Source organism: Oncorhynchus kisutch, linkage group LG5 (assembly GCF_002021735.2).
Source record: "Oncorhynchus kisutch isolate 150728-3 linkage group LG5, Okis_V2, whole genome shotgun sequence".
Taxonomy (NCBI): Eukaryota; Metazoa; Chordata; class Actinopteri; order Salmoniformes; family Salmonidae; genus Oncorhynchus; species Oncorhynchus kisutch.
This window is the reverse complement of record NC_034178.2, coordinates 37,729,386-37,801,474: the sequence shown is the minus strand read 5'-3', so window position 1 is coordinate 37,801,474 and position 72,089 is coordinate 37,729,386. Positions and strand designations below refer to the sequence as shown.

Below are 72,089 nucleotides of genomic sequence, written 5' to 3'. Positions count from 1 at the left end.
GTTCTGTGTTCCTTTGGTTTTGTCTGATTGGTATCACCTGTTTCTTGTTTGGTTGTTAGGGGAGGGTTATATATAGTTTGTTCAGCCCGCTTCTGTTTCGTGCGGGCTTGTTAGTCTGTTTTGTTGTTTGAGTGTATTTTGTTTGTATTTGGGTTTCACGCTGTCCGTTTATATTTCTGATCATTTGTTTTTTCTACTTTTGGTTCATGTTATGTTTCTGGGACATTAAAGTGTCACTCATTTCTCGTAACAGAAGCCCGCACCACGATATGGAGTCAGCAGGAGCAGCGACCACTCCTCTTCCTACTATGGAGGAGAGAGTCCTTCATCACACGTCTATCCTCCATCGCCTAGGATCAGCCATGGATCAGTTGAAGGAGAGGATGGATCGTTGGGAGAGGAATGGTCTCCCTACTACCCCACCGACCCTCCCACCAGCAACTCTACCATCTCCCCCATCTGGATCTGGTTCCAGCGCTCTGCGCATTACGCCTCCGAGGGAGTACGATGGAGCAGCGACGGGGTGCCAGGGATTCCTGCTTCAACTAGACCTCTACCTGACCACCGTTCGGCCGGCTCCCTCGGAAGAGGAGAGAGTGTGGGTTCTCATCACATGCCTTACCGGTAGAGCCCTGGAGTGGGCTAATGCGGTCTGGAACGGGCCCGACTCAGCGAAGGACAATTACCCGGAGTTCACCCGCCATTTCAGGGCCGTGTTCGATCACCCTCCAGAAGGTCGAGCGGCGGGTGAGAGATTGTTCCATCTCAGACAGGGGACGAGGAGCGCGCAGGACTTCGCGCTGGAGTTCCGGACCTTGGCTGCTGGAGCAGGGTGGAACAACAGGGCCCTGATAGACCATTACAGATGTAGCCTGAGAGAGGACGTCCGTAGGGAGCTGGCCTGTCGGGATACCACACTTAGCCTGGATGGACTGATAGACCTGTCGATCCGGTTGGACCATCTGCTAGCTGCTCGCGGACGTTCTGAAAGGGTCCTGTCAGTTCTACCTCCTGACCCTCCTGCTCCTATCCCGATGGAGCTAGGAGGGACCGCGTCTAGGGAGATCGGAGGAGGAAGCTCCTCCTGTACCAGTTGTGGCCGGAGAGGGCACACGTCTGGTCGGTGCTGGAGGAATTCATCTGGGAATCGAGAGGGCAGGCAGAACACTCCTCGGTCACCCCAGATGAGTAAGCACCACACTCTCCCAGAGTTTCCTGTTGGTCACATGTTCCTATTAATTTGTTTCCTTAATTATTCTCCTTCTCTCCAGCATAAGGCACTGGTAGATTCAGGCGCAGCTGGAAACTTTATAGATCGCGGACTCGCTCAGAGGTTGAGGATTCCGTTAGTAAAAGTAGACCCCCCTTTTGCCGTGCACTCTTTAGATAGTCGACCATTAGGGTCAGGGCTGGTGAGGAAAGCCACAATTTCGTTGGAGATGATTACGCAGGGGAATCACAAGGAGCGAATTAGTTTGTTCCTTATCGATTCACCTGCGTTTCCAGTGGTACTGGGGATTCCCTGGCTAGCTATTCATAATCCTACGATTTCGTGGAAACAGGGAACTCTACAGGGGTGGTCTGATGAGTGTTCAGGCAGGTGTGTAGGGGTTTCCATCAGTGCGACAACGGTGGAGAGTCCAGACCAGGTTTCCACCGTGCGCATTCCAGCTGAGTATAACGATTTGGCTATAGTTTTCAGTAAAAAGAAGGCGACCCAATTACCACCCCATAGGCAGGGGGATTGCGTGATAAACCTCCAGGGTGACGCTGCACTCCCCAGGAGTCATGTGTATCCTTTGTCCCAGGAGGAGACGGTGGCTATGGAAACTTATATCACCGAGGCTCTGGGACAGGGGTACATTCGGCCCTCCATGTCACCTGTCTCTTCGAGTTTCTTTTTTGTGAAGAAAAAAGATGGTGGTTTACGTCCGTGTATTGATTATAGAGGTCTAAATTCCATCACGGTGGGTTTTAGTTACCCACTACCTCTCATTGCTACGGCAGTGGAATCATTTCACGGAGCGCAGTTCTTCACTAAACTGGATCTCAGGAGTGCTTATAATCTGGTGCGTATTCAGGATGGAGATGAGTGGAAAACTGCATTTAGCACTACTTCTGGCCATTATGAGTACCTCGTCATGCCATACGGTTTAAAGAATGCTCCAGCTATATTTCAATCCTTCGTGGATGAGATTCTCAGAGACCTGCACGGACAGGGTGTAGTGGTGTATATTGACGATATTTTTATCTACTCCGCTACACGCACTGCGCATGTATCTCTGGTGCGCAAGGTTCTTAGACGACTGCTGGAGCATGACCTGTATGTGAAGGCGGAGAAATGTGAGTTTTCCAAACAATCAGTTTCCTTCTTGGGTTGGCCGACTCCGACCACAGTAAAGGAGGTGCAGCGGTTCTTGGGGTTTGCCAATTACTACCGGAGGTTTATCCGGGGTTTTGGTCAGGTGGCTGCCCCTATTACCTCACTGCTGAAGGGGGGGCCGGTGCGTTTACAGTGGTCAGCAGAGGCGAACGGAGCTTTTCATAAGTTGAAGGCGATGTTTACTGAGGCGCCGGTGTTGGCGCATCCGGACCATTCTTTGCCGTTTATAGTAGAGGTGGACGCATCCGAGGCTGGGGTTGGAGCGGTGCTCTCACAGCGTTCGGGTGCGCCACCGAAGCTCCGCCCCTGTGCCTTTTTTTCGAAGAAACTCGGGCCAGCGGAGCGGAATTATGATGTGGGGGATAGGGAGTTGTTGGCTATGGTTAAGGCCCTGAAGGTGTGGAGACACTGGCTTGAGGGGGCTAAGCACCCTTTCCTTATCTGGACTGACCACCTTAACCTGGAGTATATCCGATCAGCTAGGAGACTGAATCCTCGTCAGGCAAGGTGGGCCATGTTTTTCACCAGATTTCGTTTCACTATCTCGTATAGACCAGGTTCCCTCAACACTAAGGCCGACGCGCTGTCAAGACTCTATGACACTGAGGACAGGTCCATCGATCCTACTCCCATCATTCCGGCAGCTAAGCTGGTGGCACCAGTAGTATGGGAGGTGGACGCGGACATCGAGCGGGCGCTAAGGGAGGAACCTGCGCCTCCACAGTGTCCGGAGGGTCGTAGGTACGCTGTTTGTGATCAATTGATTCGAAGGGCTCATTGTCTACCCTCGTCGGGTCACCCAGGTATTTTTAGGACAGTGCGAGGTCTTGAGAGGAAGTACTGGTGGCCCACTTTGAGGAGGGATGTGCGATTCTATGTTTCCTCCTGTTCGGTGTGCGCCCAGAGTAAGGCTCCTAGACACCTGCCAAGAGGTAAATTGCAACCTCTTCCCGTTCCACAACGGCCGTGGACCCATCTATCGGTGGATTTCCTTACTGACCTTCCCCCCTCTCAGGGTAACACAACGATCCTGGTCGTTGTGGATCGGTTCTCTAAGTCCTGCCGTCTTATCCCATTGCCCGGTCTCCCTACGGCCCTACAGACTGCAGAAGCTCTTTTCACCCATGTCTTCCGGCACTACGGGGTGCCCGAGGATATAGTTTCTGATCGGGGCCCCCAGTTTATCTCCCGTGTTTGGAGGGCATTTATGGAACGTCTGGGGGTCTCGGTCAGCCTGACCTCAGGGTATCACCCGGAGAGTAATGGACAGGTGGAGAGAGTGAACCAGGAGGTGGGTAGGTTTCTGCGGTCGTATTGCCAGGACCGGCCAGGGGAGTGGGCGAGATATATTCCCTGGGCAGAAATAGCCCAGAACACACTAAGCCACTCCTCTACCAACATGTCACCATTTGAGTGCGTGTTGGGGTACCAGCCAGTCCTGGCACCGTGGCATCAGAGCCAGACTGAGGCTCCTGCGGTGGAGGAGTGGGTGCAGCGCTCTAAGGAGACCTGGAGGGCTGTCCAAGAGTCATTACGCCAAGCGAGTATAAGGCAGAAGAAGAGCGCTGACCGTCACCGCAGTGAGGCCCCCATGTTTGCACCTGGGGACAGGGTCTGGCTCCCTTCCCCGAAACCTGCCCCTCCGCTTGCCCTGCCGGAAGCTGGGTCCGCAGTGTATAGGGCCATTTAAAGTCCTGAGGAGAATAAACGAGGTTTGTTATCGATTATTAATTCCTTCGTATTATCGTATTAACCCCTCGTTTCATGTGTCTCTTCTCAGGCCGGTGGTAGCTGGTCCCATGCAGGAAGGTGAGGTTCCGGAAGTTCCTCCGCCCCCTCTGGACATCGAGGGGTCCCCGGCGTACAAGATACGAGCTATTCTGGACTCGAGATGCCGGGTGAGGGGCTTGCAGTACCTCGTTGACTGGGAGGGGTACGGTCCGGAGGAGAGGTGCTGGGTTCCGGTGAGGGATATTCTAGATCCATCTATGTTGAGTGAGTTCCATCGCCTCCGTCCGGATCGCCCAGCGCCTCGGCCCCCGGGTCGTCCCCGAGACCGGCGTCGGCGCGCTGCGGGAGCTGCGGGGGGGGGGGGGGGGGGGGGGGGGTAGGGGGGGGGGTACTGTCACGAATATTACCGAAGGTGACTCCCCTTCTTGTTCGGGTGGCGCTCGGCGGTCGTCGTCGCCGGTCTACTAGCTATCGCCGATCCGTTGTTCTGTGTTCCTTTGGTTTTGTCTGATTGGTATCACCTGTTTCTTGTTTGGTTGTTAGGGGAGGGTTATATATAGTTTGTTCAGCCCGCTTCTGTTTCGTGCGGGCTTGTTAGTCTGTTTTGTTGTTTGAGTGTATTTTGTTTGTATTTGGGTTTCACGCTGTCCGTTTATATTTCTGATCATTTGTTTTTTCTACTTTTGGTTCATGTTATGTTTCCGGGACATTAAAGCGTGTTTTTTCCCACATCTTTTGCTCTCTGCGCCTGACTCCACACCTCCTCACTCATTTCTCGTAACAGCAGTATGACGGAAGTTAGAGGTAGACAAGTCTGGGGAAAAACTGGTTAATTGCAAGAATCTCACAGTATCCTTTAAGATTTGATAAAATACTGCCTCTTGAATTTGATACTTTATGATATTCACTTCTTGAAAGTGTTTTTTTACCTTTATTTAACGAGCCAAGTCAGTTAAGAACAAATTCTTATTTTCAATGACGGCCTAGGAACAGTGGGTTAACTGCCTGTTCAGGGGCAGAACGACAGATTTGTACCTTGTCAGCTCGGGGGTTTGAACTTGCAACTAGTCCAACGCTCTAACCACTAGGCTACCCTGCCGCCCCAGGGAGGGTGACCATACTAAAATCGCTGAAGTTGGAGACTTTTATCTCCCTATCTCCCTGCTATCTGAGCAGCTAACCGATCGCTGCAGCTGTACATAGTACAGCTGTAAATAGCCCACCCAATTTTACCTACCTCATCCCCATACTGTTTATATTTATTTACTTTTCTGCTCTTTTGCACACCAATATCTCTACCTGTACATGACCATCTGATCATTTATCACTCCAGTGTTAATCTGCAAAATTGTAATTATTCGCCTACCTCCTCATGCCTTTTGCACACAATGTATATAGACTCTCTTTTTTTTCTACTGTGTTATTGACTGTGTTGTCTGTTCACACTGCTATGCTTTATCTTGGCCAGTTCGCAGTTGCAAATGAGAACTTGTTCTCAACTAGCCTACCTGGTTAAATAAAGGTTAAATAAAATAAATAAATAAATAAATACTAAACAATAGTGATATCAGTATGCAGCTGGCACCCACACAACTGTTTGGTAAACTTGAGATCTTACTCAAATCCCTTGTCAGCAGAATTACCATCCACTCCCCTTCTGTATCTGTATTTTGACAGTTAAGCTAAAGATTTGGCTATATACTCCAGCATGTTATATTTGAGATATCATGTTTTATATTAGGCAGCAATTCATAATGTCAGGTATTGTCATACATATACGCGTTACCATTTATTCATGAAAGCACTTTTTGTATCTAGTTCCCCCATTTGAAGAAGTCAAAACACAACAAAAACAAACTGCAAATGCATCCAATGAGTTTGTAGTCACAAGCTTGCTGTCATCATTGTGTGGAATATGAGACCAAATACGAAACGTTTGACTACTTTAATACCATATAAGTGAATTTGTCCAAACACAACTTCTTCACCGAGGGGGGACTAGATACATAAAGTGCTTTCATTTATAAATGGTAAAATAGATACGTATGATAATACCCTAAAATAAAAGGTGCCTTTCTGTACTGTTGCTTCTTATGAAACATTTGATCTCAATCCAAAATACGGTGGCATAGAGCGAAAGGGAACAAATGTTGCTTCACTATCCAAATAAGGTATGTAACAGAAGATAGACATCGTCAAATATAGACTCCCTTTTAACGAAGAAAGGATAGGGGGCTTGGATGAATGGGTTGGAACCCAATCAGATGTATGGATTCACTGGATGAAGTATAAAGCTAACCATAGAGTTTTTGAAGCTTCTATGTCATCATAGTGTGTTAAACAAAACATTTTTTTATTTTTATTATCCACAATAGTGTCCGAATTTATTAACACCCTTGATAAAGATGAGCAATAATGACTGTATAATAGAAATAATTAAAATACTGAGCTGTATTATGTGCTCAAAAAAATAGGGATATTATATTATTTCAAACTAATACAGTTGCTCAGAGAAATACATTTTGTTAAACAAGTCATCATTTTTATTAAAAAAAGGTAGGGGTCAAAATGAATTACACAGCTCAAGATTCTTATAAATAAAGTAGCAAAAGTTTAGTATTTGGTCCCATATTCCTAGCACACAATGACTACATCAAGCTTGTGACTCTACACACTTGTTGGATGCATTTGCAGTTAGTTTTGGTTGAGTTTCAGATTATTTTGTGCCCAAATTTATGGTAGATATTGTATCGTGTCCATTTGGAGTCACTTTTATTGTAAATAAGAATACAATATGTTTCTAAACACTTCTACATTAATGTGGATGCTACCATGATTATGGATAATCCTGAATGAATTGTGAGTCATGATAAGTGAGAAAGTCAGGGTCAAAGATCATACCCCCAAGACATGCTAACCCTGAGCGTGAACAACACCTTGACATTTGCGCGGGTCTCTATTGATGATATTGCCTAACAATAAAGACGTCATTTAAAAGGTAAAAATGAATTGGCTTTTAATGCAGCGTGAACATAACCAGTCGTTGGTAACCCATCATTACACCAACCTGGCAACCATCATTACGAACACCTGGCAACCCATCATTACACCAACCTGGCAACCATCATTACGAACACCTGGCAACCATCATTACGCACACCTGCGCCTCAGCATGAGGCACACATGGACTTCATCACTCTGTGATTACTTCCCCTTTATCTAGCGCTCCATTGAATCACCCATTACGTAGTTTTGTTTCCTGTATTCATGTTTAGACGCTACTCCTGTTTTTGTATTCAAGCCAAGTTCATTCCTATTAAACTCACCGACTGCACCTGCTTCCTGACTCCCTGTGTCTCCGTTACAGAACACTACCTCACAGAATGAAGGCAGCAGCCAACTGAGAAATCTCTCAGATGGTCGGCAAACAGGGGTACCTACTTTGCCAACAACACAACGAGCTGGCGCAACTGGGGATGACTATGGATGAGGTCCTCTGCATTCTTCAACATCTAGATCTTCCTCAAGGGGCATCACCCCCAACGAGCGGTAGTTCTTCTACCACGAGTCTACCCAGTGAGCCAGCACCCCAGCCCATTTCAGTGTCTGCCCAGGTCAGCGATGACCCTTTCTCCCTTTCTCCCTTCCCTTTCTTCCTTGTGACGGGACTCCATCCAAATGCTGTGGATTCCTCCTCCAGTGCTCCCTCTATTTTGCTCATCAAACGGGAGCCCCCACCACTGAGAGGTCCAAGGTTACTCCGGTTATTCTCCGGGCATTGGAGTGGGCTACGGCTGTCTGGGAGAGAAGAGAGGAGGAACTGGGTTCCTATGGGAGGTTCATGGCTCTGGGGGGGGGGGGGGTCTACTCTAACTACAGCAGGAGGACAAGACCACTGCTGAGTACACCCTCACCTTCTGTACAGTGGCAGCATCCAGCTTATTGTGGTCAAGAGGGGCACGAGCTTCAATGGTTCCCTCTACGTCCCAACCCATGAGCCACTAGAGCAGAGGGACGGCCCTGTAATCATCCGTGTTCATCCGAGGTAGGTGTGAGTATTCCATCATCAGCATTCTCCACCAAACCCTTTTTAGTACCGATTACACTAGTTGTCTGTCGCTCATCTGTTGTTTCTACAGCTCTTGTGGACTCTGGTGTCGTAGGGAATTTTATTGACCAGGCCCTTGACTCCTCCCTGAACATAACATCATACCCGCTCTCCTCTCCGTTCAAGCACTGGATAACAAACCATTGGAATCTGGGACAGTCACACACATCACAGCACCACTCACCGAGAGGATTTAATCCGCTCATCCATTTCCCCTGCGCCAGCAGGTTTCTTCTTCGTGGCCAAGAAGGAGGGGGGTCTTCGTCCATGTATTGACTGCATAGGTCTTAATGCCATCACCACCAGGTACCACTACCCCTTCCGTTGGTGCCGGCCGCCATTGAACAGCTCCGCGGGGTCCTACAGATTGCCTACTATATGATCCTCCTCCGGGAGTGGGATGAATGGAAGACTGCCTTCAGCACAGTGTCTGGGCACTACGAATACTTGGGGAATCCTTATTGATTAGCCAATGCTCCATCAGTGTTCCAGGCATTCATGAACAAGGTGTTTCAGGACAGGTGGTCGTGTATATATCGACAGCATCCTGATCTACTAGGCCACCTTGGTGGATCACATCACCCATGTCCGGGTAGTTCTGGAACGCCTCCTGGAGAACCAGCTGTACTTCAAAGCGGAGAAGTACCAGTTCCATCAGGCTGCTGTCTCCTTCTTGGGATATCGGATCAGCCCACAGGGAGGGGTTCTGGAGGAGAGGAAGGTAGATGCAGTCAGGTCATGGCCAGTCCCAACCACCATAAAGGGACTACAACGGTTTTTGGAGTTTGCCAACTTCTACGGCTGCTTCATTAGAAACTTAAGTTCTATTGCCTCTCCTCTCTCTTCTCAAAGGTAGTCCCCATATGTTGGTGTGGAATCCTGCAGCCGATGAGGCCTTCCGTCTACTGAAGGGGCGTTTTCACCTCTGCCATGTTGCTGAAACACCCAGATCCTACACTGCCCTTCATGGTGTAGGTGGACGCCTCAGAAGTGGCTGTGGGGGCCATCCTGTCACAACGTCAAGGTAATCCACAAAACCCTAACACAGTATGCACATGTATCCATGTGCATACCACTGTAATGGGAATTTTAATGTTTGTGGTTTTCTTATAACTAATGTCTGTGTTCTGTTCATGTGCTGTTCTATAAACCAATTTCTGTGTTCGTGCAAGTGACTGACTGTATGAATCCTCACTATCAGTATCTGCAATTTGGCAGTAGCCCAGACCTTGTTTTGAGAATGAAAGATATCTCAGTTTCAAGGTCTCAGCTTAGAGAGAAGAAGCCTTGTGAGGTATTGGTCTGTCCGATGTTATGAACCAGTATGGGTAGGTCACATGAAATGTTAATGATTCATGAATTATGCTAAATCATGCAAATATAACTTGTCTGTGTATAGCAATATGCAAGACTGCTGGGACTTCCCAAGCAGAGCTCCTGATTGACATGTGCACTATGGTGCATTGAGTTGGTTGGAACCTCTCCACGCGCTGACAAATAAACAAAGATTCATATTAAGTGTAAGGAACGAAGCTGCAGAAGAGAAGCAGGAACGGGTAGTTGACATTTAACTAGGAATGGACATGCAACATGGACATGCAACGGGTTCCCTCTCCCGAGCCTGGCGTATGTCCCAAAGCACGGGGGCACAATTCGGGAGAGCGGTATGATGGGTGCACTCAGGACCGGAACCTCTCCCAAATCGTGGAGACGGGACAGGGCATAGGCTTTGATGTTCAGTTGAATCTGGTAAAGGAAAGTGCTCACCTTGCATGGCGCAGGTTCAGCCGCCTCACTGTCCATATGTACTCCAGGTTCCAATGGTTGGTGAGGATGAGAAACGGATAAATGGCGCCCTCCAGCCGGAGTCTCCACTCTTCCAATGCCAACTTCACCACCAGGAGCTCCCGATCACCAACGACATAGTTATTTTCTGCAGGAGACAGTTTATTAGACTAGTGTTGTGGAAATTCTTACGCAGGGACACTTAATGTCACGCCTTAATGTCATGCCTGCTCCCGCTCTTCCCCCCTGGCGCTCGAGGACACCAGGCTGCACAGCACTACGCACTCCTGCCACAATCATTATGCACACCTGTTTCCCTCATCACACGCATCTGCGATTCATTGGACTCACCTGGACTCAATCACCTGTGTTATTAACTCCCCTATATCTGTCTGTTCCCCAGCTCTGTTCCCCGCTTCAGAGCGGTAGGGGTTTCCTTTCCCCGGTTGGCTCAGCAGGCTCCTATCCCATGGTCGGCCTCTGCCGGATCATCAGGGTTTTACGCCTCAGCCAGATCATCAGGCTCACACGCCTCAGCAAGATCATCAGGCTTTCACGCCTCAACCGGATCGTCAGGCTCCCACGCCTCAGCTGATTCGCCAGGCTTCCAAGCCTCTGCCGGTTCGTCGGGCATCTACGCCCCAGCCGGCTTGACCAGCACCGATGCTTCGGGCCGGCCCGTCAGGCACGCCCTGGTGGGACACTGGGTGGCGCCCCTAGAGGAAGGTGTTACTGTCATGCCTGCTCCCGCTCTCCCTACCTGGTGCTCGAGGGTGCCAGGCTGCTCAGCACTGCTGATATAGTTATATGCCTGTCATATGGAGGTATCTAGCTGTAAATTAAACCTGATTAATCAAATGGATAGGTGTAAGCAATTATGGTAATTCCAAATGCCCTTAACTAGGTGTCTAAACAGACACAGAGGTTGGGGGGGAGTGAAAGTGGAAGAGGTGGGAAGAGAGTGGCAGACAGAGAGAGAGAAACAGAGAAAGACAGCAGTGCAAATGTATTTTATTTTTATTTATTTAACTAGGCATGCGGGAGCGTAATCATCGACTGACACTAATTGGCATAACGCAACGGACATAAATATTCCTAGAAAATATTCCTATTCATGAAAATCACAAATGAAATATATTGAGACACAGCTTAGCCTTTTGTTAATCACCCTGTTATCTCAAATTTTCAAAATATGCTTTACAGCCAAAGCTAGACAAGCATTTGTGTAAGTTTATCGATAGCCTAGCATAGTATTTTGTCCAGCTAGCAGCAGGTAACTTGGTCACGGAAATCAGAAAAGCAATCAAATTAAATTGTTTACCTTTGATGAGCTTCGGATGTTTTCACTCTGCGCCCCGTCATGAGGCAAACATGGACTTCATCACACCGTGATTACTTCCCCTTTATCTAGCGCTCCATTGTATCATCCATTACGTAGTATTGTTTCCTGTTTTTATGTTTAGACACTAGTCCTGTTTTTGTATTCACTCCATGTTTGTTCCTATTGAATTCACCAACTGCACCTGGTTCCTGACTCCCTGCGTCTCCATTACAATCTGATTGTTAAACAAATCACTTCAAAAAGTAGGCTACCTGTGCATGTTCGTCCACTCCAAAATAATTCCAGCATCCAAACTGCATGTAGCCTATACAAGTGCCATTTGATGAATGGAAATAGACATGTTACAAAACACCAAACAGTGTGCCTCATGACATTCAGCCATTGCCATTGATTAGGCCTACATTGCTTGATGCGTCTTGCTGACTAATTGACTTCATTTGTAGCCTGAAAAGTTGGGCCACCTGAAATAGTTCTGAAAGTGTCCTGGGGAAAATGGGATGGTCACCTTAACACACATGGACAACTTACTAGACTAGGCTAAAATGTGTATTACCATGAACTTCTAATAGGCCTACCGGTAGCCAGTGATGTAATGGTCAAAACAATTGGTGGGTAAACTCTGACGATCACAGTAAAAAATAAAATGAATGCTCCCTTTCAATGTATTTGTCTGATAAAGGTGGGTAAATGGTGTTTACTTGCGCTTACCCTCCACTGCTGGTAGCCTACTCTCTCAGCCGAAGCAATTTTACACACATGAACAGTTAGCCCACATTCAATATAATACATGAGTTAAATCAAACTGTGTTTTACACACTAGTTCATGATCCTTGGAGTTGTCACAGATTGTGTGACATAAAACGCTACCTTTCTTTCCTTACGTTAGTGACATTTCTGACAGTGTTGAATTAGAATTAGAACATTTAGCTGTACAGATCATGGATCTTGGAGATCTAGGAAAATGCACTGGAAGTGTAGCTATGCCTATGTAACATGTAGTTGTGGTTTGTCTTGAAAACAGTTGTCATGGGCACAAATCCAAAACAATTTAGACCTATGCCATTGCACATTGCTTCTAACCAAACATAAAAACCTCTTCTGACCAAAAGAGTCTCCTTATATGCCTACTGTCATCAACATATATTTACTTGTTGGATGGATTGGATGCGCATCGGTGTCCAGCTCGATTTGTATTTATTAAGGATATGCATTATGCAGCAGCCACTCTTCCTGGGGTGGCGCAACATAAAGGCACTTATATTCCATTTAAAATGTTACATGACGTTATATTTCATAACACTTTTTCGCAACATTAAGTGTGTTCCCTCACGCCACTACTCTACTACCACATATCTACAATACAAAATCCATGTGTACGTGTGTGTAGAGTGCGTGTCTTATCATGTGTCTGTGTGTCTGTGTGTGTGTGCCTGGGTGTGTCTCTTCACAGTCCCCGATGTTCCATAAGGGGTATTTGTATCTGGGGGTTTTTCAAATCTGATTCTACTGCTTGAGTCAGTTACCTGATGTGGAATAGAGTTCCATGTAGCCATGGCTCTATATAGTACTGTGTGCCTCCCATAGTCTGTTCTTGACTTGGGGACTGTGAAGAGACCTTTGGTGGCATGTCTTGTGGGGTATGCATGGGTGTCCGAGCTGTGTGCTCCTAGTTTAAGCAGACACCTCAGTGCATTCATCATGTCAACACTTCTTACAAAAACATGTAGTGATGTAGGTTGGTTGTCTAATGATATCGTTCACCATCGTCAGCCGACCCAGAAAAAAAACTAATATTGACAGAAAAGAATGAAGCTAAATAAATGGTCTACTACTTCTGGCCATGGATGGCAGGGACACCAGTCACCAGTACCTGCACCTGAAAACAAAGCAATTAGCGCTCGAAACAGCTGACTGACAAAGCAAACAATGATAAATCAACAGATAAATCTAATGCATTGGAATAAAGGACATTTTTTATCAAGGAAATTCAGCACTACTGAGTGGACAGTGCCGCCACATAGAAATAAATGGTTTAGACCATGATAGAGATGTAGGGGTGTTCGTTTTATTTGGAAGCTATTATTTTCATATTTACCACTGTAAAACATTCACTACTACATTTTAGGCAAATAGTATACAAATTAGTGACCCCCCTCAAAGTTGTACTTTTGTTGCATTTAATGTAAGTCCCCCTGACACCCCCGTAATTCACACGTTGTACTAACCTCCCCTGTTATCGATAATGATGCGAGGTTGGAGGGGATATGATCTTTAACTCTCTATAACTTTCTCACCATTTTATTTGGGGGGGGGGGGCACATTTTCTCCTCTCCCCCGCTTCCGACTCCATGTGCTGCCATAGAAATCGAATGAATAAAACGGGCGTCCCCATTCAAGTCAATTATGGCATAATGGTGGCCATTGCGAATGTACCCACAGAAGCAAAGCAGGCAGGAAAATACATGCTAAAATATGTGCTGTGATTTGTTGATTAAACTCAACTGACTTCAAGAAAAATAGATCTCACTGCATGATCCACATCAGTTAACATCATTTGAACATTCTACATTACCACGGAAATGATTGCATCACAATACCAGGTATCCATTGCGAGTGTACCCATGAGTTTACCAATCATACTGCCAGTGTAAGAAGTTCCAAGCCCATTCTATTCATTCTATTTCTATGCGTGCTGCTGTGCTGCTGCATTGTGCCTAGGCATCCGAAGACTCCTTTGCAAGGAGCAATAAGAGTCCATTATACAGCAGAAACGGACTCAACCGCACAAATCCCCAGCCATTCTATCTTCAGTCAGCTGTTCCTTCAAAACAATGTTAAACGGTTATGACGGTTATTTGAAGGAGTGGAACGTTATAGTTTAACAGAGACGGCAACCAGGCTAACTGTTGCATGCAAAATCTGACTTTGAGATGTCTGAGAGGCCTGTACACCGTCAGGCAATGTAGGATTTCTGCAAAAGTTCAGGTTACGATCCTTTGATGTGAGCAATATCGTCAACAATGTCATAAGATACAGACAGAATGACAGAATGTCAACAATGGCGTGAGAATAAGTATCTATGGCATGAGTAAAAAGGTAGGCTAAATCACCCTGATCTGCATGACATTATGGTAAGTCATTATGCAGCTTATTGTACAGAGAGATATCACTCTATCAGAAGGCTAGAATGAGCTGAGAGAACTGTACTATTGTGATTTGTGAATGAGAGCTGTGGCGTCTCTATTTATATTGATGGAGGCAATTATCGTAAAAAAACTTGTGAAATTAGCACACAAATGGGTTATTATCACAAGGAAAGCACATGAGTCTCTTGGGTTTTAAAGACAGCTTTACCTGTGTCTTTTGTTGAAGGTCAACAGACAACTTGTTCATTTGTTACAGTTGATGCAGTATATGGGATGATAGATTTTTTTATTATGTTAACAACTGGACAATGAATGTCTTTTCCCAGCCATGTACACACACACACACACACACACACACACACACACACACACACACACACACACACACACACACACACACACACACACTTCCATTGTATCCGATGCTGACTTCCTCTATTGTTGTGGCCAATCCTTTAACCACACAGTCTGTTGCAGACCACATCATCTGTTATCTTTCTCTCTGTGTGTAAATTCTGTTATTATTAACACTTTCAAAGAACATAGTTTCCTTTGAACAATTTCTGATTGAGAACACCTGTAAGTTGATTGGGGCTCCTAATGTCATTATGGAAAATGCTTTATTTAGTACAATTAGTTTCCCTGTGTGTTCCATGCCACTAGATGGCAATATAAGATCATGAATGGTTCAAATCATTTCCTTTTTTTTTTAAATCTAAAAGTCAATTTCTCCCTTAGCTCTGCTCTGAGTCTTTGCAATCTGCAAGGTCGTTATGTCATCATTAGCCTAGCAAGGCTTAAATAACATATTATCCTGTCCAGCAAGTGGGACATTGTAAACTGTATTCGGTGTAAAATATTGACAATTTTGCTCATGCTGAGATGTAATAATTGTACAGTAACTGACGATCAAATCCTTGTAGCTCTGCGTCCACATGGGGGCAGTGTAATCGTATCTTAATCTTATCGTGTACAGTAACACTGTCTCACCAAAGTCACCTGTACTCTAATATCATACCTGCATTATCCAGCATGGAAAAAAGACAAGTTTATACAGTACTGAATATTATGTTAGCAACAAGGAACATTACAATTTGACAGATTAAATCACTATTTAATCAAATAGCATACTATCAAAAACAATGTTAAATTATTGCTATACTTGTACAAAGACTAATTTGCAAGTACGTGTATTATGTTGAGACTCACATTACAGAGGGCTGTGTCACATGACCCTGTGAGAGGAATCTCAGTCCATATTCCTATTATGACTGACCAACACCAAAAAGATGATTGTATTGCAAGGCATGTTTGTGCATATTTCACAGAAATACAGGGTTTTCCATCTTTATTGACCCATACAGTCGATGACAGTCAGTGACATCCCCCCAGGAGAGCAGCAGTGGCTCTCCTCTCTCTCTCCCCTGCTTGAGGAGTGTCTGTAGCAGAGCCACATCGATCTGTATAGCTTTGCCATGAGAACCACTCAAAGACAATTCATTCTCACCAAGACAGGGACTCCTGCTATTGATCTATGTGCAGGAACTGACTGGGGAGGGGGGGGGGGGGTTGACTGGAGGGTGGATTAAATCTCCTTTTACACATGTGGTCCCTTTCTGCAGGCTGTGGCCACTGTCAGCATAGAACATTGACTTGCCACCACGCTGCAGCCGTGTCCGTGCATGTATGTGGTAAGCTGTAAGCTTGGCGAGCAAGGCTAGTCATTGACTGACTCCTGTCCAGTGATATAAAAAATATAATCTCTGAAGATAGTAGCATTAGAAGCCTCAGGCCAGGCTGTACAGTATAGCTCTGTGTGGTCCATAAATAAACCACACCGAGCTGCAGTGCTGATATAGGTCAGTCACCTTAGCTTTGATCATCCACCTCCTAACACAGGATCTCTAGAATGATCTGTAAAGGAATAGCAGACACTGCTAACTGTGAGCAAATTTGAGAAGTATTTTCTCTGTAGAAGGTATTGCTCAAGGTTTGGTGGAGTGTTAAAGTGGTGGAGCATCGCCTGCTAGAAGGCAATCAGGCTTGGAACACAGATTGGCAGGCAGATTTGTCACCATGGTGGCAGAGACAGACAGTGATATGTTGCTGTAGTCCAGGATGAGCGAGGCTCAGCTCAGTTAAACAAGATCAGCTAGGGCTTGGGGGATAAACAGAGACAGCCATAGAACACCTATCCATGCATCCATGCATCCATATCTCTGCTTGACTGACAGCTCAGGGGAGGCTCTGAAAGATGATGCAGCATAACAGGAGCTGTGTGTCTGGTGGCGTATGGTGTTATACAGTACAGAGAGTATCATCAAATCAAGCTTTATTTATACAGCACATTTCAGACATGGAATGCAACGTAATGTGCTTCACAGGACCCCCCCCCCAAAAAAAAAAAACTATGAAAATAAAAACAAAAGCTGAAATATGTAGTAGGCCGGAGGTATGGAAGAGCAGAGAAACCTCTGACACAGCTCATATTCAAAATATCTTGAAATAAGATAAATTACTTGTATTAAGTGTCTTTTTTAGGTTGAAATAAGGGAAGTTATCTGGCAATGACATAAGATAATATAGCTTGTTACAAAAAAACACACAAAAACACACATTTTAAGATAATTATCACTCAATATAAGACATTTAAGCTTAGATTTCACCTCTTGCAGTGTTCACTGTACCCAATGGCTTATTTGGGTATAAACAGGGGCCATGAGGGGATTTGATTGGCTGAGTGCAATTCTGTGCGTGCCCACCACTTAGCACTGGGTGGAAATCTATCTTCATTTCTAGCTATCATGCCTTACTAAGTCATTTACATGTTAACATTCTGTAGACACACGGCCAATTACTGAAGCACTGTAACGCACCAGAGCCAAGTATGATATTACACTCTGTGGAGTGGACTGAGAACTGAGGTCTTCACAAATACAAAGTAAAATGGCTGAATGTGGTATATAAAGGATATTTTCTGTTTTTCTTTGTTTAGAATGATAAAAAGAGCTACCATAGGTTACCTATTCATGTAAGTGCCTTGGTGGAATGATTTATCAGCAAGTACGGAATGTAGCAGCAGTGTTTTTATGATTCATTCACAGGCACTTTGTGAGGAGACATTGCCTGCAGTCCATCCTTGAAGAGCATGACAAATGCAACTGCCATCTCCCAATGTGAGGCAATGGAATAAAAAAGCAACTCAATTAAATATTCCAGGAGAGGGAAGTCACCCAGGCTAGTTGTGATAAATAGATACTCTCTCCTTTCTGATAAACAATGTGAAAGTCACTCCAGCTCAGGTGACAGTGACTGTGTTTTTGACCTCTGATGGCAACGGCCAGCCTCACTCCTCTGGCCAGTCACTTTTGGTTTCTTCCTGGTTTGGATCACTAGTATTCACACTTGCATGGACACTTGTTAATTTCCTCTAAATATTCAATAATTAAAAATACAATGTTTATGAAATTCAAATAAAGGTTTTCCTCCGTGTGCACCAAGCAAGACGAAATAAAGGATGATTCTACTGTATGGGAAAACTATTTTCATGGTATTGAGATGAATCAGATACGGCACATATTCAATGTAGTCCTACAGTACACTACACTATCCTCAAAATTCTATGAGGTCATGTTGGATGCTCATCTGAGTGTGGAGTGTGTGCTCCAGACGGGGCACTCTGGCCTCGACAGCTACAAGACTACAGTGATTACAAACCTCTCAACCAATCGATAGCCATCAGAACCTGGTCAGTAACACCTCTTTCCTTAGCCGACCCGATCGCACCAAGAAAACAATGACATAAAAAGAATAGGAGCAGAAAATCCATCAGTGTCTGTAGAAGTGAAATTCATCATGACAATCGATAGCAGCCACTAGCCCATTGGCACGGATGCAGAGGAGCTATCTGGAGAACATTGCTCTGCCTGTGATATATCTATATTTAGGCAGGGGTGAGGAAAGGGATCAATATGCTACAGGCAACTCATATTTCAGCCAGGCATCGACCAGGGACCAGGGACAAGGAAAGGGAGATGACATGGACGGGGGGCTGTCATGCGCAAAAAACAGACAGGCAGGTGCAGAGGCCTTGATGGAAAGAAAAGTTTAAAGGACGCGATGATGGCCCAGGTGTGATAGCCTGCTACTGATACTGTATCATAGTTTCACAAGAAACTTGTTTGCCTGCCAGTCATATAACTTGTCGACTGACTGAATTACAATTTCGGGGTCAAAAGGTACTAAATTATAATACTGCAGTTTTTGATCTCATTACCTATCTCTCGTTTTTTTTCTCTCTCCCCAAACACACACATGCACTTGTATTGTCCAACAGAATGTAAACAACCAACAAGCTATGTGAAAGCCCCTTAGTCACCCCACCCTCCACTGCTGTTTCTCTGTCCTGGTGATGCAAATGTTAGCAAAGTTAATGAACAGAAATTATGTTTTAGCTGAAGTTAGAGCACAACTCGACCCCCTGTCTCATGAATAATCTGAGTGTGTGTCACCGAGCGGAGATGTGTGTTCCTCTCAGCTCACAATTAATGGCCATTACAGATGGTGCTCTCTCTAATTGCCTGTTCCGCAGAAGCTGAAAAAAACAACCGGGATGTTAATGACCCACGTACAGTGACTCTGTCCAGAGGAGCTATCTCAAAACCAGAGAATAATAAAAGTCAATTCAAACAGGGGGGAAAAAAATTCACCAACAATCTGGCCTTTAACGACAACACAACAACACAAAGTCAGGGGTGGGGGAAACTATTTGAGATCTTGAAAACTTTGGCAGCACTCTGAGCGGCCTTTCATCTCTTCACTTGGATAGCTAAGGTGTTACCTCGGTAACCTTTTGACCGGAGGTGCACCCTGGCTGACGCTCAATAACGACGCCTCCACCATATAGAAAACGACTTAACGTTATTACAATAAACAGTTCTTCTGCCCGTGTATCTCCCCTCCCTGCCTTAATCCTCCGTGCTTTGCCCTTCACTTTTTCAAAGACAGCCTGCAGGGCAGAATTGCCCTCTGCTGACTGAAGGCTGACAGGGAATAAGTTCCCTTCTCGTCTCCTGCCTTTTATCTCTGAGATCATACTCAGAGCAGGTCAAGATCAATGCTGCTCCCTGCAAATCTGCCCTTAGTCGAGATGCCTCTGATTGACCTGAACACGGGGAAACACACTCCAGCTCTACTACTCAGCCATGTCAATCTGCACATTCACATATTCCCTCCAAAAGTTTTATTTAAAGTTTCAGGTTCTGGTCCAGGTATGATTGTGGTGGTAGTTTGTAGTTGAGTGTGTCAGCTCAGATTGAAACACAGTGAGATTCTGACAGCAATATAACACTACTGAATATAGGCTATGATATTGAGATGTACAATACTATGTGAGCAAAACATGACATGAATGATCAGGGGTGCGTTCCCTTTGCTTCAACATTTCTTATATTGCATGATGGTTTGTAGGCTACTGAACAACACGCTTCCCCAAAACGATGCTCATCGTTCTTCAATACCCTTCGAGGTACATTTACTCACGTTTGGTGGGTGTGGCCTGATCAATATGGGTGTGACAATCTGAAACCTCAAAACTCGTGCAGCAAACCATATGGTAATCGCCCTCTGGGTCCCCATAATCACAACACCTTTCATCTGGTCATTCAGTACAGTAGGCCTAGCGTTTCCATTTAATTCAACATTGCACACTGTTCTGTCGTACTCAACATAACTCAGGTTAGCTCAGGTGACATTTTTTTCAGAGGCCTTGGAAAGTTACTTTACAAACTGTGTTGCATTGCTATAAAGTGTATTTAGTCTCTACATTCAGTTTTTGTATCCTTCCTATCCAGGGAAATGTCCTATCCAATGAAGATAGCCTAGTCTGGGCCTGGGGAACTTAATTTTCTGGGTCTGCTTAGGGGGAAGAAACTAAACAAACTACAAGGATGTAGCCAAAGACAAGGATGACAGGGTGATACATTACTTCACATGAGGAATAAGACAGGATAATGCAAACAACTCTGAACCGCACAGCCACAGAAATCAATACAGGCCAAATTAATGCACCTCATATTGACTGAGCTGAGAAACAAAACCCTAGTCCTGAGAGAGGAATACAGTCTTAAATAGGCTGCATTATAACATGCTACCCTTCCTCCCAAAACAACTAAAACTATTGTTTATCAATATGAAATATTTCAATGAAAGCCTTTAAGGCATCTGATAGGCCTAGGCTCTACTGCTAGAAAAGGAAATAATGTGGAGTAAAATCAGTGAATAATGATGGCACAATGTGCAAGTTGCTTGACTTTAGCCCTTGCCTCCTATAAGGAGCACAGGCCATTGACAAATGTCCACCTCACTCGGTGTGGGGCAAGTTTTTCCAGATCACACCAGTTTAGGCAGGCCGCTCTCAGTCATCTCTGCCTGGATGCCAATCCAACAAGTTTACTGGGTCTCCCTCTGTTCCTTTTTCCCAGGGGGTTCCATTTCAGAGTCTAGCAGGTGATGTTGGTGGCAGGTTTGCAGTAGGCTTAAAAAACTCTGTGCAGTAGCCCGAGTAAACCATAAAGGTGTTTGTTTGAGTGGGTAAGAGGCACTAGGTGAGTGTCCCTTAGGCTTACCTCCCGCCAATTGTGAGTTCTTTGTTTCCACATTGTAATTGCAAATATTTGTTTGTGTTTCCCTTTTTTATGCAGATTTTAGAATACTAGCATGAAAATCTGTCTCCAATTGGATGGAAACCTACCTATACACCCTAAGACTCTGGGGCGGCAGGGTAGCCTAGTGGTTAGTAACCGGAAGGTTGCAAGTTCAAACCCCTGAGCTGACAAGGTACAAATCTGTTGTTTGCCCCTGAACAGGAGTGGCTTTGGGACAATTCTCTGAATGTCCTTGAAAAAACAATTTGATCAATTATAGAATAAGGGTGTAATGTAACAAAATGTGGAAAAAGTCAAGGGGTCTGAATACTTTCCCGAATGCACTGTATTTTTCATTTGTTAAAGATGTCCACCAGCATAATACCAGAGCCATAGATTCTAATATTCACTGTTTTAAATATAAGAGTCTATCTGGTAAGAACACATTTTTATATACGAATGTTGTTGAGTGGTACAAACTACCACAGCAACTCAAAGCCATACCAACAATAACCTCTTTTAGAAAAGAATGTCAGAAGCTTGCTAATGTGAACAGTTTTTGTCTGTATCTCTGTAATGTGTCTGTATATGTAATTGTATATGTATTTTCAACCTGGTCTCAGAGCATTTCGTATTTTTCTGTACGTAAATCTGGGACATTCCATTTGGTATGTATTAATTTGAGGATGTCTATCACCCATTTCGTATGAATTTGCAAAAAGTATAATATGTTACAAAATATACATATTTTTACAATTTATGTATGTTTTTGAGGGGGGTGCATTTTTGTTATGATACCTTGAGTTGGACCAGCCCCCCCCAAAATAATTTCAAACTGTCCCTAAACAACCCTGTTTCGACCAGCTAAGAGTGTATCTAAACCCCTTCTCCATCTAATATATAGCATGGAAGAGAGAGGGAAATGAAAAATATCAGAACGGTTTCTGTCCTCAGGCCTATTACTACAGATCCAAGTTCATTCCTTGGGCTCTCGCCCAATGGAATCACTCTAAGCAATACATCAAGAAAATGGATGGGGGGTATGGAGATTCAAACCGAGCGTGCTGGGCACAGTCATTGTAGACATCATTGGGTCCAGGCTGAGTAAAGGGTTGTAGCCCTTCTCCTGCCCCCATCTAATAGGCAGTGCTGCCTGGGTGACAGGAGCCCATAAATAACGAAGTTGGTGTGCCAAAGGAACGCACTCACCCGGACATGGACACGCATCAGCACAGCAGACTGCTATGGCAACCGCAGGATCCATGGTTTAGCATGGACCATCTGGGTGCTCAAATAAATCATTTCACGAGATGTCGAGCAATTTTGTGTCACACAAGAAATACATTCAACAAAGATGGCAGCATCCTTGATAAGTATGTTTTGAATGCAGTGAAGCATCAAACATGCTCTTTAGTCATTCATACTTAGAACAGCGGCGTGAACGCTGACAATAGAAGACTTTCAACAGCTAACATGGAAAAAAGAGAATTCAACACTTCGCTAGTAGTAAATCATTTATTTTCCTCCATGTTATATCATACTGCTCTTAGTCTTATTTAGCTTGAAACCAGGGTAATGTTAAGCATCAAAAATTCATTTTTTTGCAGAAATTCCTTCTTGAACATGAACTTTCATGTGCGTTAATAACAAACTTGTATGCAATCTGTAAATACAAAATACAATTGTTAAATTACTTGCCTATTTGGTTTAGCCACAGAAAAAGATAGGAATCTTCCCGCTAGCCATGATTGGCTGAGATAATGGATGGGCTGGACATGATGAGAGATGAGTTGGTCTGCCATGTAGCATGCCATGTAGTCTAGTCTTCCTCAGCTTTTTTGAAAGATATATCCATGGAGAACTGCAAAAGTGTTGCTACAGCTCTCAACAACATTGCTGCCCTGAGTTTAGCAGGCACTATCGACAAAGATCAATGGGAAAAAGTTGTGATGGACTACTTTCTGGAATGAATCAGACGATGAAAAAATCCCAGACTTAAATAAAAGCATTTGAATTGAAACAGACATTGTTGAGTCTTCTGATGACATTTGTGGGGGGAAAAAACTAACATCAATACTTTGTTGTCACGGAAGAAGTTGACCGAGTTTTAAAATCATTGGAAAACCTGCTGGAAATGGAGTATGAGAACAAGATAAAGACATTTCTGACATTTGATTGCAAATGTGGAGGGAGTCGAAAAGAGAACACAGAAGGATGTTGTATCAAAATCTTCATACTAAGAGCAATCATGACATCCGTGACAGAGAGGGAGAAGAATCTGATGATTCTTATGGCATTGCACACAGTCAGTGTGAACCGGAGTGACTTGACACAATGGCCCAAGCAAGCTGTACAAACAAAACGCAAACAACAAAAGGACATAGGGGTTCCAGTCTGTCCTGGAGTGTTCATCCACGTATACGGTTAAGAGTCTAGCTACATTTTCAGATATTATACGGTTCTAATTTAGTCAGAAAGTCATTTTCATTACAAGTTAAAGAGTACTGTTAGCTGGCTGGCACGTTAGCTACGTGTATGCTTTATGAAGTAATATTATTCATGTCTTAGAAATCTGTTTCATTGCTAGTTACAGGCTTCTACTAGCTAGTTAACATTGAACCTAGTTGGTTAGCTTAAGCTACCGGCATATTCATACTACATAATGCATGGTGGCTAGCTATGACAATCCATGTGTATTGCTAATGCATGGGTTGGGATTATTGTCCTTTGTTCAACTAGCTAGCAAGATACATGTTTAAGTTATAAATTGCTCCACTTCGCTAGATGATTACATGACCCGTCAACTTAGTCAGGTGTGTTTGGGGGTGATTACGGCCATCAATTGTATTTCATAAACGTGTGAACAGGTCTAGACAATAGAGACCCATCCACTTAGCTAGGTGTTGCTGGGGGATGGTTTTAGCCTCTCTTTCACACGACCCATCAATTTAGACTAGTGTGTCTGGGTAAGCCTCATCTATGAATGACCAAATACTTTTTATCTGGAATGTTTCTTTCAGCATCAGCAGAACACGCTTGACTCTCCTCCACCAGACATATAAGGAGATTGGTCTAATTCCTCCCATTAAAAAGAGAGCCGACCCATGAGGATTTGCAGCGAGTTGTGAACTTCATCAACTACACTGCATTCTGAAAGTATTCAGACCCCTTCCCTTTTTTTCACGTTTTGTTACGTTACAGCCTTATTCTAAATTGTATTAAATTCTGTATTTTTTCTCACCAATCTACACACAATACCCCATAATGACAAAGCAAATACAGATTTTTAGACATTTTTGCAAATGTATTACAAATTAAAAACAGAAATACCTTATTTCCACAAGTATTCAGACCCTTTGCAATGAGACTCCTTTTTCCATTAATTATCCTTGAGATGTTTCTACAACTTGATTGGAGTCTACCTGTGGTAAATCCAATTGATTAGACATGATTTGAAGGGCCCACACCAGTCTATATAAGGTCCCACAGTCGACAGTGCATGTCAGAGCAAAAACCAAGCCATCAGGGAGAAGGAATTCAAAATCAAATCAAATTGATTCATATAGCCCTTCATACATCAGCTGATATCTCAAAGTGCTGTACAGAAACCCAGCCTAAAACCCCAAACAGCAAGCAATGCAGGTGTAGAAGCACTGGGGCGAAGGTTCACCTTCCAACAGAAAACGACTCTAAGTACACAACCAAGACAAGGCAGGAGTGGCTTCAATTTTAGAATAAGGCTACAATGTAACAAAATGTAGAAAAAGTGAAGGGGTCTGAATACTCTCCGAATGCACATGCACTGTATGCCGAGGATAATAAAATTATATTAATAGGACACCACCCAGGACACAAACACTTTGGTGGATAGCTGCTGCCATCTCATGTGACAAAAGCAGTGGTGTGGCATCTCTAAAAGTATGTTGTTGACTTGGTATGTCAACAGCACACTGTTGATCATTTCTTTTACCACCGACATGATGCTCTCGATGATGGAGCTGTATAACTTTTTGAGGATCTGGGGACCCATGCCAAACCTCCTGAGGGGGAAAAGGTGTTGTCGTGCCCTCTTCACGACTGTATTGGTGTGTTTGGACCATGATAGTTTGTTGGTGATGTGGACACCAAGGAACTTGAAACTCTCGACCCGCTCCACTACAGCACTGTCGATGTTAATGTGGGCTTGTTCGGCCCTCCTTTTCCTGTAGTCCACGATCATCTCCTTGATCTTGATCACATTGAGGGAGAGGTTGTTGTCCTGACAACACAGGAGGGGACAAAGCACACACCCCTGAGGGGCCCTGGTGTTGAGGATCAGCGTGGCAAATGTTGTTGCCCACCCTTATCATCTGGGGGCGGCCCGTCAGGAAGTCCAGGAACCAGTTGCAGAGGGAGGTGTTTAGTCCCAGGGTACTTAGCTAGTGATGAACTTTGTGGGCACTATGGTGTTGAACTCTGAACTGTAGTCAATGAACAACATTCTCACATAGGTGTTCCTTTTGTCCGGGTGGGAAAGGGCAGTGTGGAGTGCGATTGAGATTGCGTTATCTGTGGATTTGTTGGGGCGGTATGCGAATTGGAGTGGGTCTAGGGTTTCCGGTATGATGGTGTTGATGTGAGCAATGACCAGCCTTTCAAATCACATCAAGTTTAGAGATGTGAGTGTTACGGGCGGTAGTCATTTAGGACAGAAACAACCATCTTTCTGGTAAGAAGAGGTGCGGGGGGGTATGCCTTATGATTAACGAGATGTGGTGTGATCATAACCACATACAGGAACTCAAGTCTTTCTGTTCACCTGACTTAGAATTCCTCACAATCAAATGTCGACCGCATTATCTACCAAGGGAATGCTCTTTGATTATAATCACAGCCGTATATATTCCCCCCCAAGCAGACACATCGATGGCCCTGAACAAACTTTATTTGACTCTATGCAAACTGGAAACCACATATCCTGAGGCTTTATTCATTGTAGCTGGGGATTTTAACAAGGCTAATCTGAATACAAGACTCCCTAAATTATATCAGCACATCGATTGCGCAACCAGGGCTGGTAAAACCCTAGATCATTGTTATTCTATTTGATTATTTATCCGCGATGCATATAAGGCCCTCCCCCGCCCTCCTTTCGGAAAAGCTGACTACGACTCCATTTTGTTGCTCCCAGCCTACAGACAGAAACTAAAACAAGAAGCTCCCGCGCTCAGGTCTGTTCAACGCTGGTCCGACCAATCTGATTCCACGCTTCAAGACTGCTTCGATCACGTGGATTGGGATATGTTCCGCATTGCGTCCAACAACAACATTGACGAATACGCTGATTCGGTGAGCGAGTTCATTAGAAAGTGCATTGACGATGTCATACCCATAGCAACGATTAAAACATTCCCAAACCAGAAACCATGGATTGATGGCAGCATTTGCGTGAAACTGAAAGCGCAAACCACTGCTTTTAACCAGTGCAAGGTGACCGGAAACATGACCAAATACAAACAGTGTAGCTATTCCTCCGTAAGGCAACCAAACAAGCTAAGCGTCAGTATAGAGACAAAGTAGAGTCGCAATGCTGTCCCACATGCTTCAAGAGGGCCAACATTGTCACAATTCAACGGCTCAGACACAAGAGGTATGTGGCAGGGTCTTTGAGCACAATACAGTGCCACTGACACTGCCCGATACCAAAACCTGCGGACTCTCCTTCACTGTAGCCGATGTGAGTAAAACATTTAAACGTGTTAACCCTCGCAAGGCTGCAGGCCCAGACGGCATCCCCAGCTGCGTCCTCAGAGCATGCGCAGACCAGCTGGCTGGTGTGTTTACCGACATATTCAATCAATCCTTATCCCAGTCTGCTGTTCCCACATGCTTCAAGAGGGCCACCATTGTCCCTGTTCCCAAGAAAGCTAAGGTAACTGAGCTAAATGACTACCGCCCCGTAGCACTCACTTCCGTCATCATGAGGTGCTTTGAGAGACTAGTCAAGGACCATATCACCTCCACCCTACCTGACACCCTATACCCACTCTAATTTGCTTACCGCCGAAATAGGTCCACAGACGATGCAATCGCAACCACACGCACACTGCCCTAACCCATCTGGACAAGAGGAATACCTATGTGAGAATGCTGTTCATCGACTACAGCTCAGCATTCAACACCATAGTACCCTCCAAACTCGTCACCAAGCTCAAGACCCTGGGTCTCGACCCCGTCATGTGCAACTGGGTACTGGACTTCCTGATGGGCCACCCCCAGGTGGTGAGGGTAGGTAACAACATTTCCACCCCGCTGATCCTCAACACTGGGTCCCCACAAGGGTGCGTTCTGAGCCCTCTCCTGTACTCCCTGTTCACCCACGACTGCGTGGCCATGCACGCCTCCAACTCAATCATCAAGTTTGCGGACGACACTACAGTGGTAGGCTTGATTACCAACAATGACGAGATGGCCTACAGGGAGGAGGTGAGGGCCATCGGAGTGTGGTGTCAGGGAAATAACCTCACACTCAACATCAACAAAACAAAGGAGATGATTGTGGACTTCATGAAACAGCAGAGGGAGCACCCCCTATCCACATCGACGGGACAGTAGTGGAGAGGGAAGTAAGTTTTAAGTTCCTCAGCGTACACATCACGGACAAACTGAAATTGTCCACCCACACAGACAGCGTCGTGAAGAAGGCGCAGCAGCGCCTCTTCATCCTCAGAAGGCTGAAGAAATTCGGCTTGTCACCAAAAGCACCCATAAACTTCCACAGATGCACAATCGAGAGCATACTGTCGGGCTGTATCACCGCCTGGTAAGGCAACTGCTCCGCCCACAACCGTAAGGCTCTCCAGAGGGTAGTGAGGTCTGCACAACGCATCACCGGGGGCAAGCTACCTGTCCTCCAGGACACCTACACCACCTGATGTCACAGGAAGGCCATACAGATCATCAAGGGCAACAACCACCCGAGCCACTGCCTGTTCACCCCGCTATCATCCAGAAGGCGAGGTCAGTACAGGTGCATCAAAGCACGGACCGAGAGACTGAAAAACAGCTTCTATCTCAAGGCCATCAGACTGTTAAACAGCCACCACTAACATTGAGTGGCTACTGCCAACACACTGACTCAACTCCAGCCACTTTAATAATGGAAATTGATGTAAAAATATATCACTAGCCACTTTAAACAATGCTACTTAATATAATGTTTACATACCCTACATTACTCATCTCATATGTATATGTATATACTGTGCTCTATATCATCTACTGCATCTTTATGTAATAGATGTATCACTAGCCACTTTAAACTATGCCACTTTGTTTACATACCCTACATTACTCATCTCATATGTATATACTGTACTCTATACCATCTACTCCATCTTGCCTATGCCGTTCTGTACCATCACTCATTCATATATCTTTATGTACATATGCTTTATCCCTTTACACTTGTGTGTATAAGGTAGTAGTTTTGGAATTGTTAGTTAGGATTACTCGTTGGTTATTACTGCATTGTCGGAACTAGAAGCACAAGCATTTCGCTACACTCGCATTAACATCTGCTAACCATGTGTATGTGACAAATACATTTTATTTGATTTGAGGAAGGTTACCTTCTCATTCTTGGGCACAGGGACTATAGTGGTCTACTTGAAACACGTAGGTATTACAGAGTCGGTCAGGGAGAGGTTGAAAATGTCAGTGAAGACACTTGCGCTCTGGTAATCAGTCTGGCCCCGTGGCCTTGTGAATGTTGACCTGTTTAAAGGTCTTAATCACATCTGCTATGGAGAGCATGATCACACAGTCGCCCAGAACAGCTGGTGCTCTCCTGCATGCTTCAGTGTTGCTTGCCTTGAAGCGAGTATAAAAGGCATTCAGCTCTTCTGGTAGGCTTGCATTACTGGGCAGCTCGTGGATGGGTTTCCCTTTGCAGTCTGTAATAGTTTGCAAGCCCTGCGAGTGGCCCAGCGGTCTAAGACACTGCATCTCAGTGCTAGAGGCGTCACTACAGACACTCTGGTTTGAATCTAGGCTGTATCACAACCGGCTGTGAATGGGAGTCCCATAGGGCGGCGCACAATTGGCCCAGCATCGTCTGGGTTTGGCCGGTGTAGGCCGTCATTGTAAATAAGAATTTGTACTTAATTAACTGACTTGCCTAGTTAAATAAAGGTGAAATGTTTTTTTTAATACCCCCCAAAAATTGATGAGCATCAGAGCCGGTGTAGTAGTATTCAATCTTAGTCCTGTATTGACGCATTGCCCGTTTGATGGTTTGTCTGAGGGCATAGAGGGATTTCTTATAAGCTTCCATATTAGTGTCCCTCTCCTTGAAAGCGGCAGCTCTAGCCTTTAGCTCAGTGTGGTTGTTGCCTGTAATCCATGGCTTCTGGTTGGGATATGTACGTACAGGTCACTGTGGGGACGAAGTCGTTGATGCACTTATTGATGAAGCTGGTGACTGAAATTGTATACTCCTCAATGCCATTGGATGAATCACGGAACGTATTTCAGTCTGTGCTAGAAAAGCAGTTCTGTAGCGTAGCATGCATCAGGATGTATTACTGCTTTGCTCAACAGCTAAGCAACGTTTCCTCCTTCATAAATGGGAAGCATCTTGCACTGACCTGTGTAAAGACAGACTGACAGGGACTTAATTAATTTATCATATGTTCTTTCTTGTTGTTTGCAGGTGCTTTATAGATGGACAGCTATTCTGAGACAGTGCCATAACACAGTGGCTGTACTAAATTCTACAGGGACTTCAGGTTACAAAAAAAAGAACGTATGGGAACTGTAAAAATATCTGAACACTATGTAGTGTGTATGAGCACACATGTACTCAATTACATGCTTGCTTACACAGACGGACTTATACATACACACTTGATGTCGCTCTCTTCTCTCCCTCTCTCTATTGTCGAGAACTGTTCTATAATTTAATTTGTTTGTCTATCTTTTCTGTCTTTTTTACATGTTTATATATGTTTACAGCAAGCAAGGGGGAGATATCAGAATTGGGACATTTGGGAATAATAACATATTGTACGGAAATAATTTGTATTGTAGTGAATTACTATATAGTAATGAAAGGTCTCTTTCATGATCATGTGAAATGTCAATTGCTATGGAAATGCTGGGATGTGTTTTTCAATGATGTTAAAGGTAATTGTGATGCAATGATGGTGATACATGAATCACAATTATCATCATGAACCACACAGACACTCAACCATGCAAATTGGCGGGGATATTATTTATTTGGACATCACACATTAGTCTTACTCTTATACAGACATTGTACACACCCTCACTAAATTACATCCAATATCATACACATCAACCTACTCAGATTTACTACAAACATAATATCTTGTCTCAATTTTCTAACATCTGTGGCATTGGCTCACAGGCAACGGAATAAAACAAAAATTGCTAGAACCTACTGTTACGCGGAGCGGCACAGGGGAACCCAAGAATAGACTCAGATGAGGAGACAGGGATGAATGAACCAGATATTTATTGTTACACAGGGAGCTATGGAGTACAGATCCGGGGAAGCTTGGGTGAGTTACAGAAAAACCAGATGTGGAGACTGAGGTTGGAGTTGGCTGAGTAGAACAGGGTGAACAGGTCCTGAGGGGAATCCAAGGTAGTGCTGGTGAGCAAGGTAGTTGGGTGGTGAGATGTGGACCAGGAGACAGGAGCCAGAGACAGAGTGGTAACTGTAATGAGAGGATAAACGGTGTCAGGCAGGGAAAGGCACAGCATCTTGAACAATCATAAATGGCTAGAATCATGAACTGACTGAGCAGAGATTACGATCTGGCAGAGTGGAAGTAGCAGGACTGAGTATTTGTAGAGGTCTTGATTATGGAATGAGTTGCAGCTGGTAGGGATCTGCTCTGACTCCAGCACCCCTGTCTCCAACCACAATCACAGAGAGGGAGAGGGAGAGGGAGTGTACAGGGGGAGTAACTGCAGGTCAAGAAGACACCGGATGATTACCAGAGGGCGTATCAGGAGCAGATGTGACATTACCCCCTCTCTACATACGTGTGCATTATGCACATTACATGCGCATTACCCGGCTTGTCTGGGTGTGAGGTTTGAAAATCCTGTAAGATGGAGGGATCCTACTTCTTGAATTCTAAATATCAGACATTTATTTATGGTAAGGGGTGAAATAAGTATACCCAGTTATAATTGTAATGGTTTAGTAGATTATAAAAAAAGAAGATCAGTCTTTACATGGCTAAAAGAAAAGGAATATAACATATACTGTTTACAGGAAACTCACTCTACATCCTTAGATGAAGTTGCGTGGAAAAGGGAATGGGGTGGTGAAATAGTTTTCTGTCAAGGACAAAGGAACTCAAAAGGTGTGATGAAATTAATTTACAAAAATGTAGATCTGAATGTGCAAATAGTCAGGAATGATTCGCAAGGAAGGTGGATCTAAAGTGTACTAAAAAGAGATTTGGCTAATTAATCTATATGGTCCAAATCACGATGATCCATACTTCTTCGAAAATATTTATACAAATGTATTGAACTTACAGGAAACAAATGATCAAATCATTGTGGGTGGGAGACTATAACACAGTGTTAAGTACCTCAATGGACCATAAAGGAAATCACTCTACAAACTATCGTCACCGTGCTCTTAAGGAAATTACAAATATTATGGACACATTAGAAGTAGTGGATATTTGGAGACTAAAAAACACCGACCTAGTGAGATATACATGGAGGAGACTTAATCAAGCTATTTGTCTTGACTACTTTCTTGTTTCTTTCACTCTTGCATCAAAGGTAAAAAACGATTTTAATAGCAGACAGAATGCGATCGGATCATCATCTAATTGGCCACATAACTCTTTCCATGTGGATGGGGATATTGGAAATGTAATCAAAGTTTACTGGAGGAAAACTTATTTTTAACTAAGACAAAATCATTTATAACAGAATTTTTCCAGTATAATATAGATTCAGCAAATCCCCTTATTGTTTGGGATACCTTTAAGTGTACCTTCTGAGGTCATTCTATTAAATATTCATCAATAATAAAAAATCAGTTTCTGGCTAAAGAGACAAGACTAAGAAGGGAAATACATGAACTAATAGTACAGGTAGATAGCAAAAAAAAACGATACTACAGAGATACAAAATAGGTTAGAGGAAAAACAAAAATAACTAGATGGACTTACTCCAGAACGATCTAATGTAATCTATTACAAAAATAAGTAGAGGGGCTTATTGAAGAACGCTCTAATGTAATCTATTATAAAAATAACTAGATGGACTTACTCCAGAATGATCTAATGTAATCTATTACAAAAATAAATAGAGGGACTTATTGAAGTACGCTCTAATGTAATCTATTATAAAAAATAACTTGAGGGACTTATTCCAGAACGATCTAATGTAATCTATTCCAAATATAACTAGAGGGACTTATTTTAGAATACTCTAATGTAATCTATTACAAAAATAACTACAGGGACTTATTCCAGAACGCTCTAATGTAATCTATTACAAAAATAAAGCAAACTAGAAGTAATATGCAATTAAAATTCAAAAATTCTTCCTGAATCTCCAACACAGGAACGCTAACAAAAATAATTTGCAGAAACTTGTTACTGAAGGCAAAGTCATCTATGATTCTCCAAATTATATTTTAAAAGAGGAAGCTAAATATTTTTAGCAGATGTTCTCTTTTCCGTCGCAACCTCTCCCACTGAATGAAGATTATGGTAAGGAATTCCTTCCAAATAATAATGAAAATGGAAAATTAACAAAGGTTCAGAAGGATCCGTGTGAAGGCCAAATTACAGAGGAAGATCTTTTTGAGGCTATTAAATCATTTCTGTCTAGAGAAGCCCCAGGGCTTGATGTCATACTGGTAGAGGTATATCAAGCCTTTTTTGATATACTAAAATCTCCATTGTTAGATTGTTTTAACTACTCCTATAGAAATGGCACTCTGTCAGGTACTCAACAGGAAGGTCTGATTTCACTATTATTTAAACAAGACCCTGATGGCAAATATAAAGATCCAGTCAATCTAAAACACCGGAGGCCCCTTACACTCATTGTTGTGATGCAAAAATACTAGTGAAATGCATAGCACTCAGAATTAAAATTGTTTTACCAGGTATTGTTCATCCTGATCAGACAGGTTTTTTACATGGACGATACATTGGAGATAATATGCGACAACTACTATAAATAATAGAACATCTAAGAAGCCAGGCCTGGTATTTACGAATTTTAAAAAGGCATTTGATAAAGTAAGACTGAATTTAATTTATAAATGCCTGGATATTTTCAATTTCGGTTATTCTCTTATAAAATGGGTAAAGTAATGTATACCAACCCCAGGTGAAAAATAGTAAATAATGGCTACTTCTCAGTGTCATTCACTGATCTGTTTCACCTGTCCTTGTGCTTGTCTCCACCCCCCTGCAGGTGTCACCCATCTTCCCCATTATCCCACTTGTATTTCTTTCTGTGTTTTCTATCTTTTGCCAGTTCATCTTGTTTGTTCAAGCATAGCAGCGTTTTGTCTTAGCACCTGTTTGTCCCTAGTCTTTATTTTTTTCTCGTCCTCCTGGTTTTTGACCTTTGCCTGTCCTGACCCTGTACCCACCTGCCTGATCACTGCCTGTCGTCTTGTACCTTTACTACACCTCTGGATTATCGACCTCTGCCTGACCTGAGCCTGCCTGCCATCCTGTACCTTGACCTCTGCTCTGGATTATCGACCTCTGCCTGACCTGAGCCTGCCTGCCATCCTGTACCTTGACCTCTGCTCTGGATTATCGACCCCTGCCTGCCTGGACCTTTCATTTGCCTGCCCCTGTGGTAACAAACATTATTACTTCACACAGTCTGCACTTGGGTCTTACCTTGATTCCTGATACTCCTGAGAGTTTTGAATTGTCAAGAGGAGTTAGATATAGTGACAGCGGACACCCTTGTTTATTTGTTCTGGCCATCGAAATGCTAGCTATTAAAATCAGATCCAATAACAACATTAGAGGATTAGAAATCCAAGGCTTAAAAACAAAGCTACCCATGTATGCCGATGACTCAAGTTTTATATTAAGTCCGCAAGCTAGATCCCTGCAATGTCTCATTGAATATCTAGATAGCTTTTCTGGACTAAAACCTAATTATGATAAGTGTACAATATCAGGTATTGGATCTTTAAAAAATACAACTTACATTACCCTGCAGTTTACCTATAAAATGTGCTGACGGTGAAATTACATAATTGGTACTCGTATCACAAAATACAGTTGAAGTCGGAAGTTTACGTACACAACAAATTTCGTATATTTTTATGGGGCAGCAGGGTAGCCTAGTGGTTAGAGCGTTGGATTAGTAACTGAAAGGTTGCGTGTTCAAATCCCTGAGCTGACAAGGTACAAATCTGTCGTTCTGCCCCTGAACAGGCAGTTAACCCACTGTTCCTAGGCCGTCATTGAAAATAAAAATGTGTTCTTAACTGACTTGCCTAGTTAAATAAAGGTAAAAAAATAAATGGCTGCAGGGTCAGTATTGAGTAGCTTGGATGAAAAGGTGCCCATTGTAAATGGCCAGCTCCTCAGTCTCAGTTGCTAATATATGCATATTAGTATTGGATAGAAAACACTCTGAAGTTTCTAAAACTGTTTGAATTATGTCTGTGAGTATAACAGAACTCATTACAAGGAAAAACCTGAAATTCCACTTCCTGTTTGTATTTTTTCTGGGGGTGGCAGATTTTCAACCAAGCTCTCATTGAAATTACAGCCTTCCACTAGATGTCAATAGAACTGTGTCTGACTCTATGTGAAGGGGGGGTCAAAGGAGACAGGATATAGTCACCACTACCACGAGTTGCCCATGCTTTCACCATGCGCGTTCACAGGGGAAGGACCTGCGTTCCACTGTTCATCTGAAGTCATTCTAATTCTCCGGTTGGAACGTTATTCAAGATATATGTAAACAACATGCTAAAGATTGATTCAGTACATCGTTTGACATGTTTCTACTGACTGTTACGGAACTTTTGGACATTTTGTCACGTTATAGTGGACGCGCTTTGACTTTGGAATTGTTACCAAACGCGCTAACCAAAGTAGCTAATTGGACATAAATAACGGACATTTTCGAACAAATTAAGCATTTATTGTGGACCTGGGATTCCTAGGACTGCATTCTGATGAAGTTCATCAAAGGTAAGGAAACATTTATCATGTATTTTCTGGTTTCTGTTGACTACAACATGGTGGCTAATTTGGCTCCTGTTCTGAGCTCCGTCTCAGATTATTGCATGGGTTGCTTTTTCCGTAAACTTTTTTTGATATCTGACACAGCGGTTGCATTAAGGAGAGGTGTGTATATATATAATTCTATGTGTATAACTTGTATTATCATCTACATTTATGATGAGTATTTCTGTTGAAATGTGGCTATGCAAAATCACTTGATGTTTTTGGAACTAACGCCAATGTAAACTTTTTTTAAATATAAATATGAACTTTATCAAACAAAACATGCATGTATTGTGTAACATGAAGTCCTATGAGTGTCATCTGTTGAAGATAATTCAAGGTTAGTGATTAATTTTCTCTATTTCTGCTTTTTGTGAATGCTATATTTCGCTGGGAAATGGCTGTGCTTATTGTGGTTTGGTGGAGACCTAACATAATCGTTTCTAGTGGTTTCGCTGAAAAACCTATTTGAAATTGGACACTTTGGTGGGATTAACAACAATATTAACTTTAAAATGATATAAGACACGTATGTTTTAGGAATTGTAATTATGATATTTCTGTGGTTTGAATTTGGTGCCCTCTATTTTCACTTGTAGTTGTCATATCGATCCCGTTAGCGGGATTGCAGCCATAACAAGTTAAACTATATTTTTGGCAAGTTGGTTAGGACATCTACTTTGTGCATGACAAGTCATTTTTCCAACAGTTTACAGACTATTTCACTTATAATTCACTATCATAATTCCAGTGGGTCAGAAGTGTACATACACTAAGTTGATTGTGCCTTTAAACAGCTTGGAAAATTCCAGAAAATTATGTCATGGCTTTAGAAACTTCTGATAGGCTATTTGACATTTGAGTCAATTGAAGGTGTACATGTGGATGTATTTCAAGGCCTACCTTCAAACTCAGTGCCTCTTTGCTTGACATGGGATAATCAAAAGAAATCAGCCAAGACCTCAGAATTGTTTTTGTAGACAACAAGTCTGGTCAATCCTTGGGAGCAATTTCCAAACGCCTGAAGGTACCACGTTCAACTGTATGAACAATAGTATGCAAGTATAAACACCATGGGACGACGCAGCCGTCATACTGCTCAGTAAGGAGAAGCATTCTGTCTCCTAGAGATGAACGTACTTTGGTGCAAAAAACTAGTCTTATATCAACATAACATGAAAGGCATCTCAGCAAGGAAGAAGCCACTGCTCCAAAACCGCCATAACAAAGCCAGACTATGGTTTGCAACTGCACATGGGGTCAAAGATTGTACTTTTTGGAGAAATGTCCTCTGGTCCGATGAAACAAAAATGGAACTATTTGGCAATAATGACCATCATTATGTTTGGAGGAAAAAGGGGGAGGCTTGCAAGCTGAAAAACACCATCCCAACTGTGAAGCACAGGGGTGGCAGCATCATGTTGTGGAGGTGTTTTGCTGCAGGAGGGACTGGTGCACTTCACAAAATAGATGGCATCATGAGGTGAAGAGGGCAACATCCCGGAGTCACCTCTTCACTGTTGACGTTGAGACTGATGTTTTGCGGGTACTATTTAATAAAAGTTGCCAGTTGAGGACTTGAGGCATCCATTTCTAAAACTAGAGAGGGGGGGGGGGGTGTCACGCCCTGGCCATAGAGGCTTTTATTCTCTATTTTGGGTAGGCCAGGGTGGGCATTCTAGTTTCTTTATTTCCATGTTTTCTGTTTCTATGTTTTGACAGAGTATGGTTCTCAATCAGGGACAGCTGTCTATCGTTGTCTCTGATTGGGAATCATACTTAGGCATCATTTCCTTTGTATTTTGTGGGTACTTGACTTTGTTAGTGGCACTATAGCCCTAGTAAGCTTCACGGTCGGGGTCTTTGTTTCTTGTTTTGTTGGCGACATTTACATATATGAAGAAAAATGTACGCTCCCCACGCTGCACCTTGGTCCGGTCATTTCCACGACGACATCCGTGGGGGTGGGGAATGGAAATAATTGTATTTTTTTTTTCTTGGGAAGACTGTGGGAGGTGTCTCGGATAGTTGAGGGGCAGCTATTGGGGAACTGTGGGGAGGATTTTGGAGAGTTCAGGTCCCCGGTTTTGGCCTTGTAGGAGATCTGTCGACATGCCCCTGAGCAGGGCATTGACCCTGGATACTTGTGTGTCACTCTGAATGTGAGTCTGTTGGATGACTGGTGTGATGTAGTTTGAGTGGCTTCACTGCAAGTATATTGTATATTGTATGTTTTGGATGAAATAAAAAAACATTAAGTGCACTATCCTTCTGACCATATGTAACCAGGACCCATCTCCATTTTCACTACAGTCGTCGCAAGTATGGTTGTTTGATCTCTGCTGTGAAGGAATACCACAAGTCAACTACATGATTGATGAAGGCATGTCATTCAGCAAAGTCAGCTGTTCTGTCATCCACTACATACACCATTTCTTTACCATCTACGGAGTTGGGGAAACAACTGTGGACCTGAATTGTGACAACTGCAGTGGCCAAAAGTTTGTCCTCTGGTATTGTGCCTGGAGGATCATGCACAGGCTTCACCCCAGTTCGGGACCTTCACTTCCTGATCACAGGCCACACCAAGTTTGCCCCTGACTGGTGCTTCGGGCTGATCAAGCAACTCTTCAGAAAGACCAGTGAACAGAGATTGCTGGTGTGGTGAAGGACAGCACTGTGACAGGGGTCAGAATTCCATGGCTGGTTGGACTGGAGGATGATACGGTGGTGATGGAAAGCTATGGCTGGCAATAACACCTGTACTTCAGGCCTCTGCCACAGATCAAGCAGTACCAGCACTTCAGGTGAATATTGCATTGTATAGGTTTATTCTTATCTGAACTTGGAAGGTGAATTGATGTTATGCAAGGTTGTACTGTCTTTTAAATGTTTAGTCTATTTTCCTGTTTTACAGCTTTGATGCTCTGGAGCCTGGTGTTGTTGTCGCCACGGAGCGTTTGGACAAGTTTCAGCTGCTGCACGAAGCTGAAGTCCTTCCTCCCAAAGATGGTCTGCCTGTACAAGTTTTGCAACAAAGAGGCCAGGGACTTCACATGATGAATGATGCCGAATAGTTCTTTAGTACAGTAGGTGTACCAAAACATTCAAGGGTATTTTCTCAAAAGTGAGGTTACAAGTTTATCAAATTTCAAAGCAGCATTACTTTCTCATTTCTCCTCAACTGCACTGCATTGTATATTATTGTAGCTCTGAGTCAGTACTTTTATCCAATGTAGAAAACACAATTTCAAATTTTGTAACAAGACCAAAAATAAGTGGTCTGTCACATGTTGCTTATTATTTTTATTCTCTTTTTGGAACTGAATTGATGTATTGGCTTTGGGACATTTAAAGGGCTTTTATGTTTTGGACCACACACACACACTAATGTACCCAACTCACTCTTCACTCTGAAGAAACACAGATATTTGCAAATCATCTAATGATAACTGGGTTCTTTGTCTGTTCCCTCTATGAAGTTGCCACTGAGTTGCTCTAATCATTTTTATTGTATGAGAAATATTGGTTGGTTACCCCTGTGCTGTGACTTGTGTTTACATGGTGTGTCATATCCATTCTCTCCACTGGTTATCTGGCAAACAGGCTACACTCGAGGGAGTCTCTTCTGCTGATGTGTGTCTGGAAGCGCTCTCCTACTCTCCTACTCTGTTCACTGCCACCCACCTGGCGCACCAAACAAAAATCTTCATCTTTACCCCTCTAAAAACACCACTACAGAATTGGCACCCAAACGGGGACCTATGGAGAAAAGCACCCATGAATTACCCACACACGCAAAGTTGTTGAGTCATGTATTTAATTGGAACCCCATAATGTGTCAATTCTTTCATTGTGGACGGACTCGATTGTGTAATGGAGTTGGAGAGCACTGTGCCTCATCCCCAGGCTTCTGGCTCACCTCTAACCTCTCCACCATTACCCTACCCTCAACCTCTTCCTTTTACCCTGCCCAGACAGACTGGGACAGTTGTCTCTGAGCTCACTGGACAAATGGAACAACAATTGAGACACACTATTAACAGTTTGAAAATGCAGGAGAATGCCGTTCGCAAACTAAGTGAAAGTGTGGAGGCCCATCAGAAAGATGTGCATCTGAGGTTGGCTCACCTACCCCTTCAAATGGAGGAAAACCAACACCAAACTGTATTTGCAAGATTCTCTGAAACAGGATGTTCAATGGAAAATGCAAACTAACCATAATCTAGGCATGACCTGTCTTGAGTCTTGAGTTTAGCAGATTAGCTTTTGTCTCTGTGTTTCATCTCTCTCTGCTAGGTGTGGGTCTATGCAGTGCTTTTGAATTACCTGATGATTGTGTGTGTCTCTCCCGACATGCTAGGTGGGAGCTGTGCTGGGATGTGTGGACCTCACCTTCTTCCCCCTGGACACCATTAAGGCCAGAATGCAGAGCCAGCAGGGCTTCGCAAAGGTTGGGAGTTTCCGGGGCATCTATGCAGGGGTCTCATCAGCTGCCATCGGCTCTTTCCCCAATGATGAGTCACTCATTATGAGTCTCTGGCACCACTAAGACACCACAGACATAGGCTACCTGTTGACAAACTATAATAGCCTACCCAGCATGGAGAGCATCTGATGGGCAAGTTTATTAATGTTTCAAGTGTAATTTTTTCAAATTCTGTCATTCTCTGACATGCACAGTCAACTGTGGGACCTTTTATATAACAAGTGTGTTCCTTTCCAAATCATGTCCAATCAATTGAATTTCCCACAGGTGGACTCCAATCAAGTTGTAAAAACATCTCAAGGATCATAAATGGAAACTGGATAAACCTGAGCTCAATTTCGAGTCTCATATCAAAGGGTCTGAATACTTGTGTAAATAAATTATTAAAAAAAATCTTTAATCCATTTGCAAACATTTTTAAAAACCTGTTTACACTTTGCCATTATGGGGTATTGTGTGTATTTTTATAAGGCTGTAACATAACAAAATGTGGAAAAAGGGAAGGGGTCTGTCATGGATTCCCCTGTACTGCTGCTCATTCCGTGCATTTACAGTATAAGGAGGATCAGAGATATATTCAATTAAATTCATGAGTAGATGTCAAACCTATGTTTAACCCTTTATCATAGTTGGTATCTCTTGATGGATTTGTCCAAAATTGTGTGACATAAAACATTACTTTTCTGTCCTTGCATTTATGGCAGTGTAAGTTTTCGTTATATCATGCATTATTCATTTCAATTAGACATTGAACATGAACCCTGTAAGAATCCTGGATCTAGCCATTTTGGGGTTCTTACTACTACACAAACAGTAATAATGATACTTGGAACAGAGAAGTTTTACATGACTCGTTCAAACTAAAGTTAAAACAGAACATTCATGTGCAGGCACAGTACTCAATTAGTATCAATGCTCTAGGTTCCACAGTAACAACATGAAGTAATGCCTTGGTTATATAATGGTATCACATTATATCATGCATAATAGTTGTTGGACAGTCCTCATGTTATGGGGTAAACAGTTAATGGGCACACAAATCCCAAATGATGTGATTGCAAAATCGAATGCTTCTAACCGAAAGAGTCACCTTACTTTGATACTTAAAACCTAAATCGATACTGTCATTAACGTGGTTCTTCAATAATTATGCATAATACTTGTTGGATGAGCATTTGATTTGGTGTCCAGCTGATAAATTATGCCATGATATTGTCACATCATCGGATCCAGGAAGGAATTTACCGAATGACAGTCAAGTGACGAACAGCTGTTGTGATAGCGCATGCCATGCAACAACAGCCCAAATTCTGGGAAAAAGGTATTAGAGAGGAATGTCAAGAATATTTTATGCTCCTGAAGAGAGTTGTGCCTGGATCCACTTTGGATTTAATATCCCTGGTGAATTGATGTTGATCATCTGTTGTCTGCTTGACTTACACTAGGGCCTCGTTAGATTTAACAGAGAAATCACTAAGGTACTGAGTTCATGTTTTTGTGCCTCGTATTGGACACAGTCTACTGTGCACCGTTGTGTTGGATGAACCATTGTGCAACACCCAATGCTATTCCTATTAATTAGTCTGGATATAATGACAAATGACATAGCCTAGTGGGCTTATTCACAACATGATCTGGTAATGAAATAACATGACAAATCCATGTCACGTATACTCCCTCTCTGGCACTCGAGGTCAACAGGCTGCTCATTATTACGCACACCGGTCACTATCGTTACGTGCACCAGCGCCTCACCAGACTCCATCACCTGCTTGATTACCTTTCATATATATATATATATATATATATATATATATATACATACATATACAACTCCCTTTGGTTCTTTCTCTAGGTGTTATTGTTTCTGTTCCAGTGTTCATGTCTGTAAGCTACCCGTGTTTCTTGTTTTGTTCTATGTTAATTTATTTATTAACTACGCTCCCTGAACTTGCTTCCCGACTCCCAGCGTACACGTTACAGAATAACTCCTGACCAAAGGGAAGCATCGGGAAGTGTTTTTTTTGTTGTTTTGTTAGTGTAGGTGATGTCGGGTCCGGGTGTCGCAACTGGTGTTCCTGCGACCGGCCTGGCCCCCAGGACCGTCCCTCTGGTCAGAATCCTGCGCCTGGAGCCCCACGTCAGGGAGAGGTTACTGTCAGGTATACTCCCTCTCCGGCGCTCGAGGTCACCAGGCTGCTCATTATTACGCACACCTGTCACCATCCTTACTCACACCATCGCCTCATCAGACTCACCTGGAAGGGGAGTGGGAGTAGACTTGACAGTCCTAAAAGTGCATGGAAATTACTTAGGAACTGTGCACACTTTGAAGACAACAGTTAGACCGTCAAGAATTTGTGAAATAATAGAAAAGTAATAACATGAGTAATAAATACACAATAAGTAACAATAACTCGGCGAAATACACTGGCTACTAGTATTGCATCGATGTGCAGGGGTACGAGTTAATTGAGGTAGATACAGTATGTGCATACTAACTAGGGATAAAGTGACTAGGCAACAGGATAGCTAAAACAGTAGCAGCCACATGAGATGAGTCAAAAAGTTAGTTAAAAAAAGGTCTATCTGGTTAACTATTTAAATAACTATTCATCAGCAGTCTCATTGCTTGGGGGTAGAAGGTCTTTTTGGGAGCAGCCCGACAGGAAGTCCAAGATCCAGTTGCAGTGGAAGGTGTTCAGTCCCAGGGTCCTGAACTTAGTAATGATGTTGGAGGGCACTATGGTATTGAATACTGAGCTGTAGTCAATGAAAAGCATTCTCACATAGATGTTCCTGTTGTCCAGAAGGGAAAGGGCGGTGTGGAGTGCAATAGAGATCGCGTCATCTGTGGATCTGTTGTGGCGGTATGTGAATGGGTGAGTCCAGTGTGTCTAGGCTGATGTGAGCCATGACCAGCCTATCAAAGCATTTCATGGCTACAAATGTGAGTGCTATGGGCGATAGTCATTTAGATGGGTTACCTTCACGTTCTTGGGCACAGGGACTATGGTGGTCTGCTTGAAACACGTAGGTATTACAGACTGGGCCAGGGAGTGGTTTTCAAGATGCATTAATTTTAGTCATTTAACAGATGCACTTATCCAGCTTGACCAAGCAGGCTCCTGAGTGGCGCAGCAGTCTAAGGCACTCTATTTCAGTGTTAGAGGTGTCACTACAGAACCTGGTTCAATTCCAGGCTTTAATTGGGAGTCCAATAGGGCGGTGCACAATTGTCCCAGCGTTGTCTGGGGTAGGCCGTCATTGGAAAATACTAATTTGTTCGTAACTGGCTTGCCTAGTTAAATAAAGTACAATTGACTTACAATAGTGAGTAAAACATTTTCATATTTGTTCGTACTGGTCCCCCATGAGAATCAAACCCACAACCCTGGAGTTGAAAGTGCCATACTCTACTAACTGAGTCACACAGGACTTGCCAGCTGCTCAGCGCATTGTAACAGTTTTGACTTGAGGTTATAGTTCGTAGGGGTGCCAGGTAGGTTGTGCCTACCAGAGAAAATATTGATTTCTCCTTTTTGTTTGAGGGAATGAGTCCTGTCTGGTCCATCAAGTCTACACCAATACAAAGGACTAATTTAAAAGTCAGTATGGAAATACACTTTTCATAAACCTTTCAAACATTGGCAATAACTTCAAAAACACACTTCTTTTGTGTGGGTTGTATTACCAACATAAATAAACATAAGCATTGGTTCCTCAAGAAAACTTCTGTACCTCGGGCCTAAATGAGTCCAGCCCGGTAAAGGAGTGTAGCTTAAACCCTACCACACAACCATAAAGAGTATCAAATCTCAGTAGTCTTTAACTACAACTGACCACAAATCAGCACGGTATAAATCACATTCAAACAAATGAAATACCGTATGCCAAAAAGTTGTGGTCTGTCAGGCAATCCAATCCGCCAACAGATCTCCTGCTGAGGAAGACCACAACGAAACAGCTGAGACCAACTGAGATGTGTTAGTCCAAAGGAAGAAATGAGTGGATCCGGTCCTGGTTAAACTTGAGACAAGGCTACAAAGCTGACTTTTAAATACAACAAAAGAGTTGAACACTCCTCACCACCATCACAACCCTCTTTTGCGCAGCTGATGCTGGCTATTTAATTGGGAATTAAAGGGGAAGCGCACTATTGGAAGGAGAAGCACAGACGGTTCAGACAAATTCAGGGCCGTCACAGTATGTCACAGTATGCTCTGAGTACATGTCCTGGTAATCTGTCAGGCCCCGCGGCCTCCTAAATGTCTGGCCCAGCTGCAGTCTTACTCACATCAGCCACGGAGAGCGAGATAACACAGTCGTCCATAACGCAACATTTGTTGTGACAAAACCATCAGTAGAGTTTAAAATGCAATGGAAACCCATTTTATTTTTTATATGGTACATGGGGAATTTATCCACAAAAGTTATTTTTACTTTGCACAATCATCATGCACAGTCTTTTATCCACAACAAGTCACTATGATGGAAATACATCTCTGGTGGGAAAATGCGCATATTGTCTTGATACAGATTTGAGAACTTTCACATGAAAATCTGTCGCCAATTGGATATCAAGGCAAACAAACAAGCTAAGCGTCAGTACAGAGACAAAGTGGAGTCGCAATTCAACGGCTCAGACACGAGAGGTATGTGGTAGGGTCTACAGTCAATTACGGACTACAAAAGAAATACCAGCCCCGCCGCCGATCACGACGCCTTGCTCCCAGACAGACTAAACTACTTTTTTGCGGGCTCACCTTCACTGTAGCCAATGTGAGTAAAACATTTAAACGTGTTAACCCTCGCAGGACTGCAGGCCCAGACGGCATCCCCAGCCGCGTCCTCAGGGCATGCGCAGACCAGCTGGCTGGTGTGTTTACAGACATATTCAATCAATCCTTATCCCAGTCTGCTGTTACCACATGCTTCAAGAGGGCCAACATTGTTCCCGTTCCCAAGAAAGCTAAGGTAACTGAGCTAAATGACTACCGCCCTGTAGCACTCACTTCCGTCATCATGAAGTGCTTTCACTCCAATTTGCTTACCGCCCCAATAGGTCCACAGACAAAACACAGTCGCCATCACACTGCACACTGCCCTAACCCATCTGGACAAGAGGAATACCTATGTAAGAATGCTGTTCATCGATTACAGCTCAGCATCTAACACCATAGTACCCTCCAAACTCGTCATTAAGCTTGAGACCCTGGGTCTCGACCCCGCCCTGTGCAACTGGGTCCTGGACTTCCTGACGGGCAGCCCCCAGGTGGTGAGGGTAGGTAACAACATCTCCACCCCGCTGATCCTCAACACTGGGTCCCCACAAGGGGGCCTTCTCAGCCCTCTCCTGTACTCCCTGTTCACCCACGACTGCGTGGCCATGCACGCTTCCAACTCAATCATCAAGTTTGCAGACGACACTACAGTGGTAGGCTTGATTATCAACAACGACAAGACGGCCTACAGGGAGGAGGTGAGGGCCCTCAGAGTGTGGTGTCAGGAAAATAACCTCACACTCAATGTCAACAAACCAAAGGAAATGATCGTGGACTTCAGGAAACAGCAGAGGGAGCAGCCCCCTATCTACATTGACGGGACAGTAGTGGAGAGAGTGGAGAGTTTTAAGTTCCTCTGCGTACACATCACGGACAAACTGAAATGGTCCACCCACACAGACAGCGTGGTGAAGAAGGCGCAGCAGCGCCTCTTCAAACTCAGGAGGCTGAAGAAATTTGGCTTGTCACCAAAAACACTCAAACTTTTACAGATGCAGAATCGAGAGCATCCTGTCGGGCTGTAGCACCGCCTGGTACGGCAGCTGCTCCGCCTATAACCGGAAGGCTTTCCAGAGGAAAGTGAGGTCTGCACAACACATCACCGGGTGCAAACTACCTGCCCTCCAGGACACCTACACCACCCGATGTCACAGGAAGGCCAAAAAGATCATGAAGGACAACAACCACCCGAGCCACTGCCTGTTCACCCCGCTATCATCCAGAAGGCGAGGTCAGTACAGGTGCATCAAAGCTGGGACCGAGAGACTGAAAAACAGCTTCTATCTCAAGGCCATCAGACTGTTAAACAGCCATCGCTAACATTGAGTGGCTGCTGCCAACATACTGACTCAACTCCAGCGACTTTAATAATGGAAAAATTGATGTAATCAATTTATCACTAACCACTTTATATAATGTTCTCATACCCTACATTACTCACCTCATATGTATATTCTGTATGCTATACCTTCTACTGCATCTTGCCATCTTGATGTAATGTAACACTAGCCACTTTAAACAATGCCGCTTCATATAATGTTTTCATACCCTACATTACTCATCTCATATGTATATACTGTACCATCTACTGCATCTTGCCTATGCCGTTCTGTACCATCACTCATTTATATATTTGTATGTACATATTTGTATTCATTCCTTTACACTTTGTGTATAACGTAGTTGTTGTGAAATTGTTAGGTTATATTACTTGCTAGATATTACTGCATGGTCAGAATTAGAAGCACAAGCATTTCGCTACACTTGCATTAACACCTGCTAACCATGTGTATGTGACAAATACATTTGATTTATTTTGAGAAACCTAGCTACTAAGGGGCTTTTTTGAGCTCTCCTAGTTGTGCCATTGAGGCACTAGAACAAGCACACAAAGTTTGTCGTTATTTTGTTTGGAACACAGCCCTGAATCCCCGCCATCACACAATTACTGTTGTGGTTTACGGAATCCAAAAACAGTCCATTATAAATCGCAATCTGGGTCAGGTGGGCATCATTTGAAAAGGCTACAGTGAGACCTGCATTCTCCATTCTTAATGTGTTGTGATTTTTACACTGCTGCCTTAATGAAGTAAGCACTTTTCTCTCATTCTACTCACTCTACCTACTCACTCACTATTGTTTTGACAATATCGCAATATTATTTTTGCACTAGTTTGATATGCCTGCACTGAAATTCCAGTATTTTTCCTTCATAGTTTGTACTCCATCTCCTCCTTAAATGGGGAGGCAATTTTTTTTGTTGCACTTTTATTTCCATGACTGATCAAAACAAATTTTCTTAGGGCTCTCTCTTGTCCCTCTGCAGCAGTAATATATATCGATTTGCAATAAAATCACAGTATGGAATCCCAATACATATAGAATCATGAGAATCCCAATACATATACATATCGAATTGGCACATAAGTATTGTGATAATATCGTTTCATGAGGCCCTCGGCAATTGCCAGCCCTACCCTACTAGTAGGGTAGGGCTGGCAATAGCATGTCTCCCAGCTTATTTTTTCTTGATTTCTTTCTCTCCAACCTCTCTCTCTCCCTCTCTCTATCTCCCCCCTTTCCCCTCTCTCGCTCTCTCTCTCTCTTTGCGTCACAGTCCAAAAGAACAATACAGCATGCTTGTTTACATAATTGTGTGAAAATTTCACAGACAAATATGCACAGGGTTAGAATGTGGTTTTAGCTGTGGGCCTCGAGCCCAGTTGGATGACTTTAGGTCCCTGGGCGTCTTAACATTTCACCACCAGCTGGGTAAATAAGATCTCATTACTGGTTATTGACATAGCTGTTTTCCCAGCAAGGCAACAGACTCTCTCTATTTTTGGGCTTTAAAGCCATGAGGAGAGAGACACAATGTCTTCTATTGGTCTAGTACTAATCGCAATCAGCTAAAGAATCCGTCTCTCTGTGGCAGGCTCTTCACTTTAGCAGGTTCTCCTGCCTTCTCCTGCCTCCTGCCACAACCTCCGTCATCCTGCTAATACTGGTCCTAAGCGTTCCTCACTTTTGGATAGATGTCATGCCAAGTTTTACATGTTTATAAAATGGCTGTTCCCACTGTATTGTGAGTTGCCTATTTATTTTCTGTTGCCTTTTTGTTCAGTCAGAAGAGAATAAGAAATGTAAGGCATATCAAACATCATATGCACAGAAGTTGAATAGCCTTAAAATAAAGCCATAGAAGACACTTTTATCTATTGCAACTTTCAGTCATGCACGCATGCAATTTTCATATTGGTGGTCCCAGGAAACGAACCCAGTACCCTGGCGTTGCATGTGCCATGCTCTACCAACTGAGCTACAAACTATCTTGCAGTTGGTGTGTATTTTTCTCCCCATATTTTCTTCTTGGTTCATAGTCAACTCTGTTGTATCAGCTTCACAGTATTTTTCCAGCGGGCCATACTTAGCTTTTCTGGGCCTGATGTTGTGGATGAGAGTCTCTGACGTCTCTCTGACAATAGTTTGGAGAGTTGAGAGTGAGGTCAGCGCCGCCTTTAACCCTTTACCCGCTGCCAGGGATTAGAGCACTTCAAAAGGGGGATCCGTGGAGCAGAGCAAGGGCAGTGCCCTTCTGCATTCTGGGTAAGCGTTATGTGATTCAAAGGGTGTAATCTCCCAGGTTAGTCATAAAAGACCTACCCCAGGGCAGCTTAGAGATACACAGAGAAGACAAAAACATCTTCCAGATTACGCAACCGTTTCCACATAGGCCATTTCATTCTGTCTTCTTCCCACGATACATATTAGGAGTTGATTACAGATAGAAATGATATGTTTTCTATAAATTATCTTAGGAATTAGATAATGGTAAACTCAAAACTTAAAGTTGACTTTGACTTTAAGTCACATTTTCAGTGCCCTTTCAGTGCCTGTTTGTCTGCCCTAAATAAATAGAGGTGTTGGAAGGTTCAGTTATACCTGAGGTTCTTTGTGACCTGTGCAGTCATCATTAAAGAGCGACTGAACATACCAATCCTGCGTGTTTTTCTGTTGCTCATTAAGATTTTTTATTTATTTCAATCTTGGGGGTGTGGTTTAATGTGACAGTTACTGACGTTTGTCCCCCAGGAGACACCAATAACCCCATTCCAGTACATGAAACACTGACGTCATGCACAGATGCGAGCGACTCCTGACTGCAGGAAGAAAGCCATCGCCATCTGCACCCTTCAACATAACCTAGATTGACGTTTTGGGGGTTTTCATATGCTTACTAGGATGTTTGGATTCTTGATTGAACGGTTGCTAAGATTATGTTTGATTGTGATCGTAGGCAAAATAATTATTTTGAATGCAGCTGTTAGCTAGAATGCTAAAGCTCATATAGGCTGTAGCAAAAGCTAGCCAAAGAGACATTTTACTGGTTGAAATGTAAGTGTTTTTTTAAAGTATAATGCAGTTGATTTGCAATGACGATACAAACATTATATTAAGCATGAAATTCATGCGAGCGTTACAATCCAATTATAATCCAAAAGTAGTGTGAAATGCACTCATATGCAACATGTAAATAGAGGCTTTTTTCTATAAGAACTCCCCCGTGTTCTGGCACCAACTTGCGGTCTTTGCCCTCGTGCAGCAATGTTTGCAAACAGAGAAAGGGGTTTATAGGAACGAAGCCAGTATCACTTCCTCAAAATAGTCTGAATTAATCTAAGATAATTTAAGAAGGTTTTAGTCACACAATCTTACATCTAACAAAGGTGTTTGGTGCAGTATTTCTCAAGTAATAAAATGTGCGATGTGTTGTCTTAAGTAAACAAAGTCCGATCTGCTGTGCTGCTGGGCAGATCTGTCTCACTGTCTGTGTGTTCTGCAGTATGATTGGATAGAGTGCAGCTGTTTATCCCGTATTAGTAGGCAAGTGAGTATTGTCAAAATCAAAGCCCAAACCTCAAGTAGGCCTTGTACTCAAATCTCACAGAATTCTGACTTTATGACCAAAATTAACCTACTTGCTAATATCGGTCACATATGCCGTTTTCAATGAGAAGAGTTGGTTTTCGACTTCAGTTCTGCTTTAAGGAGATAATTAAATGCACTGCTTCATCCTGTCTTTGAGTCCTGTCTCCACCTCTCATCCCACCTGACAGGTAACCCTGTGCCCTTTGACAGAGGATATATCTGAATTTAAAAAAAGATGTGGCTGCCTTAAAAAGCAAAGCACAACTTTAGAAACTGTTCATATTATTATTATTATTATTATTATTATGGAACCTCTACTGCCAAAACTGTAAAAGCTACCAACACCAAAACATCTTTCAATCCTCCAGACTACCACTGATCAGTTTGCCTGGCTACCTGAACTCCTTGCTCCAGTCAAACGTCACGCCCACAGATGTTAGTTTCTTCGTTAGTTTCTTCAATGAGTCTGGACATGAGTACCTCCACAACAATCTCTAGAATGGAAAAACATTCTAAACGTTCTGATTGGTCCCAGAAACCAATGCGTTGGGCCAGAGCCAGTCTAATAAAAAGCATGAGCTGACGCACACCCCAAAAAGTTGGTAGAGGTAATGACTAATGGTGTGTAAACTGTAGGCTATAAAATAAATAAAGAGAGTCACACACTCTAGATACAAGCTCCCAGTAATTTATTGGGTAAACCACCAATGTTTCGACATCACTGCATTCTTCAGGGTCAGAGCCTGAATACACGTGGGTAAAGCAAAGGTTTGAAAATGCATCATTGGCTTTGCTACTCTGATTGGTTAGAGATGATCCAATCGCTGATTATTTTGCTTTGTACAACACCCCTCATTTTGATGTTATCACAATCGATAGCAATGACGGCAGTCTTCGACTGAAGTACAGTGCATTCGGAAAGTATTCAGACCATTTGACTTTTTCCACATTTTATGACATTACAGCCTTTTTCTGAAATGTATTTAAAAAAAAAATCCTCATCAACCTACACACAATACTCCAACATGACATGTGAAAACAGATTTTTGAAATTGATTACAAATAAAAATGAAATACCTTGTTTACATAAGTAGTTCAGACCCTTTGCTATGAGACTCGAAATTGAGCTCAGGTGCATCCTGTTTCCATTAATCATCCTTGATGTTTCTACAACTTGATTGGAGTCCACTAGTGGTAAATTCAATTGATTGGAAATTATTTGGAAAGGCACACACCTGTCTATATAAGGTCCCACAGTTGACAGTGGATGTCAGAGCAAAAACTAAGCCATGAGGTGGAAGGAATTGTCCGTAGAGCTCTGAGACAGGATTGTGTCGAGGCACAGATCTGGGGAAGGGTAGAAAAAAATGTCTGCAGCATTGAAGGTCCCCAAGAACACAATGGCCTCCATCATTCCTAAATGGAAGAAGTTTGGAAAGAATTAGGAAGCTGAGGGTGGGTATGTGGAATTGGAGACAAGTGGGAGTGGAGTTGCTGTGGAGAGAGAGAATGATGGTTGAGGGACAGCTATTGGGGAACAGTGGGGGGGGATCTTGGAGGGTTCGGGTTTCACAAGATTCTGATCATGAAAAAGGGAAAAAAAAGGGAAAAAAGGGGGAAAAAAAGGAAACTATGACATATATTTTATATCACTATCATGCACACGCACCCTCACACATGAGGATGGCTCTGTTGCGGAAAGACAGATACATGTTTGATAGTGTCTTGATGCTGTATTGTTTGTCCTTCATGTTCCAATACTTTAATGCTACGCATTCCTTGTGTTTTTTTGTAATAAATAATAAAAAGTAATAATAATAATAACAATAAAATACTCATCCTAAAGCTGGCTGCCCGGCCAAACTGAGCAATAGGGGGAGAAGGGCCTTGGTCAGGGAGGTGACCAAGAACTCGATGGTCACTCTGACAGAGCTCTAGAGTTCCTCTGTGGAGTTGGGAGAACCTTCCAGAACGACAACCATCTCTGCAGCAATCCACCAATCAGGCCTTTATGGTAGAGTGGCCACACGGAAGCCACTCTTCAGTAAAAGGTAAATGACAGCCCGCTTGGAGATTGCCAAAACGCACCTAAAAACTCCCAGACCATGAGAAACAAGTTCTCTGATCTGATGAAACCAAGATGGAACTCTTTGGCCTGAATGCCAAGCATCACGTCTGGAGGAAACTTGGCACCATCCCTACGGTGAAGCATGGTGGTGGCATGTTTTCAGCGGTAGGGACTGGGAAACTTGTCAGAATTGATGCAAAGATAAGCAAAGCAAAGTACAGAGAGATACTTGATGAAAACCTTCCAGAGCGCTCAGGACCTCAGACTGGGGCGAAGGTTTACCTTCCAACAGGACAACGAGCCTAAGCACACAGCCAAGACAACGCAGGAGTGGCTTCGGGACAAATCTCTGAATGTCTTAGAGTGGCCCAGCCAGAGCCCGAACTTGAACCTGATCGAACATCTGTGGAGAGACCTGAAAATAGCTGTGCAGCATTGCTCCCTATCCAATCTGACGGACCTTGAGAGGATCTGCATAGAAGAATGGAAGAATCTCCCCAAATACAAGTGTGCCAAGCTTGTAGCGTTATACCCAAGAAGACTTGATGCTGTATTTGCTGCTAAAGGTGCTTCAACAAAGTACTGAGTCAAGGGTCTGAAGACTTAAGTAAATGTGATATTTACGTTTTTTTGTTTTAATAAATTACCAAAAATGTCTAAAAACCTGTTTTTGCTTTGTTATTATGGGATATTGTGTGTAGATTGATGAGGGGGGAAAACTATTAAATTAATTTTAGAATAAGACGGTAACGTAACAAAATGTGAAAATTCAAGGGGTCTGAATACTTTCCGCAGACACCGTAGATATTCCTCTTGTCCAGATGGAATAGGGCAGTGTGCAGTGTGATGGTGATTGCATCGTCTGTGGATCTATTGGGAGCTGTATGCAAATTGAAGGGGGTCTAGGGTGTCATGTAAGGTGGAGGTGATATGATCCTTAACTAGCCCCTCAAAGAACTTCATGACAACAGAAGTGAATGCTTCAGGGCGATAGTTATTTAGTTCAGTTACCTTTGCTTTCTTGGTTACAGGAACAATGGTGGACATCTTGAGGAAAGTGGGAATAGCAGACTGGTAGAGGGAGAGATTGAATATGCCCGTAAACGCTCCAGCCAGCTGGTCTGTGCATGCTCTGAGGACGCGGCTAGTGATGCTTTCTGGGTCGGCAGCCTTGCGACTGTTAACGCGCTTAAGTGTCTCTCTCACGTCGGCCACGGAGAACGAGAGCCCACAGTCCTTAGGAGAAGGCCGCTTTGGTAACACTGTGTTATCTTCAAAGTGGGTGAAGAAGGTGTTTAGCTTGTCCGGGACCAAGATGTCGGTGTCGGCAACGTGGCTGTTTTTCTCTTTGTAATCCATGATTGTCCGGAGTCCCTGCCACAAACGTCTCGTGTTTGAGCCGTTGAATTGCGACTCCACTTTGTTTCTGCAGCAAATCAACTTTTATTGCCTTACAACTGCACTGTTTGTATTAAACCTTATTCCCAGTCACCTTGCCGTGGTTAAATACGATGGTTCGCACTTTCAGTTTTGCGCTAATACTGAAATCTGTCCACGGTTTTGGTTAGGGTAGGTTTTATTAATAGCCACAGTGGGAACAACATCCCCTATACAATTCCTGATGAACTCAGTCACCTTGTCCATGTACAGTCGTGGCCAAAAGTTTTGAGAATGACACAAATATGAATTTTCACATAGTCTGCTGCCTCAGTTTGTATGATGGCAATTTGCATATACACTAGAATGTTATAAAGAGTGATCAGATGAATTGCAATTAATTGCAAAGTCCCTCTTTGCCATGCAAATGAACTGAATCCAAAAAAAACATTTCCACTGCATTTCAGCCCTGTCACAAAAGGACCAGCTGACATCATGTCAGTGATTCTCTCATTAACACAGGTGTGAGTGTTGACGAGGACCAGGCTGGAGATCCCTCTGTCATGCTGATTGAGTTCGAATAACAGACTGGAAGCTTCAAAAGGAGGGTAGTGCTTGGAATCATTTGTCTTCCTCTGTCAACCACGGTTACCTGCAAGGAAACACGTGCCGCCATCATTGCTTTGCACATAAAAGGGCTTCACAGGCAAGGATATTGCTGCCAGTAAGTTTGCACCTAAATCAACCATTTATCAGATCACCAAGAACTTCAAGGAGAGTGGTTCAATTGTTGTGAAGAAGGCTTAATTAAGGGCGCCCAAGAAAGTCCAGCAAGCACCAGGACCGTCTCCTAAAGTTGATTCAGCTGCGGGATCGGGGCACCACAAGTACAGAGCTTGCTCAGGAATGGCAGCAGGCAGGTGTGAGTGAATCTGCACGCACAGTGAGGCAAAGACTTTTGGAGGATGGCCTGGTGTCAAGAAGGGCAACAAAGAAGCCACTTCACAGGAAAAACATCAGGGACAGACTGATATTCTGCAAAAGGACTGAGGACTGGGGTTAAGTCATTTTCTTTGATGAATCCCCTTTCCGATTGTTTGTGGCATCCGGAGAAGACAAGGTGAGCGCTACCATCAGTCCTGTGTCATGCCAACAGTAAAGCATCCTGAGACCATTCATGTGTGGGGTTGCTTCTCAGCCAAGGGAGTGGGCTCACTCACAATTCTGCCTAAGAACACAGCCATGAATAAAGAACGGTACCAACACATCCTCCGAGAGCAACTTCTCCCAACCATCCATGAACAGTTTGGTGACGCACAATGCACCTTGCCATAAAGCAAAAGTGATAAATAAGTTGCTCGGGGAACAAAACATTGATATTTTGTGTCCATGGCCAGGAAACTCCCCAGACCTTAATCCCATTGAGAACTTGTGGTCAATCCTCAAGAGGCGGGTGGACAAACAAAAACCCACAAATTCTGACAAACTCCAAGCATTGATTATGCAATAATGGGCTGCCATCAATCAGGATGTGGCCCAGAAGTTAATTGACAGCATGCCAGGGCGGATTGCAGAGGTCTTGAAAAAGAAGGGTCAACACTGCAAATATTGACTCTTTGCATCAACTTCATGTAATTGTCAATAAAAGCCCTTGACACTTATGAAATACTTGTAATTATACTTCAGTATTCCATAACATCTGACAAAAATATCTAAAGACACTGAAGCAGCAAACTTTGTGAAAATGTATATTTGTGTCATTCTCAAAACATTTGGCCATGACTGTATACGTCAATGTTATTCTCAAAGGCAACCTGGAACATTTCCCAGTCAGCGTGATCAAAACAATCTTGAAGCATGGATTCTGATAGATCAGACCAGCGTTGAATAGATTTTAGCACGGATACTTCATGTTTGAGTTCCTGTCTATAGGAAGGGAGGAGCAGAATGGAGTCATGATCTGTTTTGCCGAATGGAGGGTGGGGGAGGACCTTATAGGCATCCCAGAAGTTGGAGTAGCAGTGGTCGAATGTTTTAGCAGTGCGAGTACTGTATGTGCTGATAGAACTTCAGTTGAATTTTCCTCAAATTTGCAATGTTAAAATCCCCAGCTGCAATAAATGTGGTCTCAGGATATGTGGTTTCGAGTTTGCATAAAGTCTAGTGAAGTTCTTTGAGGGCCGTCTTGGTATCAGCTTGAGGGGGAATATACACGGCTGTGACTATAACCGAAGAGAATTATCTTGTGAGGTAATACGGTCGGCATTTGATTGTGAGGTACTCTAGGGCAGGTGAACAAAAGGACTTTATCACAATCATACCATGAGTAGTTAATCATGAAACATAAACCTCTGCCTTTCTTCTGCCCGTGGAGAGTTCTTTATTTCTGTCGATGTACTGGGATGCTGGCTGTATGGAAGGGGACTGTATATCCGGAGAGATATACAGTGGGGCAAAAAAGTATTTAGTCAGCCACCAATTGTGCAAGTTCTCCCACTTAAAAAGATGAGAGAGGCCTATAATTTTCATCATAGGTACACTTCAACTATGACAGACAAAATGAGGGAAAAAAATCCAGAAAATCACATTGTAGGATTTTAATGAATTTATTTGCAAATTATGGTGGAAAATGAGTATTTGGTCAATAACAAAATAACACTTACCTTTGATGATCTTCATCAGAATGCACTCACAGGAATCCCAGTTCCACAATAAATGTTTGTTTTGTTCGATAAAGTCCATAATATATGTCCAAATACCTCCTTTTGTTTGTGCGTTTAGTTCACAAATCATGAGGTGCGGGCAAGTCCAGGCGAAAGTTCAGACGACAAGTCCAAAAAGTTATATTACAGTTCGTAGAAACATGTCAAACGATGTATAGAATCAATCTTTAGGATGTTTTTATCATAAATCTTCAATAATGTTTCAACCGGACAATTGCTTTGTCTTTAGAAATGCAATGGAACGCAGGTCGCTCTCACAGCCACGCGCGTGACCAGCTCATGGCCTTCTGCCAGACACCTGATTGAAACAGCTCTTATTTGCTCCCCCTTCACAGTAGAAGCCTGAAACAACGTTCTAAAGACTGTTGACATCTAGTGGAAGCCTTAGGAAGTGCAATAGACACTGTATATTGGATAGGCAATGAGTTGAAAAACTACAAACCTCAGATTTCCCACGTCCTGGTTGGATTTTTCCTCAGGTTTTGCCTGCCATATGAGTTCTGTTATACTCACAGACATCATTCAAACAGCTTTAGAAACTAAAGAGTGTTTCCTATCCACATATACTAATACTATGCATATCTTAGCTTCTGGGCCTGAGTAGCAGGCAATTTACTCTGGGCACGCTTTTCATCCGAATGTGAAAATTCTGCCCTTAACCTTTATTTAACTGGGCAAGTCAGTTATGAACAAATTCTTATTTACAATGACGGCTTACCCCGGCCAAAAACTGCTAGTGCAGACCAGAGCTAGACCAGAGCTAGTCAGACTTCTACTAGCTAGCTACTAGTTATGTCCTGGACCAGAGATGAGAGCTAGACCAGAGCTAGTGCAGACCAGAGCTAGCTACTAGCTTCGCCCTGGACTTTAGCACTGGTCTTGCTCTTGTCCAGGGCGTAGCTATTAGCTAGCTCACTCTGGCCTAGCTGTGATCTAGCTCTGGTCCAACTCTGGTCCAGGGCATAGCTAGTAAACTCTTGTCTTGCTCTTGTCCAGGGCGTAGCTAGTAGCTTGCTAGCTCTGATCTGCACAAGCTCTGGTTCAGCTCTGGTCCAGGGCATAGCTCGTAGCGAGCTAGTTCTGGTCTGCACTAGCTCTGGTCTAGCTCTGGTCCGCACTTACTAGCTCTGATCAAGGGTGTAGCTACCTCATCCCTGTCCTATGGTTCCTGTGCAGGATTGTTTAATGATTACGGTAGACCTGCCAGTGCCAGAGTGGAAAAGGTGAAGATGACACAGTGTGTGTTTACAGTTCGTCTCGTCATTGACAGAAATAAGTAGCTCAGTTTGGCCTGTCATCAAACAGGCTCACCCAAATATAAGGTCTACCAAAAAAAAAGTATCCCTGGAATCAGGAGGGAATTATCTATCTGTGTTATGTGTTTATTGATGTTTAGCAATGGATCTTATGCTACGTGTAACAGTTTTTCTTATTTTCCTCTCCTTGCCCCAACCTGGGCTTGAACCAGGGACCCTCTGAACACATTGTCAACTGTCACCCACACATTTTGTAAACTGTTGCTCCACAAAATCCACGGCCCTTGCAGGAGCACTACTTCAAGTTCTCAGAGCGGGTGACGTCCCCAATTGAACACTGCTAGCACACACCCCTGCTACATATGCATCTGTAGGCCTTACAAATATTACGCATTCACTTGAATGTGCACATTATGGAGTATAAATGGAAGTCAGTAAGATAATATCAGACAGCTGGTGTTCAGTAGATATGTACAATGGTTTGGCTGGTTTTCAGCTAATGTTAGTTGATTGCAAACACTGCTTGCACACTTTCATGGCAAAACCATGGTAACACGATTATTTGAGAAATAAATCCATATACTTCTGACTGTGTGTGTAAGAGTGTGATGCACTGACTAGTGTGGTGTGACATCATGCAGAAAGGACCTGCCATGGTGATGCTGTCTGACACTTGACTAACCCTTACCCCTGTCCCGTACTGACCTCCCTACCTGAGAGGTCATCTGCTGGCATTATGAATGCCAATAGTTTGTTTTCACAATCTGCAGGAACTCAGCTGTGTGGAAACTTGCGAAGGAACAGAGAATAGTGGCAACGTCAGCTATCTTAATCTGCACAGACAAGCTAATCACCTTTTACACACTATGTTCCCCACCCGTTTCCACAGATCTGCTAACTGCCACGTAAACAAAGAGGTTGTACTTTCCTTTAAAAGCTGAGACCAACTCTGTTCGTTGGGCTCTTAACTCTAGACCATTGAGTGATTGTCAACCGCTCCATTTTTGCAAATCTTATAATAAAGTTGTCATTTGAAGAATCTACAGAATCTCTCTTCCTATTGGTTAGAATTTCCACGACACTCCCATTGTATGTGTCAGCTTATTAGTCATAAAGTGAGATACAATGAGTTCTTTATTCTAATGATGTGTTGATGTTGTGTTGACACACATGGACTCAAATCAAATCCAATTTATTTGTCACATACACATGGTTAGCAGATGTTAATGTGAGAGTAGCGAAATGCTTGTGCTTCTAGTTCCGACAATGCAGTAATAACCAACGTGTAATCTAACCTAACAATTCCAAAACTACTACCAAGTGTAAAGGGATAAAGAATATGTACATAAAGATATATGAATGAGTGATGGTACAGAACGGCATAGGCAAGATGCAGTAGATGGTATCGAGTACAGTATATACATACGAGATGTGTAATGTAGGGTATGTAAACAAAGTGGCATAGTTTAAAGTGGCTAGTGATGCATGTATTACATAAAGATGCAGTAGATGATATAGAGTACAGTATATACATATACATATGAGATGAGTAATGTAGGGTATGTAAACATTATATTAAGTAGCATTGTTTAAAGTGGCTAGTGATATATTTTACATCCATTTCCATCAATTGTGAGACTCATTGTGAGATACAGTACACAGAGTTCTCCATGGCGTTTAGGGTTTAGCTGTTGTTTTGACAGTGACTATATCATGAGCTGCTGACCTGTCTTGAAACCAACTGTGTACAGTCGGAAGTTTACATACACCTTATCCAAATTACATTTAAACTCCGTTTTTCAAAATTAGGGTTAGGGTTAGGGTTATTTAATCCTCGTAAGAATTCCCTGTTTTTGGTCAATTAGGATCAACACTTTATTTTGAGAATGTGAAATGTCCGTATAATAGTAGAGGGAATCAATTATTTCAGCTTTTATTTCTTTCATCACATTCCCAGTGGGTCAGACGTTTACATGCACTCAATTAGTATTTAGTAGCATTGCCTTTAAATAGTTTAACTTGGGTCAAACGTCTCAGGTAGCCTTCCACAAGCTTCCCACAATAAGTTGGGTGAATTTTGGCACATTCCTCCGGACAGAGCTGGTGTAACTGAGTCAGGTTTGTAGGCCTCAGTGCTCGCACACGCTTTTTCAGTTCTGCCCGAAAATTCTCTATAGGATTGAAGTAGGGCTTTGTGATGGCCACTCCAATACCTTGACTTTGCTGTCCTTAAGCCATTTTGCCACAACTTTGGAAGTATGCTTGGGGTCATTGTCCATTTGGAAGACCCATTTGCGAGCAAGCTTTAACTTCCTGACTGATGTCTTAAGATGTTGCTTCAATATATCCACCTAATTGTCCTACCTCATGATGCCATCTATTTTGTGAAGTGCACCAGTCCCTCCTGCAGCAAAGCACCCCCACAACATGATCCTGCAACCCCCGTGCTTCATGGTTTGGATGGTGTTCTCTGGCTTGCAAGCCTCCCCCTTTTTCCTCCAAACATAACGATGGTTATTTTGGCCAAACAGTTCTATTTTTGTTTCATCAGACCAGAGGACATTTCTCCAAAAAGTACAATCTCTGTCCCCATGTGCAGTTGTAAACCGTAGTCTGGCTTTTTTAATGGCAGTTTTAGAGCAGTGGCTTCTTCCTTGCTGAGCTGCCTTTCCGGTTATTGCGATATAGGACTCATTTTACTGTGAATGTAGATACTTTTGTACCCGCATCTTCACAAGGTTTTTTGCGTTGTTCTGGGATTGATTTTCAATTTTCGCACCAAAGTACGTTCATCTCTAGGAGACAGAAGGCGTCCCCTTCCTGAGCTGTATGACAGCTGCGTGGTCCCATGGTGTTTATACTTGCGTACTATTGTTTGTACAGATGGACGTGGTACCTTCAGGCATTTGAAAATTGCTCTCAAGGATGAACCAGACTTGTGAAGGCCTACCATTTTTTTTCTGAGGTCTTGGCTGATTTCTTTTCATTTTCCCATGATGTCAAGCAAAGAAGCATTGAGTTTGAAGTGAGGCCTTGAAATACATCCACAGGTACACCTCTAATTGACTCAAATGATGTCAATTAGCCTAACAGAAGCATCATTTTCTGGAATTTTCAAAGCTGTTTAAAGGCACAGTCAACTTAGTGTATGTAAACTTCTGACCCACTGGAATTGTGATACAGTAAGTTTTAAGTGAGATAATCTGTCTGTAAACAATTGTTGGAAAAATGACTTGTGTCATGCACAAAGTAGATGTCCTAACCAACTTGCCAAAACTATAGTTTGTTTACAAGAAATTTGTAGAGTGGTTGAAAAATGAGTTTTAATGACTCCAACCTAAGTGTATGTAAACTTCCGACTTCAGCTGAAACTGAAGGCATTAGTTAGCTTAGGCTTTAATAGTACATCAAAGTCCATTACCTAATTAATAATTTACTGTCCATTTGATTCATTTAAACACCCAGTGCTGTCAAAAACTATGTTTTTCTGTGTTCTGTGTTCTGTGTTCTGTGTTTGAATACATCACACAGACTTTCATAGACATCCATCAACTGGTCAGTCAGCCCACTACGTGTCAGTCAGTGTGTTAACAGAGAGAGGGGGTGAGATGGTGGAGGCAGAGAAGAGAGGTATCCCGATCGTCTCTTCGCCACACACCATCCTCTTCAAGAGAACAACCGGATACTTCAAACCTGGCATGCCCTTTGACTTGGTTGACATTACAAATCCTGAAACTCTACAGCCAATGGAGTGGAGATCTTTGTGAAGACCAAGGACCCAGCTATCCTCCCCACCAGACAGGCTGAGGCCAGCATGAAGGCTCTCCCCTACAGGACTTCCACCAAGAATTTCTTCCATGTCGGGGTTGACTCAAATGATCCGAAGATAAGAGACACCATTAAGATCAACCTGAACCTTGGATGCCTCCCCATACAGAGCCATGACCTTACATACATGTTCCTGAGCAGAGGTCAGCTGGTGAACGCGGGAAGATTCAAGAGACAGAGCAGCGCACCGGTGACACTGTCGGTTCCCATTTCCAAGGAGATGCTTCCGTCGTTACGTATTGTAGCATACAACCATGTCGGAACAGCTGACCTGGTGGCAGATTCTGTCTGGGTTGACATAAAGGTCTCATGCATGGACTCACTGAAAGTGACGTCGACCAGGCCCAATGCATCCTGTATGCCCTGTAGGGCTTTCAGTCTGACCATCACTGGAGACCCGGGATCTAGAGTGCAACTGGTGGCTGTAGACAAGGGAGTCTGCATACTCAACAACAAACACTGTATTACCCAGACCAAGAGCTGGAACGCAATAGAAAAGCATGATACAGGCTGTACAGCTGGAGAAGGAGCAGACAGTATGGGGCTGTTCTGGGATGCTGGTCTGGTATTTGAGACGGATACTCCTAAAGGGACTAGGATCAGAACAGACCCCAGCTGTACTGATAGTGACAGGCAGAGATGAGCAGTGACCATCAGTGACGTCATCACTACTATGGCCAGTAACTAGATGGCCTCCAAGAAGGACAACTTCAAACACAACGCACCACTGCTCCCACGCAGTGTGTGTTCTGAAGACTTTTGGTCTAGAAGTGTGTTCCCTGAGAGCTTTATGTGGAAGGATACAGTCAGGGAAGTGAACATGTACAGCCGGGTCGTCCCGTGCCATTATCCCTGTTAAGCTAGGCCTACACTCCATCGAGGTCAAGGCTTCTGTGAAACACTCCTACAACAATGACAATGGGGTTAAGAGGGACCTGCACATTGTGGCTGAGGGGGTGCTAGTCAAGAAGGAAACCATCATACTCCTGAACCCTGCTAAACATGGTGGGGAGCAGACGGCACACATACCCAGTGGAGTGCCTAGGAACCAGGTGCTGGTGGAGCAGGCCATCAGTGGAGACTAACTGGGCAATCTGATAGTTCAGCCAGTCGGGAGTGGGGAAGAGATCATGATATACATGACCCTGCCTGTCATTGCTACACACTACCTGTACAACACCAAAAAGTGGGAGGAAATTTGCTTGGACAAACTAAGCACAACCATCAAGTACATCAACATAGAGCTGCCATACCGTAAATATAATGGCCCCTACACTGCCTGGGTCAGCATAAAGAGCAGCACCTGGCTGACAGTGTATGTAGCGAAGGTGTTTACCATGTCCAGTACTCTGATCAGTGTTCTGGAGAAAGTGCTCTGTAGTACAGTCAAGTGGCTGATCCTGCACACACAACAGCCTGATGGCATCTTCAGTGAGTTTGCTCCCGTCATTCATGCAGAGATAACAGGTAACATGAGGGGGTCGGACATTGACACCTCAATGACAGCCTTCGTTCTCATCGCCATGCAAGAGGCAAGCTCACTGTGTGAGCAGTCTGTCAACAGCCTTCCAGTCAGTATGATTAAGGCAGTAACCTGGAGAGGCATCTGGCCACCCTAAATAACCCCTATGCTGTAGCTATGACCTCCTATGCTCTGGCCAATGCAGGAAAACTCAACAAGGAGACCCTACTGAAGTTTGCATCTCCACAGCTGGACCACTGGCCAGTACCTGATGGTAATCAGTACACGCTGGAGGCCACATTGTACACCCTGCTGGCCTTGGTCAAGGTGAAGGCTATCGAAGAGGCCGGCCACATTGTCAAGTGGCTCAACACGCAGAACAAGGTGGGAGGGGGATACGGATCCACACAGTCCACCATCATGGTGTTCCAGGCTGTGGCTGAGTATTGGAGCAACGTGAAGGAACGAAAGGACATTGACCTGAACATCCACATAGAAGTGGCCGACAGAGCATCAGTTGCCAAGTGGGCCATTAACAACAAGAACCAGATCCTCAGTCATAATGACAAGGTCAACGCCATAGACAAGAACCTGACAGTAAAAGCCTCAGGAAATATTGAGGCGACTGTGTCGGTGGTGAAGCTGTACAATGCCCAGCCAGAGGAAAAGTGCAGTGTCCTCTCTCTCACCCTCACTAAGATGGACAAAACAAGCCAACGAGGATGCCAATGAGTTGTTCATGCTCACTATTCAGATGGTTCATCATAACTTGGAGAGAGACGCAACATTTTCTGTCCTGGACATCGGCTTGCTGACAGGCTTCATCGTAGATGCAGACTATCTGAAAAAGTTTCCAGAGGGGAGGATGCACTACGTAGATACATTTGAGAGGGATAAAGTTCTGTCTGAAAGAGGCTCTCTCTATAAGGGCACAGGGCGAGACCTACAGGCAGACACAGGAGGCAGATGGACCTACAGGCAGACACAGGAGGCAGAGTCTCTGATATTTATTAGCATCCAAGGGGCAGGCAAGAGAATGGTCATGGACAGGCAAAAAGATCATAACAAGGTCAGAGTCCAGTAGGTACAGAGTGGCAGGCAGGCTGGTGGTTAGGCAGGCAGTATGGTCAGGCAGGCGGGTTCAGAGTCAGGGCAGGCAGTATGGTCAGGCAGGCGGGTTCAGAGTCAGGGTAGGCAGTATGGTCAGGCAGGCGGGTTCAGAGTCAGGGCAGGCAGTATGGTCAGGCAGGCGGGTTCAGAGTCAGGGCAGGCAGTATGGTCAGGCAGGCGGGTTCAGAGTCAGGGCAGGCAAGGGTCAAAACCGGGAGGACTAGCAAAAGAGATAAGAAAAAGCAGGAGCACGGGAAAAACACACTGGTTGACTTGACAAACGAACTGGCACAGAGAGACAGGAAACACAGGGATAAATACACCAGGGGAAATAAGCGACACCTGTTGGGGGTGTAAAGGGATAAAGAATATGTACATAAAGATATATGAATGAGTGATGGTACAGAACGGCATAGGCAAGATGCAGTAGATGGTATCGAGTACAGTATATACATACGAGATGTGTAATGTAGGGTATGTAAACAAAGTGGCATAGTTTAAAGTGGCTAGTGATGCATGTATTACATAAAGATGCAGTAGATGATATAGAGTACAGTATATACATATACATATGAGATGAGTAATGTAGGGTATGTAAACATTATATTAAGTAGCATTGTTTAAAGTGGCTAGTGATATATTTTACATCCATTTCCATCAATTGTGAGACTCATTGTGAGATACAGTACACAGAGTTCTCCATGGCGTTTAGGGTTTAGCTGTTGTTTTGACAGTGACTATATCATGAGCTGCTGACCTGTCTTGAAACCAACTGTGTACAGTCGGAAGTTTACATACACCTTATCCAAATTACATTTAAACTCCGTTTTTCAAAATTAGGGTTAGGGTTAGGGTTATTTAATCCTCGTAAGAATTCCCTGTTTTTGGTCAATTAGGATCAACACTTTATTTTGAGAATGTGAAATGTCCGTATAATAGTAGAGGGAATCAATTATTTCAGCTTTTATTTCTTTCATCACATTCCCAGTGGGTCAGACGTTTACATGCACTCAATTAGTATTTAGTAGCATTGCCTTTAAATAGTTTAACTTGGGTCAAACGTCTCAGGTAGCCTTCCACAAGCTTCCCACAATAAGTTGGGTGAATTTTGGCACATTCCTCCGGACAGAGCTGGTGTAACTGAGTCAGGTTTGTAGGCCTCAGTGCTCGCACACGCTTTTTCAGTTCTGCCCGAAAATTCTCTATAGGATTGAAGTAGGGCTTTGTGATGGCCACTCCAATACCTTGACTTTGCTGTCCTTAAGCCATTTTGCCACAACTTTGGAAGTATGCTTGGGGTCATTGTCCATTTGGAAGACCCATTTGCGAGCAAGCTTTAACTTCCTGACTGATGTCTTAAGATGTTGCTTCAATATATCCACCTAATTGTCCTACCTCATGATGCCATCTATTTTGTGAAGTGCACCAGTCCCTCCTGCAGCAAAGCACCCCCACAACATGATCCTGCAACCCCCGTGCTTCATGGTTTGGATGGTGTTCTCTGGCTTGCAAGCCTCCCCCTTTTTCCTCCAAACATAACGATGGTTATTTTGGCCAAACAGTTCTATTTTTGTTTCATCAGACCAGAGGACATTTCTCCAAAAAGTACAATCTCTGTCCCCATGTGCAGTTGTAAACCGTAGTCTGGCTTTTTTAATGGCAGTTTTAGAGCAGTGGCTTCTTCCTTGCTGAGCTGCCTTTCCGGTTATTGCGATATAGGACTCATTTTACTGTGAATGTAGATACTTTTGTACCCGCATCTTCACAAGGTTTTTTGCGTTGTTCTGGGATTGATTTTCAATTTTCGCACCAAAGTACGTTCATCTCTAGGAGACAGAAGGCGTCCCCTTCCTGAGCTGTATGACAGCTGCGTGGTCCCATGGTGTTTATACTTGCGTACTATTGTTTGTACAGATGGACGTGGTACCTTCAGGCATTTGAAAATTGCTCTCAAGGATGAACCAGACTTGTGAAGGCCTACCATTTTTTTTCTGAGGTCTTGGCTGATTTCTTTTCATTTTCCCATGATGTCAAGCAAAGAAGCATTGAGTTTGAAGTGAGGCCTTGAAATACATCCACAGGTACACCTCTAATTGACTCAAATGATGTCAATTAGCCTAACAGAAGCATCATTTTCTGGAATTTTCAAAGCTGTTTAAAGGCACAGTCAACTTAGTGTATGTAAACTTCTGACCCACTGGAATTGTGATACAGTAAGTTTTAAGTGAGATAATCTGTCTGTAAACAATTGTTGGAAAAATGACTTGTGTCATGCACAAAGTAGATGTCCTAACCAACTTGCCAAAACTATAGTTTGTTTACAAGAAATTTGTAGAGTGGTTGAAAAATGAGTTTTAATGACTCCAACCTAAGTGTATGTAAACTTCCGACTTCAGCTGAAACTGAAGGCATTAGTTAGCTTAGGCTTTAATAGTACATCAAAGTCCATTACCTAATTAATAATTTACTGTCCATTTGATTCATTTAAACACCCAGTGCTGTCAAAAACTATGTTTTTCTGTGTTCTGTGTTCTGTGTTCTGTGTTTGAATACATCACACAGACTTTCATAGACATCCATCAACTGGTCAGTCAGCCCACTACGTGTCAGTCAGTGTGTTAACAGAGAGAGGGGGTGAGATGGTGGAGGCAGAGAAGAGAGGTATCCCGATCGTCTCTTCGCCACACACCATCCTCTTCAAGAGAACAACCGGATACTTCAAACCTGGCATGCCCTTTGACTTGGTTGACATTACAAATCCTGAAACTCTACAGCCAATGGAGTGGAGATCTTTGTGAAGACCAAGGACCCAGCTATCCTCCCCACCAGACAGGCTGAGGCCAGCATGAAGGCTCTCCCCTACAGGACTTCCACCAAGAATTTCTTCCATGTCGGGGTTGACTCAAATGATCCGAAGATAAGAGACACCATTAAGATCAACCTGAACCTTGGATGCCTCCCCATACAGAGCCATGACCTTACATACATGTTCCTGAGCAGAGGTCAGCTGGTGAACGCGGGAAGATTCAAGAGACAGAGCAGCGCACCGGTGACACTGTCGGTTCCCATTTCCAAGGAGATGCTTCCGTCGTTACGTATTGTAGCATACAACCATGTCGGAACAGCTGACCTGGTGGCAGATTCTGTCTGGGTTGACATAAAGGTCTCATGCATGGACTCACTGAAAGTGACGTCGACCAGGCCCAATGCATCCTGTATGCCCTGTAGGGCTTTCAGTCTGACCATCACTGGAGACCCGGGATCTAGAGTGCAACTGGTGGCTGTAGACAAGGGAGTCTGCATACTCAACAACAAACACTGTATTACCCAGACCAAGAGCTGGAACGCAATAGAAAAGCATGATACAGGCTGTACAGCTGGAGAAGGAGCAGACAGTATGGGGCTGTTCTGGGATGCTGGTCTGGTATTTGAGACGGATACTCCTAAAGGGACTAGGATCAGAACAGACCCCAGCTGTACTGATAGTGACAGGCAGAGATGAGCAGTGACCATCAGTGACGTCATCACTACTATGGCCAGTAACTAGATGGCCTCCAAGAAGGACAACTTCAAACACAACGCACCACTGCTCCCACGCAGTGTGTGTTCTGAAGACTTTTGGTCTAGAAGTGTGTTCCCTGAGAGCTTTATGTGGAAGGATACAGTCAGGGAAGTGAACATGTACAGCCGGGTCGTCCCGTGCCATTATCCCTGTTAAGCTAGGCCTACACTCCATCGAGGTCAAGGCTTCTGTGAAACACTCCTACAACAATGACAATGGGGTTAAGAGGGACCTGCACATTGTGGCTGAGGGGGTGCTAGTCAAGAAGGAAACCATCATACTCCTGAACCCTGCTAAACATGGTGGGGAGCAGACGGCACACATACCCAGTGGAGTGCCTAGGAACCAGGTGCTGGTGGAGCAGGCCATCAGTGGAGACTAACTGGGCAATCTGATAGTTCAGCCAGTCGGGAGTGGGGAAGAGATCATGATATACATGACCCTGCCTGTCATTGCTACACACTACCTGTACAACACCAAAAAGTGGGAGGAAATTTGCTTGGACAAACTAAGCACAACCATCAAGTACATCAACATAGAGCTGCCATACCGTAAATATAATGGCCCCTACACTGCCTGGGTCAGCATAAAGAGCAGCACCTGGCTGACAGTGTATGTAGCGAAGGTGTTTACCATGTCCAGTACTCTGATCAGTGTTCTGGAGAAAGTGCTCTGTAGTACAGTCAAGTGGCTGATCCTGCACACACAACAGCCTGATGGCATCTTCAGTGAGTTTGCTCCCGTCATTCATGCAGAGATAACAGGTAACATGAGGGGGTCGGACATTGACACCTCAATGACAGCCTTCGTTCTCATCGCCATGCAAGAGGCAAGCTCACTGTGTGAGCAGTCTGTCAACAGCCTTCCAGTCAGTATGATTAAGGCAGTAACCTGGAGAGGCATCTGGCCACCCTAAATAACCCCTATGCTGTAGCTATGACCTCCTATGCTCTGGCCAATGCAGGAAAACTCAACAAGGAGACCCTACTGAAGTTTGCATCTCCACAGCTGGACCACTGGCCAGTACCTGATGGTAATCAGTACACGCTGGAGGCCACATTGTACACCCTGCTGGCCTTGGTCAAGGTGAAGGCTATCGAAGAGGCCGGCCACATTGTCAAGTGGCTCAACACGCAGAACAAGGTGGGAGGGGGATACGGATCCACACAGTCCACCATCATGGTGTTCCAGGCTGTGGCTGAGTATTGGAGCAACGTGAAGGAACGAAAGGACATTGACCTGAACATCCACATAGAAGTGGCCGACAGAGCATCAGTTGCCAAGTGGGCCATTAACAACAAGAACCAGATCCTCAGTCATAATGACAAGGTCAACGCCATAGACAAGAACCTGACAGTAAAAGCCTCAGGAAATATTGAGGCGACTGTGTCGGTGGTGAAGCTGTACAATGCCCAGCCAGAGGAAAAGTGCAGTGTCCTCTCTCTCACCCTCACTAAGATGGACAAAACAAGCCAACGAGGATGCCAATGAGTTGTTCATGCTCACTATTCAGATGGTTCATCATAACTTGGAGAGAGACGCAACATTTTCTGTCCTGGACATCGGCTTGCTGACAGGCTTCATCGTAGATGCAGACTATCTGAAAAAGTTTCCAGAGGGGAGGATGCACTACGTAGATACATTTGAGAGGGATAAAGTTCTGTCTGAAAGAGGCTCTCTCTATAAGGGCACAGGGCGAGACCTACAGGCAGACACAGGAGGCAGATGGACCTACAGGCAGACACAGGAGGCAGAGTCTCTGATATTTATTAGCATCCAAGGGGCAGGCAAGAGAATGGTCATGGACAGGCAAAAAGATCATAACAAGGTCAGAGTCCAGTAGGTACAGAGTGGCAGGCAGGCTGGTGGTTAGGCAGGCAGTATGGTCAGGCAGGCGGGTTCAGAGTCAGGGCAGGCAGTATGGTCAGGCAGGCGGGTTCAGAGTCAGGGTAGGCAGTATGGTCAGGCAGGCGGGTTCAGAGTCAGGGCAGGCAGTATGGTCAGGCAGGCGGGTTCAGAGTCAGGGCAGGCAGTATGGTCAGGCAGGCGGGTTCAGAGTCAGGGCAGGCAAGGGTCAAAACCGGGAGGACTAGCAAAAGAGATAAGAAAAAGCAGGAGCACGGGAAAAACACACTGGTTGACTTGACAAACGAACTGGCACAGAGAGACAGGAAACACAGGGATAAATACACCAGGGGAAATAAGCGACACCTGTTGGGGGTGAAGACAATGACAAGGACAGGTGAAACAGATCAGGGTGTGCCACTTTCATCCTATATCTGGATTAAGGTATCCCATAAGCTAGCAGACAAAATATATTTTGAGATCCACAGTTCTAAAGCCAGCTGCCGTCTCTGTATATGAGTACTACAATCAGAAGGACTGTGTGAAGTTATACCACCTACAGAGGGAGGATGGTACCCCGAGCAGACTGTCTCGGAGACGTGTATGTGTGCTGAAGAGCGCTGCAGTATGCAGAAGAAAGTTGAGTCACAGAGTGGGTGAACACGGACTGCTGCAGTACAAATACGATCTAGGAAAACAGACATGGATAGAGGACTGGCCCTCACAATCAGACTGCCAGTCCAGAGACGACAGAGAAGTCTGTCTAGGAGGAGTTTCTCAACCAGATCACGACCTTCGGTTGCCCTGTCTAGTTTCTCTTCTTGTTTTGTTATATTTCCATTTTCGTAACATTGCAATCCAAGTTATTTGTGTTCACCAAACGTACAGCAGGCAGTCAGTAAGCTACTCACTGTGCTCATTTGAACACAACAAATATAGTTAGAGTGTGACCACTTGGAATATATTCTGTCCGAAAATGACCAGTTAATTATGTACACTGTGCATTGTGCATAATAAAACCATTTGGAGAAATACAAAAATGAACATAAATCTGTTTCAGCTACAGACTGTAGCTGAAACAGACTGACTCAACTTAGATTGTTTGTCAAAAAACATATGATATTTGTACTTTTTGAGCTATAACCATTTACATTTGCATAAAAGCTCCATAGACGTCAAAGGCACATTGTGGAATCACCACTGCTAATGATCCGTTACAGCTACAAACACCAACCCAACGTTGAAATATGCAGTCTGACTCAACATACAGTGGCTTGTGAAAGTATTCACCCCCATTTTTTATATTTTGTTGCCTTACAACCTGGGATTAAAATAGATTTTTTTTGGGGGGGGGTTGTATCATTTGATTTACACAACATGCCTACCACTTTGAAGATGCAAAATATTTGTTATTGTGATGCAAAGACGAAATAAGACAAAAAAACGGAAAACTTGAGCGTGCGTAACTATTCACCCTCACCCCAAAGTCAATACTTTGTAGAGCCACCTTTTGCAGCAATTACAGCCGCATGTCTTGGGGTATGTCTCTATAAGCTTGGAACATCTAGCCACTGAGATTTTTGTCCATTCTTCAAGGCAAAACTGCTCCAGCTCCTTCAAGTTGGATGGGTTCCGCTGGTGTACAGCAATATTTAAGTTATACCACAAATTCTCAATTGGATTGAGATCTGGGCTTTGACTAGGCCATTCCAAGACATTTAAATGTTTCCCCTTAAACCACTTGAGTGTTGCTTTAGCAGTATGTTTAGGATCATTGTCCTGCTGGAAGGTGACCAAAGCACCTTCTTCCATATGTTTGGGGAGTCTCCCACCTGCCTTTCGGCGAACACCAAACGTGTTTGCTTATTTTGTTCTTTAAGCAATGGCTTTTTTTTGGCCACTCTTCCGTAAAGCCCAGCTCTGTGGAGTGTACTACTTAAAGTAGTCCTATGGACAGATACTCCAATCTCTGCTGTGGAGCTTTGCAGCTCCTTCAGGGTTATCTTTCTTCTCTTTGTTGTCTCTCTGATTAATGCCCTCCTTGCCTGGTCCGTGAGTTTTGGGGGGCGGCCCTCTCTTGGCAGGTTTGTTATGGTGCCATATTCTTTCAATATTTTAATAATGGATTTAATGGTGCTCCGTGGGATGTTTACAGATATTTTTTATAACCCAACCCGGATCTGTACTTCTCCACAACTTTGTCCCTGAACTGTTTGGATAGCTCCTTATTCTTCTTGGTGCCGCTTGCTTGGTGGTGCCCCTTGCTTGGTGGTGCCCCTTGCTTAGTGGTGTTGCAGAACAGGTGTATACATACTGAGATCATGTGACAGATCATTTCACACTTAGATTGCACACTGGTGGACTTTATTTAACTAATTATGTGACTTCTGAAGGTAATTGGTTGCACCAGATCTTATTTAGGGGCTTCATAGCAAAGGGGGTGAATACATATGCACACACCACTTTTCAGATTTATTTAAAAAAAACAATTTTAAACAAGTAATTTTTTAAATTTCACTTCACAAATGTGGACTATTTTGTGTATGTCCATTACATGAAATCCAAGTAAATTCATTTAAATTACAGGTTGTAATGCAACAAAATAGGAAAAACGCCAAGGGGGATGAATACTTTGCAAGGCACTGTAGATTGCTTCAACAAAGCTTTTCGATACCATTCATACTTCATAAACAAATGAACTTATTCATGAAATTCTGACTTCAACATTTTAAACTGAAATCACTGCCACAGAATTTTCAGAATGTTCCAACTAAAACATTTAGAGAGCTTGGAAACACACTAACCCACTATAATAACTCCACACCTTCAATCCACCCACAAATAGGTCACTATGGGCTCTATCTTAACAAACCTAACACAATGTTAAATCTAAGCCAGGCGGTAGCACTATAGGATCATTGGTGTGTCAGAAATATTTGTGCTATTTTCACTATCACAGTTATCGGCGCACAGTTATCGGCGCATGCCCTGGTGCGAAAGGGCTGGGTTTTGATGAATAAACAAGTAAAAGTGATGTGTGTGTCGAGGCTTGGCCCCTCACTGACCAATCAGAATGTGCTCCCATGGTTCGTTCAGTTTGTGTATTTACACTCTTTTATCTATTGCCTTGGAATCAATTCCAATTCCAATGTTAGTAAACTATAGTTTGCTAAATGGATTACAGATACAAATAACAAATAACAATAACAGATACAAATAACAATGTAGACCTATCATTGCTACATACATTAAC

The 72,089-nt window shown here is 43.6% G+C and overlaps 1 long non-coding RNA gene and 1 pseudogene across 1 annotated transcript; both read left to right on the top strand.

Moving 5' to 3' along the window:
* Positions 1–33,636: 33,636 nt before the first annotated feature.
* On the top strand, positions 33,637–40,285 carry LOC116374197 (uncharacterized). Its single transcript, XR_004210013.1, has 4 exons — positions 33,637–34,006; positions 37,717–38,210; positions 38,321–38,492; positions 39,767–40,285. It is a non-coding gene; the product is annotated as an uncharacterized LOC116374197 (long non-coding RNA).
* Positions 40,286–41,939: 1,654 nt separating this feature from the next.
* On the top strand, positions 41,940–69,496 carry LOC109887669 (uncharacterized; annotated as a pseudogene).
* Positions 69,497–72,089: the final 2,593 nt, after the last annotated feature.